Here is a 72,089-nt window from a genome sequence, read left to right on the forward strand (position 1 = left end):
AAACTTTAATGTGGAAATTTCCTCGGTTGAACGCCAATAAGAAAAGTTCAACGCCGCTAACTCGTGAAATATCACTGCGCAGTAAGAGTTCTTATTATTCAGTGACTGGAATGCGAATAAAGTGCTCATTATGCAATAATGGAGTTCTTATGAATTAAATTCGTTAAATACGTCGATATTTCAAACGCTTTACAAAGACTTACTCAGAACAACAGTATAAAAATATAAATGAAGCATTCGGTAGCAATAAGTGACGACTACGATACATTATATCTAGCAAGTCGTACTTAAACTACTGCAAAAAATAGCTGCCATTACAAGCTGCCGCTTCCATTAATTTGTAGGCACATATGAAGGCAAGGCTAAAACCCCCAAACACTAATGACAAGCGATAATGTAAGAGCAATGCAAATAAGATTTGAATTCATGGAAGATTTTAGTTTAACATAAAAGATAACATTGTCGCATATCGAATAGGAGTGGACACAGAAATAAAAGCTTGCACTTCAAACAAATGCTCGGTCATTCACTGCTCGTATTATCGTCTGTAGTGGAGCACTCATCAACGGTCGTTTGACATATGCTTCATGATATTTGTTGTTTTTGAGATTCTTGAATGAATATAGAGATCTTTGTGACATGGTCGACGGCCATCTACTGAGAAGCACACTACTTTAACAAACTAGAAACTAAATCGCACGCGGAATTATGGCACACAAATAGGAACGAACATCAAAGCAAGATGAGTATCGCAAAATTAACCCGCAAACTTAAATAGCGTGAAGTTTGACGGAAAAACGAGATGCCAAACATTAAAATTCAAATAAAAAAAACACGACATGAATAATTAAGTACCAGCAATGTTACAAAACACAAACCAGAAATTCGTACAAACAAATAAATTTGTAGGAAACAAAGCATTTCAAAATCCTCTTCGAGTATTATGAAATGCAAAGCACACTTAATATCGTCAAAGTTACTAGCGAATTCACGAGAAAATAACACAACTATTAAGGAAATAACAAAAACTGGTAACAGAAAATGAGAATTTAAAAAACTTCGACTTCGTGTTTTGATTCATGTAAATTCTGTTAGCAAACCACACACAATAGGTATTTTTGGAAACCAATCTCGTAAATAGCGATGAATACTTGGATAACAAAATCGTTGGGTATATACATTTCGCGATTGAAAACATACTTTTCGGTTGTTTTCCAGATTGATTCGTATATGGGTGGTTGTGATTCAGGCAAGTCACATAGCATACATAGCATAGCATAGCATAGCAACATCGTCGTTGAAGAATAGGGCAAGTTAGCCTGTCACCCAATCTCATTATGCTCTTGACTCGTCTCTTGGAGATCTTTCTACAGGTGATAAGGTGAGAATAGTGTGACAACGAATGTGAAATAAATAATGTGACTAAGAATGTAACATATTGTAACTTTTCAGTATTTTTAGCTCATTTTTTCATTTATGGAAAAAAGGCGCTATTGTGCTCGTCATGTCCGTACATCTGTCCGTCCGTCCGTCCGTCTGTCTGTCTGTCCGTCTTTCCGCCCGTCTGTCTGTCTGTGACTTCACGTTTTCGTTGATTTTGAGAAAATGCGCTCTCTGTCACTCCCTGCAGTGAGTACTGAGTTATAGACATTAACACCCACGATCGAACATTGGATGGTCATGCGAGCGGGAAAGAAAAAACTACTTGCAATCATAATTATAAGTTTAAATGCAACAAGCTAAACGACGCACTCACAATGTTATTGAAGGGAAATATAATGTGATAATTTTCGTTTACGATTCCTTCCATTTACCTAAAAGACAGCATTTGTTCCAATTGAGGATTAAAACATTAACTCCAAATTGTCCAAACTGAAATCAAAAGATGTCACTTGTTGAGTCGACGCTTCCAGACAAAAAAATGGGAAAAATTAAAATAATACAAACAATATGAGATTTTTTAAGCTAATATCTCGTAATTCATTAATTATTATGAGGTTAAGTTAGCATTGATATGTTAAGTGAGGAAGCCGCTACATTTCTAGTTGGTCAGATACGTGATTCATAATCTTAAACAACGTCCATTATTGCTATACATTTATGCTGATCCCTCACTCCCCCACAACCACGACAGTGCTACTCATTGATCCATGAGTAGCAGCACTCATCACAGCTTGGTGCAGTAAGAGGAGTGGAGCAAGGCAGAGGCACTCATCACAGCTTGGTGCAGTAAGAGGAGTGGAGCAAGGCAGAGGCACTCATCACAGCTTGGTGCAGTAAGGGGAGTGAGGCAGGGCAGAGACACTCATCACAGCTTGGTGCAGTAAGAGGAGTGGTCATCACAGCTTGGTGCAGTAAGAGGAGTGGAGCAAGGCAGAGGAACTCATCACAGCTTGGTGCAGTAAGGGGAGTGAGGCAGGGCAGAGACACTCATCACAGCTTGGTGCAGTAAGAGGAGTGGGGCAGAGCAGAGGCACTCATCACAGCTTGGTGCAGTAAGAGGAGTGAGGCAGCAGCGAAGAGTTGTCCAGGAGAGCCGTGAGCTCATCGGGGCTGCGACTGCCGCGCGTGCGAGGACTCGATGACGCCGACTGATACTGATGACAATAAGTGCGATTAGAAAGAAGGAATAGATTTAGGTCATACACGGTGAGGCATGAGATTTGTACCTGAGATTTCATTTTGACTTCTGAGAAGGAGTGCAGAGTAAAATTTCTATTTACGAGAAATAGTACAGATTGAGATTTTCGTTTACAGAAATCAGTAAATTTTGAGATTTTTACATACGACTGGAATTATAAAAAATCTTGTGCTTATTTGAAAAATAGATTAAGATATTTAATTATAAACCGAAGAATTTATCTAAAAATCATTGCTACAGAATGTGTGATACAAACTAATCCTCTCGAAAAATGAGTGTGAGATCAATGGTTCGCCGAAATGAATGGAAAGACGAAGGATTCATCTGCACATAATGAGCAAGAACTTATAACTTTGTCTGCGTTTGATGTAAACAGAAAATGTTCATCTCGATTTGAACAATTCTTTCTTTTTTAAATGCTCACAGGGACCAAACTTGAAAAGCAAGAGAATAAATTAATAGCTGAAAATAATTTATAATCAGGCAAGTGAGGCAACACATACAAAACATTGCGAGATTAAATCAATAATTCATACAAGCTCGAATAGTATGAGGAAATTCCCCGTTATAAACAATTGAGAAATGGTTTACAGGAGAAGTCGTACCTCAGATGAAGACTTATCTTCGTATTCATCGCAGTCAACAATGTCGGTATCGCGTGTGGTATCGTTGTCAATATTCTTAGAGTTGCTTGGAGACCAGAAGCCACAAGTGATGCACACCAGCAGCCAACGGCAGCACCAAGCTGAGGACGTGCGATGAGAAGACCGCGCTGACTGGCTCGGGTAGACAAAGCTGTTGAACACCGCTTGAAGAGGGTTCAACACTGCCTGTTGACGGCACGGAGAGGTTAATGACACAGACTATAACCATCGCTTGAAGAGGGTTCAACACTGCCTGTTGACGGCACGGAGAGGTTAATGACACAGACTATAACCATCGTTCGACAGGTTAGAACTGTCTTAGGCTGGTAAGAAAATTATAATATAGATTAAACATAATTTCTCAATGTGGGACAAACGCACCAAACGTGATTTCGGGAGCATTACAATATGAATTTCTTAGACTTATTAGAGTATTGGTAGGCAGCCTATTAAGCATTGCCGCTATTACGTGGATCGCATCGCTACACTGACCATACAATAACAGAGGAAATGCATGTATGGAAAGCCCTTCCACGGTGTTCAGAATTGCACGGCGTTAGGGCAGCCAGTAAAGCCAGAAAAACTGCAGCGCAACTCACCACGCAGAAAAATCAGGATAGACAATTAAGTAATGCGTAACTGACAGGACTTCTCGGTCACAAACGATTAGGTACGAATAGAATTGACGACGGTAAATGTTTCCGAGACGAAAATGTTAAAGCAACAACCACGCAGCAGCACCATGAGACTACTCGCCATTCATCACGATAACTGACCATGCAGTACCAGAGGACGGTGAGGGCGGTATATGGCAGGTCGTTCCACTCTATCCAGAGCACCGCAGCGTTCACGACGTTAGGCAGCCAGCACAGCCAGAACACGAGGCATAGCAGCAGAAAGCGTCGCCTCACGCCACTCACCACTGCGCGCTCCACGACCGTGTACCTGCAATGTAGAGAAGTGCTTGTAGCTTAATATCTGCCCACAAAAAACGTCCTTATATTTCGTTTAGGACAAGATAAGAAAAGCTAGAAGCCTCAGGCCATATGATCTACGCAGACAACAGGTTCTTATACTTCGTTTAGGAACACAAGTTAAGAAAGCTTGAAGCCTCAGCCCATATGATCTACACTGAGAACAGGTCCTTATATTTCGTTTAGGACAAGAAGATAAGAAAAGCTTGAAGCCTTAGACCATATTATCTTTGCCGATATCTGGTTATTTTTCGTTTATGACAACACGTCTGCAGTGACGATGTAAATCCACAAACAATATCGTAGAATGTTCGAATTTTGGCAGACAGACGAACGGACATGGCGAGCACAATAGTGCATTTTTTCCATAAATGAAAAAATGCGCTAAAAACACAAAACTGGATTTCAAAGTTGATTATAATTTGCTCAAAACATTCAGTAAGGATGGAATGAAGAGATACCAAGATAAATAAAAAGTGGATTCAATGAGCATAATTGATGTTACCTGCCAGTGAGAGCAGCCATGTTGGTATGCAGTGTGTTGGCTGCCACGCCGTACAACACCGGGCACATGCACAGCACACACAGCAGAGGCAGCACGGTACTCAGGTAGTTCGGCAGGAATCTGATGTATGGGTTCGTGGAGCTGCTGTGACACCTGTTAAATAAATTTATCAGTTGTTTAAAATTCATAAATATTGTGGTTAATTTCATAGACATGCATTTATATGATGCAGTTTTGTCTTTTTTTGCACTTGAGCGATATTGAAGGAGAATAAATCTCGTCAGTTCTTAGATAGATGACTACGTATATCAGCAAGCATGGTGGTGCCCTATAACTATGAATGGTTTTGAGGGCTTTACAAAAGTACATGATGGTCCATTTCAAGTTCATTATTACAACACAATGAAGTGTAATAATATATATTGATCCTCATACAACATATTAGATATTAATCCTCATAAAACAGAGATTAGATTGTGATTGAATATTTTAGAAGATATCAAAAAACTCATATGAGTATAGACAATACAAAATTTCTCCTCGCCTGAAGAGTGCATCGTAACTATCTTCCTGGGAACACTAAACATGGTAGTGAACTTTTATTGCCACTTTCTGCAAGTTAGTTATTACGTACTGAACTATGGAAATTATGGTAACCCCTGCTCTAATTAATGTTTCTAAAACTATACTAAGCATAGAGAATAACAAATCACATATCACAGGATTACCTATAAAATTCTTTGAACTAACCTTCTCTACATAACACGCGCATATAGTCAGGTCTTTGAATTAACCTTCCCGAGATAAGCACGCGCATATTGTCAGGTCTTTAAACTAACCTTCCACCCTCCTAGATAGCACGCGCATACAGTCAGGTCTTTGAACTAACCTTCCCTAGATAACACGCGCATATAGTCAGGTCTATGAACTAATCTTCCCTAGATAGCACGCGCATAGAGTCCTGCTATTTATATATATTTCTGAACTGTGAACTCACTTCATGTCAGGAGCATAGAGCCCCAACAGCCCAACAAAGGTGAGAACGGCAGGCACGACCCATGCAACTACGTGGTACCACACGGTATTTGTGTGTGATCCACGCACACTGCGCACGCAGTCCACGCAGTACAGGCATGTCCACATGTATGTGCATGTGTAGAAATAGTGAATCCAGCTCTGCTCAGAAATTATTTTTATTCGCACACATTTAAACATAGATATCAAAGTCGACATATAATATGGAATATATACCAATTAAACAGCTGGTAATAAAGAATGTTAAATGAGTTATTTCAATGTATTAACCATACAGTTACACTAAGTTACCCTAGAAAAATCAACCATAACAAAACCAAACGTAAAGGTGACCAATTTGGTCAGTTTTTGCATGTGATGTGCATAACCTCATCAAGGTTTTATAAAAGGAAATTTATTTGTTATTCCTAACTACCGGTAAATAGAAAGCAAAGGTATGAAAAAAATTGCAGGTATATGCAAGCAGTAAATTGTCATAGTTGTGAACTAGCAATCATAATATGAGAATATTTATATTGATTTAAAATTCATCATTCACACATTATTTCAATACACAATTTTCCATGAATAGTACCTAATAATTTAAGAGAATGGAACAAGTTGCATAAATAACAAAGAAGTAGTATTACTATTAGTAATTAAAGACTCTTCAATTAAAATTTATGTTTAATTAAATTAATTAAACACAAATTTCTAAAATGTGCAATGGAGTTCCTAAGGCAGGGTACTGAGATTGCCTACATTTTTTATCACTTATAATTCCATAGGTACCTAAAATAGCAGAAAATGAAGATAAATAGATTAACAATTGATTTGAATTTAAAAATAATAATAATATTTTAGAGAGTTATCGGAAAAGTCCTTAAATAATAAATAATGCTGATACCATTCTTATATATACCTATGAGAAAACAAGTAATCAAATTAATCCATCATTATAAAAGCTGACGAATGCTGTCATTTAAGGAAGCTTCATAATAAGGTTGAAATTGTTTCAAAAATAATATTATCTTACATTTCATTATTAATGTTAAGAATATTATTTAACCCTCATTTACTAACAATGGGAGAAGGGGTCTGATTAAAAAATCAATATAAAGGTTGAATGAGGAAAATCAATTATAAATGCACAGGAATTTTTGTCATGATAAATAACATCAGTCAGCATAAAGTAATGAGAAAAATGCTTACAAATCCCACACATTAAAATGGCAGAATTTATAAAATCAATATGAATATTTTTGCATGCATTTTTGATAACTTGCAGCCATGAACAAAAATGTAGCAAATATTATTTATAGTTTCCATTTTATATACACTTCCATTTTATATATATTTTATATACACTTTTTGCATGATCAGTTAGACGCTGAAAAAATTTCTTATAGTAACAGTAACATTTTATAAAAACAAAAATTGATTTTTATTTAAAACCAGCAAGCCCACAGATTCAAAGGGCAAAATTTAGAAAATCAATATGAATATTTTTGAATTATTTTTGATAACTCACAGCCATGAAGATGCACACAAGTCGCCCTGATGACAGAGGATCATATTCAGATGCTCCTGTGGAGGCTGCGCTGTCCAAGAGCCACAACAGACTCCTGATGCCAATGCCTGCAGCAGCACACAGATCTGACACTGCTAGCCATCTGCAAAACAAGCAACACTTGAGAAAATTTGATTTCTACTTTCCATTTTACGATTCAGTGAACAATGAACATTCTTAGATTACTATATTATCAGATATTTCATTTATTTCAAAATGATGCTTAACTCTTCAATCTTCATACTTGATATTTTTTCTGCCACAGTGGCATGAACCGAATATGTTGCACAATTGAAATTATTAGAAATAACATCAATTTGCTGAGAAATTATATAAGTAAATAACTGATAAAATATATTCATACTTGACTATGAGAGAGGCTTGAGTTCGCAAGAGACGTGGTCTGCGGCTGGAGACAAAGCTGAGCTGGAGCTGCTGTTGCCACCAGTGCAATACATGGAGCTGAACATAACAATATTGTATTATATGGAGAAATTAAATAGGAAAGCATACAGTAATTATAATAGATTAGAATGGATATTCACTATACAAGCCAAATATACCAATTCCTTTTACAATATATAGATATATACATTACTATCATATATATATTTGTATAATTTGGGTTATTGTGTGACACGTTTGTTAAGATTTTTCGAAAACCGTGTCGCGGTATATTTGTGCTAAACATTAAGCATACTTTAGACAATAGCTCGACATTTTTGGCATATTGTGCGACAAAATGTCGCGCAATAACTGTCTCGGTATGTACCAATGTCGCGGAATTTAGATATGATTAATTTTTGCTAATAGTGCGACACAAAAAAAGATGAACGCTATTATGCAACATGCTAATTAACAAAAATCTTGTTAGGTTAGGGCTAGAATTAGGGTTAGAGGTTTGAAAAATGTTTTTTTAGACACTTTTTACAATTTTACTAAGGTTAGGTCCAGCCAGGAAAGGTTCTATTACATTAAATAACTAATTGAAAAACATCGACTAATCACTGTCGCGGAATTACCAATGTATAGCAATATATATATATATATATAATATAAATCCTTATCAAAAATTAAATGAATGCAAGATTTCTTACATGATCAGTTAGTGATTTAGACACCAAAAAATTCATTATAGTTACAGGAACATCTTATAAAAAAGCAAAAATTGATTTTTATTTAAAACCAGCAAGCAGCCAAATAACTGATTATTTTCCTTGTTCAAATTTAAAACTTTACTAGTATTTATCACAACCAAAGGCTTAAATTTATCAACTTACCTGCCAGAGAGCACCACACACTCCCACAACAGAGGCTGCCAGGCACACGCTGTTGTATTCCACAGTGCGGAATGTGCTCAGAAATTGCTTGGTCAGCTCAGAAGTGATAGGCACACAACAAAGAGACTCAACAATTGGGCTGGCCATTTATGCCATATTACCTATTTTATTACTATGAACAATAACTGAAGGAGTTATTAATTATCACTAGGTATAAATATAAAGTTATTATCAATGCAGCTAGATTGAATGTTATAATTGAGGCTAAATATTTGTGGATTAAAACTAAATTTTTGAAGCTTAAATTCTATAGTGATCTTGGATTTGCTATTATGCTGATTACTTCTAAATTGATAATTACAATTATTACATTAATCTAATTACCTGGAATAAAATATAGGTAACAGTTTGCATGTCATTGGCAACATTAGGGTAAACGCGGTATATTCCGTCATAGTAGGTAATTCTGTCACCTCTTTAGTTTTTCCTTTATATTAAGCTTTGTTTTAGTTCCATGCTTCCTTGATGGTTGAAATGGTGACGTCATACATTTGCGTGTCGAACTAATGCCAAAGCACTAGGTCTTGGCCATCCAGTGGGAAAATATTGAGATCCAAAGAGAGATGATGCACGCTACCCAGTGAGATCATCGAAAAATGTGTCAAATTTGACAGTTGACCTTGCTCTACCAAATAGTGAATAACTGTTTGTATAGGAAGAATATTATGGTTTGAGACTTTTAAATACGTCTGTGAATATATTAGAAATCCTTTAAGTATACTTGTATTTGCTGATTTCAAGTGGTAAATAAATTAATAGATGATTAAGTTGAGAAATGGATTTAACCCAAATCTCTAATTTTACCCTTAAACAGTCAAACGGCACCAATAAAATTTGTCTCTACTGTAAGTTCAGCACGTGTTAATATACAGTCTGACCGCTTTGACATGACCGCAACTATGCGCGATCTTCAACAAATGTTTTGTTTATTTGTTTACATTACGATGTTCATGTTTTTTCTGCAAGATATTTTTGGTGGAAACGGTAAAGCAATGCGGATTGCGGAAGTTGAAAATTTTATGAAATGACATGTTTGCGAAGTGCAAACCGCGATTTTTTAATCAAACAAAAATTTATGACATTCGAGCCGCGAGATTTCATACCTACTGAAATTATATGATATTAGAGCCGCGATATTTCAGACAAAAATAGGACTTTTCCAGACTAGGCGCGTGCCGCGTAGTACGGTGTTTTGCGAGTCAAATAAAGCGAACAGAACTCGAGTAACGCATACGGTTATTTTTTTATAGTTTTTCATTTCGATGCGTCCTTAATGTGACGGAATATACCGCGCTTAGCCGTTTACCCTACCTCAATAAACAACAACACCAGAAAAAAAAAGTTTCAAATGTCACAGAATATTAGTATCAATCATTCCAAATCCAACATCTAAAAAATATTAAAAACTAAAGAAATAACTCAACAGCCTAAACATCTGGAGAATGGTCACACAGCTAGTGACATTCAGAGATTTTTTAGACTTGTTACTTTTGTCATTTTTAATTTCCTTATTTACTCAAGATCATAGTGGCAAAGCAGAGAGTTTTTTTAGACTCTGTCTCAAGTTCATTTTTGAGTCCTATAAGTAGACAAGCAAAGTATCATGGATACCAGCATTATAATATATAAGAAATTGGTTTAGATCTTGAGTAAATAAGGATATTAAAAATGAACTGATTCTAAAAAATCTCTGGTTTGTCACTATGCTCAAGATTTAATGCAATGTCTTATGATTTATAATGCTGGTATGTGGTATCTATGATAGGTAGCCTACTTTACTGTTTTACCTAACTTAAAGAACTCAAAAATGAACTTGAGGATGAATCTAAAAAAGCCTCTGTTTTGATACTAGCTATGCTTTGAGGCGGCTGAGTTTGAGTCTTTGAGGATCCTTCAGATACAGTTGTGTGTGAAAAATCTACTGGGAGAGATAGCTAATCAGAATTAAACCAAAGGGGGGAAATAAAAATTGAAGTGGAAGTAAGGAGGCAAGGAACTCAGATTTGCAGTGAAACCTAGATACCTAGGTAGCAATGGTATGGCCATATGACTGATGATATGAGTCGAGGAACCAAACTGTTAAGGAGCTAAAGGAGGTATGTTGTTCTAGGATAATGGGAGGCACAATTGCAATAGACTAAATTAACAGTGATTAGACTCAATAGCATAAGTCCGATATTGTATTACAGACTTACAGTCACCGTCACTCACTCACTGTCACACTCACAGCCTCACATTAACACTAAGCCTCACAGCCTCTGAGCCTCACACTAAACAGGTCATTCATGGATGCAAATTGCCAGGACGCAATATCAATTGCGGAATTAAAATTTGCACTACCTACTATGATACTATCGAAAGGTTTCAAGGTAATTTATCATGTTTTAAGGTGAGGAAATGAACGCGTCTCGTCTGACTAGTGACTCGCGCCAATCAACTATCAACAAAATTTCAAGGGCAACAGCTGATGATACCCAGGAAAGTGAAACCGCGTTGTGACGGTCTGGGAGTACGTTTTTGATGGCACAGTTGTACACGGAGACGGACCATGCAGTATCGTTTCGGCAGTGGTAGAAGGTTGATGTTTCTAGTCTCTCTCTATAACCTGAATAAAGATATATAATGAAAGGAATACACTTATATGGCAAACAAGTGCATTTCAAAAAATAAATTCGCTTGTTTGTGAGGTTTTTATTTGTAACTCGACCAAAATATAAAGTTTTTTTGCTATTCTCTATTGTACGCGGATCCGCGATTTTTGAAGGAAGCCGGGTGATGTATCCTATTGCGTCTTGTCTAAAAATGACACAAAAAAATTGCACTACATTGAATGTGATAAATTTATTGATGCCGACACACTTAGCAGAGCCGATGGTTCTGTCATATAACTGCCTTTTCTCAAATCAAAAATTCTCTCAACTTGCTTCCCAAAAGGTTTTCCTGTCATCTCCGGTTTCTATTTTTTCTTCACGATGAAGTTTTGGAAGAGAACATGTCTTCTTTTGTGCTGTTATGGATATTTTAAAGAATTACGTCCGTCAGAACCATTTTTGACCGAGTACCTTACAGGGCCGGTGCACAACCTCACTGAAGAGCAGGTTTGTTTTTTCTATATTGTTATTTGATGAAACTTTATGAAATAAAATATTTCGGACAAACAAAATTTTGTGCAGTGCAATATTGAATTTTTTAAGTTACCGTGAATGTAATTTCCAGAAATAGTGATAATTTGACGAACTTAAAATTACTTTAATATATCGGGCCCATCGGTTGTCTACCTTCAAATACACCTACCATACACCTCACGCTCTCAACACCGATATTGCATCATACCTACACTGCACTAAACGTTAGCCTATGTATTCCATCTATAGCTCTTGTACGACACCACAGTTTCAGACCGATATTTAAATGTATTTTCGTTGACGCTATTAAGTGTTATATCCACTACAGTGTAAAAAAATACTAATAAATAATAAAATACAGAGTGATTCTCGGAAACTTCCTGATATGAAGGCCCAATAAAAAAAGAACTGTTAAAGATATCATTACAATATGAACTTCATTGAAAAAGGCAAGACCTGAATTTTTGGATCACTTAGTTTTAAAGATGACCTCGGACAAATGACTGCCTTCATTGTCAATGCATTCTGTTAGTCGATTTTTGAAGTTGCTTTCAACTCGCTGAAGCGTATTGACGGGTATGTTGGCGATGGCTTGGCATATGTTCAAATGAGGTAGGGTCTTGGACAGTCATTGTAAACAATTGATTTAAAATAACCGCATAAAAAATCACACGAACTTTAGCTAAACTTCGAGATTATTAAAATTCAAGCACATCTCACTGTGGATAAATCATGTAATATATTTTTTAAAGAGTCTCTCGCACACTTGCGTTACATAAGAACCTCAACACCTACATAGGTACATATCGGCTCGCACCCACACTCTCATTTATATGTATGTATAAAATCAAGCCATCCTTATCAGTTACGGAATCCATACCTTGTCAACATAATAATCACCGTAGTTTTCATTTCACGTCTCGCAGGTATTATACGAAGTGTACCCGGTATGGACATACTCGTACATGTCGCTCTTGGTGCTGGTTTTCCTGTTCACGGATTTCCTAAGATACAAAGCGGTGATCGTATTCGAAGCGGTGGCGTACGTAGCCACGTATCTGCTCCTGCTCTTCGCCAGAGGCGTCCACTGGATGCAGTTCATGGAATTCTGTTATGGAATTGTGTCTGCCACAGAGGTCGCCTACTATACCTACATGTATGCTCAGGTAATATGCTGGCCTACATGTATGCTCAGGTAATATGCTGGCCTACATNTGTGTATAAGAGACAGGGCCTACATGTATGCTGAGGTACTATGCTGGCGTACATGTATGCTCAGGTAAAATGCTGGCCTACATGTATGCTGAGGTACTATGCTGGCGTACATGTATGCTCAGGTAAATTGCTGGCCTACATGTATGCTGAGGTACTATGCTGGCGTACATGTATGCTGAGGTACTATGCTGGCGTACATGTATGCTCAGGTAAGGTGTATGCTCAAGGTATGAGGTAAAATGAATGGCTCAACGTTTTGACAACAAACTCTTTCGAGTCAAAAGTCTAACTCGTTCATTCGTGTTGAAATTTCTCTCCCTGTTGGGTTTTTGAATCACCTCCGAAATGAACGCCTAACCAAGAACTTGAATACAAAGATCTGTCAATAGATTACTACAGACCTCTAAAGACCTCTACTATAAAGACCTCTTACTATTGTAAACAAGTTTTAAAGAGGCGATCAATGACTATTATTGTATTTTTTTAACAATATCATTGTATGTTTTAAAAAAATGATTAATTACAATATAATATTATTATATTGTTATGCCATATCTATGTATTTATAATAAAGATCTGTTATGTTGCTATGCACTCGACGTACTTCAGGTATCAGGCCGGTATTATCAGCGGGTGTCGAGCTTCACGCGCACTGCGGTGCTCTTCGGCAGGTTCTGTGCCGGACTGCTGGGCCAGGTGAGCACATACTTTACTGAATAATAGAGTCATTATACTGAATAATGCAGCATTGAGACTGATAATTCGAAATTTTGATTGCATAAACTATTATTTCAAATGTAGACAGCAGCAGTTACAGCCTTTTGAACTGCAAAAAAATGTTTCACGACGCAGTTTTTTCGCTCCAATAGGTAGTATTTTGACGGGCGCAATGCTGATTTTTTTCCCGTACGTTTACTTTGAATTAATAACAGAGTTCACTTACAAGATTGTTACCTACGCACCAAACCATTGATCTTCTACTGTTATTATGGCGATCCCAAACGTACTTGTAGTAATTTTTTTCATACTGCGTTCAGTTTCAACTAGGAATTCCGTGCAGTAACATTGTTCCTGTACATCAACAACATGTTTTGTAATTGACCGCTCCGAGGCGAGGAGTTTTCATTTGTGTTCCTTTTTAACGTATTTTCTCATTTATGGAAAAAATGCACTATTGTGCTCGTCATGTCCGTCTGTCCATCCGTGATTTCACGTTTTCGTCGACGAGAAAATGCGCTCTCTGTCACTCACTGCAGTGAGTACTGAGTAATATTTTTTTTTGCTTTCTCGCAGATATTGACTTTATTTGCTGACGCAAGCGTCTTGTTGCCGTCCTCGAATCAGTTTTTATTTACGCCTTATTTAATTCATGCTTACCGTGCAATTTTGAAAGTTTTTACTAGTTACCGACACAGACGTAATATACTTATTTAAGTTGAACTGTCAACACACAATTTTAATCCGTGATGCTCAACTGTTCACATACTTTATGCTAATGAGTATGAGTTTTCCAAGCGACATTTATTATAATATTACAACGTATCAATATACATTTTTCACAAAAAATACCTAGAAAGCCCGCAGTTAAGAACTTGTGTCTAATTATCCAAATAAATGCTATATGTTAAATGAACTGGATGGACTAGCTGTATGTGCTATATAATTAATATACCTATATTTGCTATATATGTGAGACGAACTAAATGACCCATATGTGCTAAATAATTAACAAATATGCCGTATGCGAGGCAGACTAGATGGACTATATAATTATGAAGCTATGCAGGAGCATATGTTCAGTCTTAAAATGCCTAGCAAATTACGGAGCAGGCAATAAGTCCAGCAGCTATCTTAATCAATAGTCAGTCATGGAAAGATCGGGTTCCAAAGGCCGGATCCCTTGTGAATCAAGTCACGAAAAATTCAAAAATCGGCAACAGGCCATGACATTTCTATTCTATTCTATTCCATATGCTATATAATTAAGATGTCTGCTATAAGTGATCATATATGTGCAGATCCTGTACTCGACCGGCCTGATGGACGCCCACACTCTAAACTACGTGTCTTTGGGCTCGTTTGTGATCGCGTTTGGGTTTGCAGTCGCTCTGCCCCCGGTCAAACACAGCATTTATTTCCACAGAGCTGACGACGATCAACTTAAGGAAAGACCTGAATTAACATTTAATTCTGATACTGGAAATAATATTAATTCGCGCGTTAAGATAAGCGTTCAAGATTTTCAAGTAGAAACGAACGGGGTTGATAACAAAGATGCGGGCGTGATAAGTTGCGGTGACAAATCAACTGCTCTGAACGAACTGGAAAAAGTAGTTGAAAATCAGAACGATGATTTGTGTGCTGTTGAAACGTATGATGCCACAGCGAGTAGTCATCACAGCCCTACTGATGTTGAACTTATCAATCACAAAGCTGAAGAATCTCCTCCTAGCCTCGGCTATCTTCCATCTTCTACAAACTTCACTTCCAAGAAGAGCATCGAGACAACCATCGCACTTGAGCAGCCATCGCAATACACTCTTGCAGGTTTCAAGAAGGTACGGTAGTACGAATTAATCGCTCTGTTACCACGAAATAACTCTCTGTTTCTGCACTTATTTGTACAATCTTCACTTCTCCGTAATTATTATCAAATTTCCATTTGTTTTTTAATTTTAGGTACGAATTAATTAGTTGTGTTTTAAAGTTTTTAACTATTTATTTGATTTTAATTTCATCACATAAAACTATGTCTGAACATTTCTCAGCGTGACTGAGACTGTTTTTTTTAATGTGCGACTACGACTGAATATTTTATCGGCGACTGAAATTTTTATTGCGCGACTAAAACTCGGCCATTTATGGCGCAACCAAGGCAGATTATTGTAATGCATGTCTTTTTATGGAATTCCCATGACGTGCCTCGACTGTACGTGCTATATAATTAATATACATGCTATATGTGAGACGGACTAAATGTTATATATGTGCTATATAATTAACAAATATAAAAGAGTCACTAGATTGCTTTAATCGCAGATTCACTAGAAATTTAAAAGCGAAGAAAACACCACAAAAATTTAGCATATCTCTTTTGAAAACGTTTCGGAGACCAGCTCCATCGTCAGTTCGATAAATCTAGAACACAGATAAATGCAGAAAATTAGTTTGGAGTTAATAAAAAAAACACAAACAGAAGTTAAAAACCTAAATTTACAGACAAAGGGCAGAATAATAAAGTAAGTACCTATCTATTCACAATTTCTAATGGATAAGAACTATAGGCAGCATTTAAACNAGTTCTTATCCATTAGAAATTGTGAATAGATAGGTACTTACTTTATTATTCTGCCCTTTGTCTGTAAATTTAGGTTTTTAACTTCTGTTTGTGTTTTTTTTTATTAACTCCAAACTAATTTTCTGCATTTATCTGTGTTCTAGATTTATCGAACTGACGATGGAGCTGGTCTCCGAAACGTTTTCAAAAGAGATATGCTAAATTTTTGTGGTGTTTTCTTCGCTTTTAAATTTCTAATTAACAAATATACCATATGTGAGGCGCAGTAGATGGACTATATATATGCTATATAATTAACATATTTGCTATATGTGAGAATACAGCAAGTTACAGTTCATAGCTTAAGAAACGAAGACATTAATTTCAGTTAGGCGAAAAGAACGGAAAACGACAACCGCGTTTAATAAGATATCTAACGCACGACCTAATTATAACTCTGCATTTTATGGCGCGATCAAGACAGGATATTGTATTGCATGTTTTTATGGAATTTTGATGGATGTTTCTAGCGCATTTTCTCATTTATGGAAAAAATGCACTATTGTGCTCGCCATGTCCGTCTGTCTGTCTGTCTGTCCGTCCGTCCGTGACCTCAAGTTTTCGTCGACGAGAAAATGCGTTCTCTGTCACTCCCTGCAGTGAGTACTGAGTTATATTTTTTATGTATTCTTTTCATGGATTTTTTATGTAATTTGCATGACGTGCCTGTACACGCGCAGGCCATGGGGTTGTTGTGGCTAGACATGAGGTTTGCGTACAACTTATTTCCATGACGTGTCTGTAAGTGCGCAGGCCATGGGGCTGTTGTGGCTGGACATGAGGTTCGCGTACAGCAACGAGCACCTGGTGCGCTGGTCGTGCTGGGGCGCCGCTGCCACCTGCGGATTCCTGCAGGTCATCTCGTGTACACCTGCTCTAGTGTATTTATTTATATCTCTTAATAATTATACAATAATATTATTAATATCCTTAATTAATTATCTAGACACACACTAAATACTACACTAAATTAAGTTTATACTAAAAAATCATTAAATTTTATTTTGTACTAAATTTACTTACTAAATTTTTAAGTTTACTACACTAAATTTTTACGTAGTTTATTTTTACGCAAAAATGTATTCAATTAATTGTCAGTTAATCTTTGATAAGAAAAGAGAAATTTAATCTTCTACATTAAATTTAAATGAATTATTTCATTAATACAACGAAGTCTACGTACACTCAATATGATATAATGTCGCGTATGGTCGCCTCTTGTGTTAGAGTTCATAAGCTTAAGAAATAAAGACATTAACTTCAGTTAGGCTAAAAGAACGAAAAACGCGAACCGCTTTTAATAAGTATCTAATGTTGTTTAATAATTACCTATCAGTTCATGCTGTTTAATGGACATTATGTTATCGTATAAACATTTGATTTGTTATCCTCAAACACATCTTTGGTATGACACTTTTTCGTAGTTCTTCAAAAGCCTTGATTTCGACTGTCCCACAATTGACCGTCGAACACTTATAAGCCGCTATATTTCATTAAGTACAATATAAACGGAATATTCATTTCCTGTTGCAATGATGTGTTCTAAGATAGTGTCCCTTGAGCACGGATAAGTGTATACCTTTAAGTCGCATATTTTAAAAAGAGGAATATGAAGAAATTAATTGTTTCCTGTTGTCGTAAAGTGTATTGATTCAGTATCCCTTTAAACACAGATAATTTTCCTGTAATTTAACAAGGTAATTTTGCGGTAAAGTGTATTGAGTCAATGCCCCTTTAAACACAGATAATTTTCCTGTAATTTAACAAGGTAATTTTGCGGTAAAGTGTATTGAGTCAATGCCCCTTTAAACACAGATAATTTCCCTGTAATTTAACAAGGTAATATTGCGGTAAAGTGTATTGAGTCAATGCCCCTTTAAACACAGATAATTTTCCTGTAATTTAACAAGGTAATATTGCGGCGCAGATCCTGAACTACATCCAGATGCTCTACGAGAAAGTCCTGCCGCCAGACCAACCCTTGTACAGCGGCGCTATCGACGCTCTTAGCACCGCATGCGGTCAGTTCACTCTTATTATTTACCAATATACATTTGATAATATATTATTGAAATATAATCTATTAGTATTTTCTATGATATAGAGAATAATGTGAAACTAATCCTCTCGTCGTAAGTTCTTTAATAAACATTTGACATAATGGTTTATTCTCGTCTTCACCAATAGGCATCTGATATAGGAATAACGTTGAATAAAGGATTTCACAAGAAGCCAACTCTTAAATTATCTTTCTTTCGACGCCTTTTATCTTGTGTACTCGCACCACCTCATCTTTTATCATCAGTGCTCATGCTCTAGTATACATACTCGTATGATATGAAATATTTTCTCCAGTTTTGTGAACAACGTGAAAAGTCTCCGTTTGTTTGTATGAATTATTTTGTTTCATATGAAGTTTGTTTTATAAGAAGTATGTTGTACGATATAATGAACAACATGAAAAGCCTCCGTTTGTTTTGTAATAGATTTATTGCCGACGACCTAAGACAAGGTCACATTCAAGGTCCGATAATCGGTAATTTCATAACGATTATCATTTTAAGTTATCGTGTTTTCTGATTCCTTATCATCAGTGTCCTGTTGTCTGCATATTATTTCGTCTTATCTCTAGAATTTTTTTTACCTTAACGTGCATATCTCGGCAGGAGTTGTCAAGCCAATCAAAGTCTAGACGTGTTTTCTCATTAATATTGCGTGACATTGATAGGAGACATAAGGTGACAGGCTTATGATCAGGGTACTTTTATAAATATTATCAGGTATACAGTCTTAGATAACGGACACGAGAACCGAGTGTTGCATAATATTCTCAAAATATCGTAAAAACATCATTTGAAAAATTATAAAGATTAGCGGAGTAGTTCAGATTATAGAACTTGTGTTGCCGGAAATTGGATACTGGCCCAGCGGTTAAAGTTCAGAGTACCAAAATTGGAGCAAAGATGCGCGGGTTCGATCCCACCTCTGTGCGCCAGTTTCTGGTCAGAATCGGCAAGGAGGCCGGGCGGTTTAAGCAAAGCAAAATTGGTGCAGTGAGTTGCGAGTTGAAGACCACAACAAGCTTTGAATGTTCTGCGATTTAGGAATCGGCGACAGGCCTGCGGCCTAATAAACGCTGATCGCTGCATTATTGTTATTATATTAAAATCTGGCTGAAACGCAGTAATGTTGGAGCCTTACAAAAACCAATTTCGTAAAATATTTGTTTAAAATTTCCCGTCGCGAATGCTTCACGTCATGCTTATCAGGGACTAAATTAACCTAGAAGAGGAAAACCAATTAACAATCCTCATGCTCAGATACATCGGCGATACAGTCAGTAAATTTATCATGATTGGTGTAATCTCGACCCTGCTACGTATATTTGCTTTTCTTGATATAAATTCGCTACAAAATGTTGGTCAAAATGGTTTGAACAATGTTGGGAGAATGTATAGAAGATTAGTAGAGTATATGGACAACGTTTAATTGTAACTTTATACAGGGTAATTCACTGAAACTTCCTGATTTGAAGCTGAATAAAAAAAACTATAGTAAAGGTATCACTACAATATGTATTTTATTGAAAAAGACATCACCTGAATTTTTGGATCATTTAGTTTTAACGATGACAACGGACAAATGACGGCCCCATTGTCAATGCATTCAGTTAGTCGATTTTTGAAGTTCCGTTCAACTCGCTGAAGCGTATTGACGGGTATGTTGGCGATGGCTTGGCGTATGTTCTATAAATGAGGTAGGGTCCTGGACAGTCATTGTAAACAATTTATTGAAGATGCAGTGCGGAGAATGCAGAAACGCCTCTCTCACTCTCTCTACGTTTTCGGGTGTTGTTGCTAACCCCCAGACCCTCTTGCATTCACACTTATAACACTTGCCCTAAATGTTTTCACCCACTTAACAATCGATTTCCGAGCATGAACCCGGCCTGAAGGACGAATGCGGAACCGAGTACGGAATGCTATAGTTGAATAGCAATAATTTATTGGCCACTAGTAAAGTGCCCCTCAACAACAAACGCACGCGGCTTGTGACTTGTCCTATCTATGCAAAGTGGCAATTGACTTGGCGGGACACAAAACTCCATGACTTTGCCTTGCATATATGAAATGTTCTCCGCCATTTTCAAAGAACATTTGGCTGCTTGGCGCGGAATACAAAACAAGAAGTTTCTGTGAATCACCCTGTACTTCGTGAGGTCCGAAGAAATTGTGATGTTGTCTCCCAAGACGAGGAGATCGATTCTCACGATAGTATTTACGAAAGCGCGATGGTATTAAAATAAACTTAGAAACAACTTGAATACTTATGAAGATTAGCGGCTGTAGTGAAATTTTTTCACTAGCCGACGTAAATAAACTGACTGACCGCTTAACCGACGTAAATGAGTTTCTAAGAACATCTGATGTACTTTTCTTCACGTCAATATAATGTGCTCTCTTTTGAATTGGATTCTACCTGCCTTACATCGCGGGTTTTATATCGCTTACTTACCAGCAAAAGCGATTTGTTTGCAGACTTTCGTGGAACTAAACCCGGATAACCTCAATCAAATTTGAACTCATTTTTGCATTTAAGAGCCCTGATCATATATTCGGCTTTAAGAAACATATAATAATTTGTGTGTGCGAAGAAAGTCAAGAAACGCAAGCGCACCTTTTACTTGATGAATTACACAAATCACGTGAATCGCAATCGTACATTTGATTGACATTCTCCGCAATTGATCGGTTGACTTAATTAAACAGCGATGGGCAGGGCAAACGTTAAGGGGAAATAATATTCCAAAGTTTAGCATTCTACGCAATGAAGATAAATTATTTTTGTTTGCAGGTGCTTTAGCAACGTTGTCTGTGGCGTACGTCTCCGTGGACTTCGGTGCCAAGTGGGAATGGATTTTGGGCGGCGTGGCGTTCATCCAAGGCTCGCTGCTTGTCATCATGGGCACGACAAACAGCATCTGGGTGGTGTACGCGGGCTTTACAGTCTACAGGATCTCACACGAGTTCCTCATCACCATCACTGGGTATGATGGCAATTAAATTTCATTAATGAGCTTCTAATACAGACATCTACTAGGTGGCGCGTGCTATAATCAGCATTGCCTCAATACTGTAGTTCATGCTTTATAAAGTTTCATGCTGTATCGAATTACAGTTAACAATTTTAACTTATTAATTGAAGAGGTTTAATTTTTGTGCACCAGATATCAAGTGGCGCGCGTGCTGCGGAGCGACAGCTACGGGCTGGTCGTCGGTCTGAACATGTTCGTGGCGCTCGTCATGCAGACCGTCCTCACTATCGTCGTCGTCGATGTCATGCAGATAGAGATCGGCATTCAGGTGCGTGGAAATACCGTGCGGATCATTAATTTATTCATTATTATTGGCAGATTGGATTCAATTTAATCAATATAAATTGACAAATCGATAAGGGAACTCAACTTCGTGCTAGTTTAGCACTGATAATCAATTGGAATAAGGACACTAAAATTTACTTTCACAAAAAGGCAATATAAATTAAAATTAGGATAAAAAATTTGGCATTCAGGCGCGTGAAAATTCAATGCGGATGAACGATTTAATCGATTTAAATTGGCAGATCGAAAACTCAATTTCGTGATATCTTAATGCAGGTAATCAGTTGGAATAAACACTTTAAAATGTAGCTGAAGCACTAACGATGCCGTATAAAGTATAATTAGGATAAAGAATTAGGCATTCTTGTACGTGAAAAGGCAACCAAGGTCCAATTAAAAAATGTAAACTGGAATATCGCTAAAAATTTCTTTCCAACGAAACTAATCAAAGTTAATCAATTAAAATTTGAAAAGCATTCAGGTGTGTGAAAATGCATCAAAGTTGATCATTAAAAATTAGGAAATATACATTTGGATTTTTAGTCATGATATAAAATAAAATGTATAAAAAAAATTTTTAAAGACCACGTTTTTCATGTGGACTCAAAAGTAGAAAATAATTTTTCGGCAGCTACTGAGATCTGTCTGCTTTCATTCTCTTGGTCTTTTGTATTTCAGTTAAAATATTTTACAACATCTAAAACGAAAAACGTGGGGCGCATATGTACCTGTCTCTTATACACATCTAGATGTGTATAAGAGACAGTTGTAAATCAAATTTCAAGTTATTGTAAAATCTTTTCTTCCCAGTTTTGCACTGCCTCGCTATCTTCCTACTAAGAATAAAATTTCAGGCCAATGTAATATCGCGACACTATAAGTATCCTGGATACGAGTCTCAACTGCAAAAATATGTATATTAACGGCGCCTTGCTGCAAACACACGCATAAGTACACCGACAAAATCCGACAAATACCTGTAAGATTAGCTTAGTTTATACAGTTAGTTAGTTTACATACTAATGATACAAGACAAATACTCGTTAGATTAGCTTAGTTTAAACAGTTAGTTAGTTTACATACTAATGATACAAGACAAATNTTTTAGTCCACATGAAAAACGTGGTCTTTAAAAATTTTTTTTATACATTTTATTTATCGTCATTATTCAAATGTAGTCAAATGATACTATGATAATTTAGTTTCATAACAATTTATTTTTAATCTAGATCTGTTTAAATTCGTTAAAAAATTCATTCATGCATTAAATTCACGACGTAGTAAATATCAACTATGAACAAAGGTTTTTAACCTCTGTGATGACATTGCACTGCATGCCTTCAAGTTGCTGTTTTTACTCTATTTAAAAATTATTATCATATAGTACTAGAGAGCATATAAATGATGGTGGGGAAAATGAATTACAATGAGAGCCAATGTCCCACAGCCAGTCAGCGGTGAAATTTTCCCGTTATCCAAGCTCGCCAAAAATTGCGACCTCGACTTGTTTTGTGACCTTCAATTCGACTTTTTTGTTTCATGAAATGAATATTTTTAGCACTGAATTACAGCGTCACATTATTTGAAATGACAATGGCAGCTGAGACCAATTTAACGAGGCAACATTATGCTTCTCGTGCTATCATCTCATGCTCAATGCAGCTGCACTTCTTCACAGTTTGTGATCTATGGCGTATTTTGCATTTTATTACAGTTTGTGATGTCCGGCGTAAACTGCATTTTATTTCAGTTTGTGATGTCCGGCGTAAACTGCATTTTATTTCAGTTTGTGATCTACAGGATATTTTGCATTTTATTACAGTTTGTGATGGACGGCGTATAATGCATTTCATTGCCAAATGACACAAACGGAACCGGGGCGAAAGCCCCCGTTTGTCCGCGCCACTTCGCGTTTTGTGTTTGGTACTTGCATTTGAATACTCATATTTTGCATGTTATTAGTTTGTGATCTACGGCGTATAATGCATTTCATTTCAGTTTGTGATCTACGGCGTATTTTGCATGTTATTAGTTTGTGATCTACGGCGTATAATGCATTTAATTTCAGTTTGTGATCTACGACGTATTTTGCATTTTATTACAGTTTGTGATGGACGGCTTGGACGGCAGTTTGTGATGGACGGCTGCACTTCATTTTAGTTTGTAATCAGTAAAATATACTGCATTTTCCTACAGTTTGTGATTAATAAGATAAACCGCATTTCCCTACAGTTTGTGATCAATAACATACACGGCATTTCCCTACAGTTTGACATCAATAAGATATACCGCATTTCCCAACAGTTTGTGATCACTAACATATACTGCATTTCGTCACAGTTTGTGATCAATAACATATACGGCATTTCCCTACAGTTAGTGATCAATGACATATCCGGTATTTTGCCACAGTTTGTGATCAATAACGTATACTGCAAATCCCTACAGTTTGTGATCAATAACTTATACTGCATTTAACTACAGCTTGTAATCTATGGTTTATACTGCATTTATTTACAGTTTGTGATCTACGGCGTATACTACGCTGGTCTGTCGCTGCTCTTCCTCACGCTGGCGTCCTACAGACTTGGTCGTTATGGCTGTAGTGCTGAAGATGTATCGCCTCCGCCTGCTGCAACGAACGATGCTGTCACTCTATGAACTTGGAGCAGTTACGGCTACTCTGTTTAAAAGTTGCCTCTGTTAAGTTGCTGTTGTAAATTTTGTTTTGCTGCGACTCTTTAGCTAGAATTATACAGTAGTTGCAGATCAGAGCTTAAGCAAATGTCAATGTGGCTTTGATGCTGCAGCTGATGCGTACTTAGAATCGCGGCTGCAATACGGGAGCTAATAAGTACATATATAGATGCGGGTGTAATGTTTTAGTTGTGTCGCTTGAGACCTTAGCAGCTACTATTGTTGGGTCAAATGTCCCTTAAGGGACTGTGCACCCAAAAAGGAACGTTTGTACGTAGGCTGGCAGTAATAATATTGGTCAGCCTCATTCATATTGAAATTCGTTGACCTCATGTTGATCAACATAGCTGAGCATGGTTTTATGAGAGGTGAGCGTGTTTCAAGTGACGCACGAACTGCGCTCTCTATAAGTTAGCATTGTTGAGTTTTGCATGATAAAAATTCCTTAAACGCTAATCAGTTTTGTAAATTGACTTGAAGGTTAGGGTGTAGTAAGAGCTGGCTCAGAGCAATATATTTAAATAAATTCAACGTATTATGAGATATCAAATTATTCATCAAAATGGATGCTCTGTATAAATTTTTTAACACTTTCGACCGTACATTAATTTTAGTACAAAGTCTAGCATAATTTTCTAATTCAAATATTTTTTCTGCAATTTTCTGTCTATTACCAAAGCTAGCGCAGCTACTGATCACGAATTCTTCGAAGACGAAGAATTATGAAATTTAGATGCTTGTAATGGGAATGCACAGATTTTGTTGGAAGCGTTACTGATTCAATCTGTTATCATTTAACTTTATGTGAAAGCTTGAGTTTGTTTAGCCATTTAAGAGGCATTCCAGGCTCATACTTCTCGCACCTAAATAAAATATCTGCTTCCAACTTTGTTTCGTCCAGCGCTTAAACGACAACATTAGTGACAATTTCCGAGGATTATATTCCTGTATTTTACTTCCATTATTTATCAACTTTACTTGGACCAAAGTACAGACGAATGTATTGTATATATATTGTACAAGTGTATCTAGTCTAAATAGTAATTTGTTGGTCAATTGAAACGAGTTGGAGGGTTCGACACCTGTAACCAGTCGTCGAAATTCTTGTCGATCGGCAAGGGTGGAGGGCGGTCAAGTATCGGCGATAGGTCAACATGGAATAATTAAAGCTGACATCACTTGATTGTAACATTATAATATATTTAATTATGTTACAAGTGAAATGACGAAGCAGTAAAGCAAACGACTCTCGTAATACAAAATTATAACGAAATTTATTCATTGATTTGCCTCTCGGTGGCCTGGGGCGGTAAATATAATCGGGAGCATTACTTTCAACAATAGTTACGAGTATAAAACTTTGTCAGCCAATTATTAACTGTATATCAAGCTAAACTTACCAATCATAGGCGAGAAATCTGCCGCTACGCGTTCTTAGGCCGCTATGTGTACTTAGCGAGTTTTGATAATACGCCCTCTGGAATATGCTATGTTGGCCAACTCGTTGCGGTGTGTCGTTGGTGTACCTGACAGATAGTTGGATGAAGATTCGCAGATGCATTTGTTCAGCAACAAGGCTGTGCTTAGTTTATATTATCATCTATATTCATGTTGTTAAGTAACTGATTCAACCCATAAACGTAACATTAGTAAACAATTTTTTGGCGCGTATCAACTTTCATTTTTTGCTTTCCGAGCTTCAGATCAGGCCGATGTTGTTTTGGTATTGTCGGTTAGAGCACAAATGTTATCGAGTCTACTTTCATGGACCCTAACAGACATGATAATTAATTCCCACGAAGGGAATTTTTGTGTAATTTTAATTTTTAAAACTATGTCAAATGAAGAATGTATTATATCGAATAAACTGAAATGCTGAGTGTGTTTGAATTTTCATTTTGTTCGGTTTGCCTGACTACGGTGAACTTTTGTGAGAGTAGTGCGTCAATCGCACGAAAATTATGATGTGAACTATGAACTTAGCCTGTCTAAAAAAAATTGATTGCGACTTTGTTAAATTGATTAATTGAAAAAATTGATTGTCTTTGTGTGACATAACATTGTAGTTCTAACAAAAAAAAAAAAAACACAGCCATAGGTGATATTCGTTAAAATATAACTGTTTAACAATTCCTGCATTATGCTCATTATTACGTAAAATATTTTGTGCTTTAATCATAGTAAGTTTTCATTCAATGTGAACAATTTATGTAGAGTTCCCAAAGAGCAAGAATAACAAAATCACTCAAATCTTGCGAACCAGCGGCCTCTTGAAGAGTCGCACCTAAAAGAATAATTATATATTAGATTCACTTAGAATTAGTTGAGTTTTATTCATGGTTGAACTATCTAGTTGGAATAAATGTCACGCAAAATAAAAGTGGTGCAAAAAAGTCGTTGTATTAGCGATTACAAATAAATAAATAAATCATCCTAAATCAATTGTTCAACTACCGTTTTAATTGCTTGCGTTTCGCAAGCAATGGTTCTAAACCTTGGATACACGAATAAATTGATAACGAAAACATCTCGTGATATTAAAATCCATGGTGAAAGCTCATAGTAGAAGTATTTATATCATTAGTTTTCTTGAATCGCAAATGATGCAAGAATTTTGGAGAAAAGAAAATGTCATATGCAAATTAACCATGTTCACTGAATACGTTTCGGAGAACAGCTCTATCATCAGCTCATCAACTTCAAGATTACAACTATAATCAACAGATAGATTAAAAATTACACGGCGAAGGTTAAAACTTGAATAGCCATTTAAATAGACTAAATTAAAACTAAACTAAATTAAATAGACTAAATTAAATAGACTAAATTGAAACGAAAATATAAAACAAAGAAAACCTTTCGATTAATAATTTCAAAGAAATGGGAACTCTTAGCGCAATTTAAATGAAGTTTTCGTTTAAAAAATATTCAGCTATTCCAAGATCCATCACTCTGAGGTACTGGAGGTGGGGCCCGAATCAAATAAAATTTCCTTTAAACCCAAGAACGTTGCACTGTTCAACAGAATGAGAAAAGTGAGCCAGCAAAACTCCAGAACTACTGCCGCAGTGATCGTGAAATCTCGTGTACTATTTAAACGGCTTCATTCCGACGTGATGCGCACAGCTCACAACTGTACTCATAAGTAAGAGAGGATTGTATCCGTGAAGGAATAACTTCCGTATACTTGAATAGTAAACCGATTAGGAAATTATCAGTCAACAGCAAATGCATGCACTCCGAAAAATATTTCATAACACGAATGTTCAACATCTTGGGCATAAAGTCGAACGCAGAACCAAATTAAGTATGTCAGGTGCACTAAATAATTTTCCCACTGTCAAGCTCTTGAGAGTTTGGACATAAAATAACTTTACTTGAGTAAACACAAGACTGGACGGACGAACCGTGATTATTCTACTCCGTGTTAATTTTGGTCTTCTGTCAGCTGGGGTTAGAATAACCCATTAATTGTAAAATTGGCCCAAAGACAGAAAAATTCTGTTTTGCTGTAGTTTGAGTTATTGTTCTATAGTTAATACATCACCGGATAGGCAGCACCACTGGTTTGTCGGCTTATGTTTAGGGTTAGTTCCATATATTTCGACCCCTCCAGTGCAGCTCTATCTTCACAGTGAGAAAGTCGTGAAATTTGTTTACGCAAAACTTTTACTATACTTGTAAAGAAGTTAGGTATGTAATAATATTATATATTCCATTGTTTAATTATTTTTGGTTTATTAAGGCAGTTACATATGTTATTTTAAAAATAATGCTTTATTACACGACTTTCACCCAGAATCGGGATTAATTGAGGATTTTTTTTTGGATTTGTTAACTAATTACCTGAAATAAGCTTTACATAGACTATGTCTTATTTAAAGCCTCAGATCATCAGACATAAAAACAAGCCAGACACCGCAAAACGGACTTGGATATGGCAAAAAATATCGGGCGTACGCGGTGACAAATATTGGTTAAAACAGAAACTGCCTGGAGCTGTTAAGAATCACTGATATCGCTAGCAATGAATTCCTATCAAGATAAATGGACATACCTTCATGAGCTACTCAATGGCTAAAAGAAAATTGTTCAAATCAATTAGGAATGTAATGTATTCTCAATCGTAGCTTGCACCATCAATGAAAAAAATTCACGGAGTTATTGATTCCAATGATAGTGAATCATCAGGGAATGTACCAAGCAGAACCAGCACACCTGAACTCATAATTGACGTCTTACTTTTCGCTGGTAAAACTCCCAGGGCTTCTATAGCCGCTCCTATTACCAGACCGGTTGCATGAACCACTCAGAGATAAACTTTGATATTTAAATCAGGGTTGGTTCTCTGAACACTTGATTCGTGAGGAAATATTAAATGAAATTTACGTAAATAGAAGCCGTGCAAGGTCCATTTATGGATAGCTGGTGTTATAGGTATGAGTTCTGATACAATGCATACAGGAAAGGTCATTCAGCAGAAATGTGTCGGGACATCCACGACGAGAGTGAGGCTCAAAGTGAAGTTGGAGAATATCGAGGAGAAGACAAATGAACTACCGTATACTGTTTAGTTAGATAATTAAAGCATGACAATAATAACAATTTAGAAACACGAGCAGTATTGCAGGTAATGCAAGAATAGCAACCGTTGCAGTAACAGCTACTTCAACAGAGGCGCTGAAGTGCAGGTGTTGTGGCGCTAAATCGTAAAAAAAAACAGATAATGTAATGAAGCCATTTTAGGGAATAATATTCAGCTAAGATAATAAAATTGTTTTCTTTTTCTAACGTTTATAACAATTAATGACTATGCCCAATTTTCACATTTATAAAGATTCTCGTAATTTGAATCCTGGATTTTAGTCTTTATGTCCTATAACTACAAACAAACTTCAAGCATACTTCGCATTGGGCCAGGAAAACGAGCTCAACGAGACTGCATTCTAGGTCATTCCCTAAGACACGATCGACGTACTAAGTGAAATATAAAAGCGCTAAGAAGACTTCGTGATAATTTCAGCTGATAATCGCTAATGTTTGTGGTTCACATGAGTACATTTGATTCTATAAGCCTCATGATTTCTGGTGAGAGCCTTTCAGTTTTTTTTCAGCTCAAACTCGTTTGCGTTGAAAGACAAACTACAAGTTATATTGAGACAAAACTTGTTTACTTCGTAACCTGTTCTCGTATCTATTACATGTGAAATAATTCAATTATTTGCTGCACTGAAACAATAATCTATGTAGTTCGTTAACAGAGGTTAACTTTACAATTTTAATCTAGAAAGAGTTAAAAAAATGAAACTTAACCGAGCCATGGTCAATGCCGTGAAGTTTCGAAAAGAAAAGTTTTTCTGTTTATAGTTGAAGTTATATATAGTATTTGTTATTATAAGCAGCGAGAGGAAATTTATGCATAGAATAAAATAATATAAAATATATCGAGAAGTTCGTCGCTCCTGAAAATGGACCTTAATTGTTATAATAAAGTATATTGAATGAAATTAAAAATTTGAATTTAGGTTTTAGAATCAGATTGAAAAAATAACGGTGGAAACACACAATAATTCGTTTATTAATATAATGGTGAATGTTAATTAAAATTAAATTTGCTGAATTTAAATTTGCTCGTTAGTCGGTACTGAATATTTTAATTTCTCTATTATAATTTTTTTTGCGCTATGGATATGATGTAGCGCTGCGGTTACGATTGGATAAAAGAACATTTTGATACATAAAGATACAGAGAGATGAGACGGAGAGATATCGGATAAAAAACGAAAATTTCGTTCCCGAATTTCGTGCTTTCTAGTACAGAAGCAAACAATAGAAAGGTTCTTAGGCACTTTAAAGAATGCGGTATAACCTTTTTGCTACGCCCAACGTATTGTTCTCAAACTGTCCATCATCAACTGTAGGCCTTCCTTTGATAACCGTAGCACAGCAACTTCTCGTAAGCTGGGAACCACGTGAATTCAAATTTTGATTTAAGATTTAATTTTTCACCTTGAGCCTCAGATCTTGGGATACGTCGGATTTTTTTTAAATCTCCCAAGAGGAGGCAAGTGAAACCTATTCTATTTATACTTTTTGGGGGAGTCCACCTAATCTCTATATTCAAAAAGCCTACCTAACAGGTCACGCAGGGGTGTGGCGAATAGCCTTATGCATATAGTAACGTTACTATACGACTGAAACGATAATAAGATACTACACTATTCTGATGATACTAATTAATAAACGATTGAGTATAGATTGACTGAATATGCACAGGTTATTATATTTACTATTTATAATTATATAATAAAGTACTTATAAAAATATATTTCCTTTTTATTTTACAGTAACAGTATCCTTACCGCCTCCGGTGCGCCGATCGTTTAGCTTTCCATGTTGTTAGATGCTTTTCTTTGAAATCTGAAATTATTTGTTCATATTTATATAATTCCCTATTCATAAATTTTACGAGGTAAAGAAACTGCGTCATTTTGTTGCGTCAAAGAGCACATATGAAAATTATAAATGCGTTGGTAGATAAATGTTGTAGATGTTCGCAGGTCGCTTATGCGAACAATATTTATTTCGCAGGGAGAGGATCGAGTGGGGTTGCTCTTATACGTCACGAAATTATTAATTATTGGTTATCACGATGACAATCACGATAGGATTGTTACAAAATTCATAGGGAAGTTTCCTGATGATTATTTACACAGGATCCTGCTTTAGAGGATGCAGCATCATCTTGCATAAAAACCGAGCGCGAACTTTACGTAAAAGATCAAAGGTCAAAAACAACGGCCGCGAAATGTCGCGACTGTTCTGACGGCATAAGCTTGTGAATGTATGAGCATTTGAAGTAAATACATTGTAATTTTACTGTCAATTTAGACGTTTTCGGTTTTGAAATTAGAATTGGACAACGAGACGAAAAACTTTATATTATGATTGAAAAGATATGGTTGAACGAGAAAATAAATAAATACCAATAATTTATATTAGATAATATAAGTTATTTGATTAGAAAAATTAGATTATGCTTGCAACGAATTTGAGGTAGAAGCAAAAATTTTATTATGATAAATTTATAAATGTATAAATAGACCTTTTAACTTGAAGATACATACGAATATGGTTAATTAGCTGACGAGCTAGAATTGACAACTATTTTGAATTCTTCAGTTTTTTGCAAATGAAATAACATATAAATTAAATTGGGAATTACTTACGCGAAGTAAAATCATTAATTTCCATAAATTTTGATTCTATCAACTATCTTGCTCTCTGCTCAAACATGGTTTAAAATACAAATTAAAACCTGGATGAAAACCTGGATGGAAAGCTGAATGAAAAGTGGATGGAACGTGGAGATAACCGTAGAGGAAAACCCGGAGTAAAACATGTATGAAAAGACGGATTAAAATCTGGATGAAACTGTAAATGAAAACTGAAAGTAACATTCTTTTAAGTATGACATAACATAACATAACATAACATAGTGATGTCGGCGCTAAGGAGTAGGCCTGATGTGGCCTGACGCCGATTCTTGTACTTTTCGCGACTTGTTCACAGATGATCTAAAATCGTATCATTTGACCGGATCTTTTCAGAACTGACGATAGTTTGAAATAGCTACTTGACTCCCACTGGGTTCGATATAGTGCTAGGCATTTCAAGTCTGAACATATATTTTTTCATAGCTCCATCTATAGTCTGTTCTTGAACGCGTTCATACTTGGAGCGCCAACGATGTCATCGGGGAGGCTGTTCCACATGTCGGTGAATCGCAGCGAGAAGAAATTTTGTCGCGTGGAGAAGTTGCAGCGCAGTTTTCTCAGTTTATAGCCGTGGCCCCTGGTGTTGGTTCTTGTTTCAAATTCTAGTAATCCTTCAGGGACCTTGTATAAGCCATGAGTATACTTGTATAATTCAACGAGGTCCCCACGCAGGCGTCGATAACTGAGGCTTGGAAGCTTCATAATCTTTAATCTTTCTCCATAGGACTTGCCCTTCAAACCTGGAATTATCCTTGTTACACATAATCAAGTTCCAAACTTATGACGCTATAGAGATGAAATTAAACATCTGAACTAATATAATGTTGTGTATGATAAATTTAGTCGTTTTTAATGTGACCTTTACATTACTTTTGACCTTTAGTCGTTTTACAGCATGACCATGTACAAATATTCAATCAATGGTAGATACCAGTAACGAAAATCATCGATAAGCTACGGTGCTGACTGTTGTCACATCAAAACTTTCCCTTTTTAGTTCATGAGATCCAAACATTATCGTTCCAAGAGATAGAAATTATTACCTATGCCATCAGGAAACTAAGTCTGATTGTTCTAAGCTGCTAATCTGATATTTTCACAATTTTCGCTTTCTCGTTTATCCAAACATCAGTCCAAGATACGGAAATTCGTACCTATGCCAGCAGGAAACTATATAAGTCGGATGGTTCTATGCTACTAATCTGATATTTTTCAAAATTTTCACTTTTCCGTTCATCCAAACATCAGTCCAAGAGACAGAAATTTGTACCTATGCCATCAGGAAACTAAGGCTGATAGTTCTAAGCTGCTAATCTGATATTTCTCAAAATTTTCGCTTTCTCGTTCATCCAAACATCAGTCCAGGAGACAGAAATTCGTACCTATGCCATCAGGAAACTAAATCTGATGGCTCTAAGCTGCTAATCTGATATTTTTTTCGATAGCTTGACGCGCCGGGGCAAAGATCATTGAATTCTGACGTCACGTATGGCTTTGCTTGCAATGGCTATGACGTCACGGCGACGCCTCCCGCGAGTCTGCGGGAACCGCCAAGATTTCCGACCCGCGGATCTCAGCAAGTACATATAAGGCAGAGATCATCTGAGCTGGACATCAGTGTCTCAGCGTCACTTGTCACGGTGAGGTGGGACTTTCAGTCTCGTCACACTCTGCTTGAATAGGTTACTGGTTTTTGAAGGCTGATCTGAAGGCCTGTAGACCGAGCGCGCGTTCTTTTTTTGTTAGTTATCTGGTTGAACCTTATTTTATATTTTACTTTCATTCAAATTAGTATCGGGCAATATTTTATGACAGCAAAATTAATATGATTATTTTTATATCATTCAGAATCGGTCATTAATCGCTGCTCAATAGAATACATCAATACCAAGACTTAAGTCAAGAATGTTACATTTGAGTTTAATAATTAATTTGTGTTTAATGAGAAAATGTTATTAATTTGGATACTGCACAATTACGAAATTTGAGAGCAACTTTATGGGTCCAGACGACTCTTTTTAAACAGTCGATCAAATAACACTTTTTAAATTCGAAATAATTTTGCTCTTTATTAACTGCAATCACATAAGAATTATTTTGATTCCTAAGTTGGTTGTATATTATGCACGAATTTTTTTAAACACGCCATCAATTTAAGGGCGGAAAATTGTGAACATATCTGAGCACATTCAGGAGGAGCTGCTAATTGAATTATCGTAATGACATTTAAATGGTGGCGCTTGGAGCTATTTTGGGCACTAATATAAAATGGCACAAAAATATGCCCAATTCTGGTGCCTTCAATGATATAAATATCTTGCTTGCATAGCTTGATTTTACAATCCCATATATTAATAAAAATCATATCGCTCACTTAGACTAAATTTTTTATTTCAGACATAGGTGCGAAAAGTGCATTGTGTGAAAATTGGTTTCAGAATTAAACTATTTTTAACCAGCAAAGAGGCGCAATTGTATTCTACAAAATCAAAAACACAGGTACGTAAAATTATCAATTATATTTTATAATAAAAAAAATTCTATGCCCTAAATTTTTATGGAATATTCAGTGGGTTATATATGAACCACATTTGCTAAGTGTATTAAGAAAAGAATAGAATAGAAGTGTCGGCATTGAAGAAATAGGCCCATGGCCTGTTACCGATTCTTGTACTTTTCGCGACTTGATTCACAAGTTTCATTTCTGTGTATTCAATGTTCAGGCAATAGGGGAATAATGACACAAATTGTACAATATACTTTCGTAAAGTTGAGTTTGTGCTCGGGCAAGCAAACATACGCAGGCGTATGAACCTCATCTGCTGTCAATGGTGTTGCCGAGCTGTGAGGTCATTGAGGACGCCCATAATAAAATATGAAACTATAACGGAGATAAAACTTGTCTCGTTGAAGCATCATTTAGTTTTTAGATGAAACACGTGTGTAGGCTCAGTTTCAAATTATTTCCAAGCATCATATTTTTTTACGTAACATAGAAATGAATTTTCGCGAGTGGATCTGAGAAAATTTGTATTTGAATTTTCGAAGATTGCAATCAAATTTTGGAAATTTAAACGAGTGAACTTTCATTCAATAATTAAAAAAGTGAAATGCGCATAAACTTGCAAGCTTATCATTTATAAAACAATTGCAAGTCATTGTATAATTGTTTAAGTTATAATAAATTCATCAGATCAAACAGACGAGAATGGCAGCGATGTTGTGGACACGAGCGCTTCAAGTCATCAAAGCCACGACGCTCGAGCCTGCGATGCTCGTGGACGGCGCGGCGAGCAACGCTATGATTATACTCATGGAGAACGTGCAGATGATTAAAACCTGCACCCATACGCTGGGATTCTCAGAGGAGGTCAGTGATTAAAGAGGAAGTCAGTGATTAAAAAGTGCACCCAAAAGCTAGGGTTCTCAGAGGAGGTCAGTGATTAAAGAGGAGGTCAGTGATTAAAAAGTGCACCCAAAAGCTAGGGTTCTCGGAGGAGGTCAGTGATTAAAACGTGCACCCAAAAGCTAGGGTTTTCCAGAGATCAGTGAATAAAACTTGCACCCAAACGCTAGAGTTCTCTTAGGAGATCAGTGATTAAAACGTGCATTGTATGAAAATTGTCATTGTGCATTGTGTGAAAATTGGTTTTAGAATTAAACTATTTTGCGGGACAAGCGAAGAGGCGCAGTTGTATTCTACCTAACCAAAAACCTAATAGTACGGTGATTTTTTTGTAGGTGTGTAACAACCTATCGCTCCACGAGGAGGCGAACATCTTGGTGCAGAAAGAGCTGAGCATGTTCACGTTCTACAACAGCATTATACTGTCTATTGTAGCGCTGCTATTCATACTCTTCATGGGCGCGTGGAGCGACGTGTATGGTCGGAAGGTTAGTGTGATGTTACAAATGAAGGATATTATTAAATTGATTGTTAATTTCCCTGACGATTATACGTACACTAGCTTAACACCTGGAGCAGAATTATTAACTTTTTTCGTGATAACCTCTCATGAAACTCCTGACACGTCCCATTTCTAGATTTTGAAATGTATATTCATTTGCGCGCAGGTTCAAGTAAATAACCATTCTACTTCGCGAAATATGTGTTACTGTAGTAAATATTAATATGTAGTAATATAAACATACTGACCAACATTGTTGATTAAGCCAAACTAAATGCTGATGCGTCTATGAACAGAAACTTCCACTTTTTTAATTTAATTATTTCATTGTCATAGGAAAGAATTTCGAATTTCTCCTCGCGACAAACGTTAATAGGCTCAATAGACCTAAAGACGACCTATACAGTGGCATAAATTTATTGCCAGATTTTTGCATTCAATCTTTCCATCACTGTAGAATTTACGCGTAGCAAAATGTCAAATGCTTCAACAATTCACTTTTACTTAACATTCCGCATATGGTTTCTGAAAACAAATATACATACAAATGAACACACGTAAATTATATAATGGTGATACAATCACAAATATAATGGTGATACAATCATGTATAACTCATTAATATTTCAACGGAAATATTCAAATATGAAATAGTAAATATCCAAGATAATTAAATAGCCCTTTACCAAATTATTTGCGCACCACACTGTCGCACCAGTCGTAAGCCATGAATAGCGACACAAGTTAGAATCCAAGTAAACCTAGCCTACATAGGAAATATCTCAGTAGTTGGTACTGAACAAAACAATCAATAATTCTGCGGTTGCAAGACTCTTGTGCTTGCTTTCAATCACGGAACTTACTTCGTGACTCTGCGCCTGAGTAGGCCTTCAGCTGCTTGTAAGCGAGCTTTGCTATGCGTAATCATGCACTCCTCCATGCAGCTCATTTCTTCATTACCTTGGTATTTATTTTATATTCGTAGGTAACCTCGATAATAGTTGCCCACAATTCTTTGTTGCTTCGGGCTTTCAAAATGCTGTGCTTGTTAAACACATTAATAATTACTGTAATTATATTATTAAAATTATTAACTACTGTTATTTATACTGTTAGTTATTTATTTACTGTCTTTTGACTGGTACGGCTTCCAATTTTGCTATAAACCTCTGTAAAAATCATTTAAGACGTTAAATTTAAGGTTCATGAAGCCTTACTGCATCATCATTTTACATTCTTGCGCATTATATTTAGGTCAGTCATGTGTGTACTAAATTCTCAGATTTCTCGACTTCTAAAGCGGGAATGATTCCTTTATCAAACGTGTAATCTCAACACACTTTTTTTGCGAGATAAAATTATGTACTAGGATTATATTCATGTAGACGCTGGCTAAGTGTCTAGCATTCAATCCATCTCTTCCATGTCTAGAGCATATTGCGTCTCTATTACAGACTTTCTAAATCATATAATACAATTAGAATTGGATGGACTAATGGGCTAAGGTCCATCCAATTCATGTAACGCTCGGTACCTTACATAATTGTTTAATGCACCTACTTTCAATTGGCCTTATTATTTTCCACCGACAGTTTCCTTTGGTGCTGACATTCCTGTGCCAAGTGATAAACGCAGCGGGATACCTGCTAGTACTAATGGTTCCCTCGATGCCCATCGAAATAATTTACGGCGCATCTTTGATCATGTCGTTAGGGGGCGGAAACCCTGGGCTGATGTCCATAGCTTTCAGCTATGCCAGTGATATAAGCTCTGAAGAGGACAGAACCCTTAAGATATCAACTCTCAACTCACTTTGGTATCTTGGAGGACCCATCGGCACAGCCCTGACTGGTTTTGTGCTGCGACACAGTACATATCACATGGCCCTATCAATAATGCTTGGTCTTAACACATTCGGTTTACTGTACATCATATTCTTCATCAAAGAAAGCTGTGGACCCTTCGCAAAGATTGGAAATTGTCTCAAAGAGCCAGGCAAACAGACACTCAAGAAAGAGGATGTAACTCTGTCAAGGATGGTTGTGGATTTTGTGAACTGGAGGAGAGTTGCGGAGTCTTTCCATACCCTCTTCAAAGCCAGACCTGGGTACAATCGTGCACTCCTGTTCACATCTGTCGTCTGCAATATGGCTAGAAGAGCCGCCAGAAGTAAGAAAATTTTACTTTAGCTTTCTAATTCTTAGGGGAATGTTCCATATTAAAACTCAATTAACTGAGTTTCAGACTTATGACATATTGATTAGACTTATTTTATTAGTCGTGTATCTGACAATTTATCAATTGTAATAAGCTACAGATGGGGGTAAACTCATAAGTAATCATTCGAATTTTGGTATTATTTGATTTTAAACAAATTCCCATTGGAAATTCTGAAAATATCTTAATAGTCACTTCTCTACAAGTTCGACACAAAGTAGGCTTAAATTAAACAACTCTAATTTGGCGAAGTTCATAGCGTCCAGATCACATAGAGCGAAAAATGGCAAAATTATGCAATTCCCTAAGAACTCACGACGAGAAGGTAAAAATCCCTGAGAAGTAGAAATATTTTTGCATCTCTAAATAGATAATAATCTCAAGATGATATGTTTGCAGGTTTCTTCTTGTACCTGTTCGCTCGTATCGTTCTTGGTTGGGACGCAAGTTACTACAGCTACTGGACTACTAGCAGAATCCTCATCACCGCTGTCTGTGAGTTATCATTTATTGCTGACATTTTGCCTCGTTTACCGAATTTCTTTAACATTATCTCTCTCTTTTTACTTTAAAAACAAATAGGTCTCATCGGTATTTCCATTTCTATGCAAGTTATTAGCGTGCTTTCATAAGCCAGGTCATAAGCCAGGTCATAAGCCAGGTCAATGGGTAATGTATCTGCATTCTCTGCGGATACATTACCAGCGTCGAAAATGCCATCCGTATCTGAAGTCATGGAAATATAATTATTGTCAGAGGGCTAACTTTCTACCAGGTTGATATTATGTTACATTAACCTGGTAGGGATTACAAGACAAAGTAACCAGGCAAATAACCACACCATGGTCTTGTGACGGCAGTATCCAAAGTCCTGGAAATGTTATAGTCAGAAAGCTAATTTTCTACGAGGTTAATATTATATTTCATTAACCTGGTATAGATTATAAGACACAGTAACCAGACAAATAACCACACCATGATATTGTTTGGGCAGCATCGCTGTTCCTAGTGCCGCTGCTGTCGAACCTGCTGAAAGCGAGCGACTATACGCTCGTTGCGTACGGCTCCGTATCGTCTGCCCTCGAGTTCGCTGCGTACGCTCTGGTGCTGAGTCCCGCTTACGCCTCCATCATGTGGGTCTCACCCATCCTTGGTCTACTCACCAACGCACAAATCGCACTCCGGTCCTTCCCCACGAAAATCGTCGACCCCGATGAGAAAGGTGGGTTTGGGGTCTCAATTTTTAATTATATTTTCAATTATTTAATGCTTAATTTATAAGAAGTTTACTTTCCACTGAAGTGTTGGTTGGGTTTGCAGAAGTTGATCAAAGCAATTTATAAAGAAATGTAAAAAAACTATTGATTTTGATAAAAATTTTGCCCTGCGTATTGTTAGTACAATAACAGAAATTAGCTTCAAAATTGAAAACAGAAATTGGAAAGATTATTATGTCTGCGCTACCACTAAATTTTGTATTTAACCAATAACATGTGCGTAACCAATTCACAATCGTTACTGCTTTCGCTGGGCTGTAAAACGAACTCTTAAGATGAGGCGAAAAGTTAAAAATTCGAAAAAAAATTATGCCTAAAATTTAAACGCTGATAGCAAAGCAGCCCAGCACAACATATAAGAACCGGGCTACTGACACATTAACTTGAATGAATCCAAATCAAACTCCAGCTGCTCTCGTGAAAACGCTTGGTTTCTCATCAGCATAAAAATTAAATTTTCCAACGCTATATGTATCTCAAAGCATGGAAACGAACCTCGTAATAAATAAACAAAAGCCTAAGCAAGTGGTTATGGACTTCTCGCTTCGAGTCACCGACATGTGGAACAGCCTCCCTGATAGCATCGTTGACGCTCCGAGTATGAACGCCTTCAAGAACAGACTAGACGAAGCTATGCAGGAACATTTGTTCAGTCTTAAAATGCCTAGCAAATTATGGACCAGGCAATAAGTCCAGCAGCTATCTCAATCAATCGTCAGTTATGGAAAGATCGGCTTCCAAAGGCCGGATCCCTTGTGAATCAAGTCACGAAAAGTACAAGAATCGGCAACAGGCCATGGGCCTATTTCTTCAGTGCCGACACTTCTATTTTATTTTGTTCTATGGTACAGGCCGCGTGACTGCGGCGACGGGAGCGCTGACGAGCCTCATGCCCATGGCGGGCTACGCTTGCTACACCGCCATATACAAGAGCACAGTCGCCTCCTTCCCAGGGGCGCAGTTCATCTTCGGTGCCGCCATCAACTTGGCTATTGCCATCCTATTTATGTAAGTGCACGTATTATCAGAACAGAAATTATTATAAGTAGAGAAATTATTTTGAGGAGTGGAGTTATTAGAAGAAGAGATGTTATTAAAAGATGAGAAACTATTATAAGAAGAGAAATAATTATAAGAAGGGATATTAGATATTATTATGGAAGATATTATTCTAAGAAAAAAATTATTATAAAAGGAGATATTATTATAAGGAGAGATATTATTATAAGAGAATTATTATAAAAATAAAAATTATTATAAGAAGAGATTAAAAAAAAGGAGAGAAATTATTGTAATAAAATATAACTTGGTTTCAGGAAAGATGAATTAAAGCGTTGGGGTATTTTTTCTGTTGTTTTCCTGCTATTTACCGTGCGTAGAGCGGCCTGGCAGAGAGATGATCATTAACTAAGGGGTTTTATAAATATTATTTTTCATCGCTGTAAGTTGACCTCCAATCGGAATAGAAACTTTTGAACGGGTTCCTGAAATAAGTGCTTTTAGTTAATGAGTGTTTTTTGAAGATAAGATATCTATTCATGTAGCAATAAATATAAGTTTTTTAACTACTTTTATATCTCCGGCGTACAGATGCCTATACGCGGTCAACAGGAACAAGAACACAAGCAAGGATGACGTGGAAAACATCTCCGGTAAATCCACTCTTGCAAGGAAATTGTCGAACGCGATCTTGGCTGGCTCTGTCCAAGGATCCGAACATTTTTTTATGCCGGTTGAATGTCAACCGGCATCAAAACCGGCAGTATCGAGTCAACATGAGTCCGAATGCTTGTCAATAGAAATTCCCGAAGGGCTTAAATTGAACGCTATTCTATGCAACGAGAAAGTTCATCGAATTGCATCTCGTAGTTATTCCTTAGGTACAATTAAAAGCTCAAGTGTCCAACGAGAATTAAAACGCAACAGAACTTATTCTAATCCTTTGACAGATGACGAAATAAAATTTTCTGAGAACTGAGAAGTTGTAGAATATTGAATCTGTGATCATTACCGTAGGATTAGTTAAATTATTTATTGCGTGAATTGGTAACTTTGGTTTTATACAATAAAATGTGACTGCGTTTCGATTAGATCATGAATGAAGGATTATCGTAAAAAATGTTTACTCAACTATACTTTATGTTTATTCACTTGAACGTCGTTTCGTGTATTGTGTTATGCCAGCATGTATATGTATTATGCCAGCTGTAAAAAGCGTATGTTGAGCGTCAGTGTAGGTTTGTTGACTAATTACACGTCATTAAACATGTCAAATCAAATTATTATCCTAGCTTCAGTTCTTATAGAATTGAAAGGAATAATGAGACACACAATATAAACTATAGAGACAACCGACCGGATGAGGAAGTGACGACGTAGTAATAATAATAAATAATAATAAGAATAAGGCCACAGGTTTACGTGCCTTAGCGAGAGCGACGGAGACATCCAGGAGCCAGCCATATTGTGGTCCAGATAATTAGTTAAAATTCTAAGAAATCGACGATTCTCGAAGAGAGTCTTTCTGGTCAAGCACGTGTTATCATATTTAGGGAATTTTCCCTACATGATATTCGTCCCCACTCTGCTTTATTTCGCAATAATTGCTGGAATGGAGTCGAGTAACAAGTCAACAAACTCTCGATCGTGCATCCAAGATTTTTGCGATGAAAATTAATGAAAGCAGAATGCGTCATCAAATAGAAAATAGAATAGATTGGAAAAATTATTATCAACTAAAAAACTTACACTGGCACTATGAGGTATCCAACACAGATCGGCTACTATAATTTAAAAATAAATTAATAAAAAACAGCAATACAAGTAGTTTTTGACTTTGAAAAAGTAAAAGCATTTTCGTTGATGACATTGACACGTGTTCAATATAAAATCCTTAATTAGATTAGTCATTGCGACCAAGCATTCGGGAAATTAACCATTGGAAATTTCCCAGCTTTTTTACCCAGACAGCCAAAACTGAGCTCACTGCAAAAAAATCTGACGGATAATTGACCGTAAACTCAGATTGGAACAAGGCAACGAAACTTTTTTCTTTTTGAGCATCTTTTTTTCTACTTATGACACTTGAGCCTGGAACACAAAACTCGCAGAGTGGCTATAGGGAGAATAAAGACTGATTGATTGAAATGAATTGATAACGCGTAGGAGTTATTTATGTTTTTTTCACCTTTCAAAAAGTTGAAGAGTTGAAGAGCAGGCTGATCGAGGGATTTCCGCCTCTGTGATGTGACCGCCACTAGTTAAAATTTCGCACGCGCTACGCATTTCCACGAACGTAGAGCGTGTCGATATAATACTAATACACTCTTACTATTGACCGAAGATATAATACGAACTCACAAGAACATTAAAGTACCTAACGATGACACAGGAACGACAGTCAGGCAATTAAAGTTAATCTTGCGGAAAATTACAATAGAAACAAAATATGTGGACACTGATGTACATATGAATGGTGACTCATCAAAAATTTTATGACATTCTGCGCTATCTATCAGAATTAACTGCTAGCGCAGCTAGCACGAATGAGAAAAATTTGGCCATATATTCTATATTTGGAAGTTTAGTCTTCAAGAGAAACACGGATGTGTTGCAAAACAGATACGTCAAAAAGCTTTTACATTTGAAAAAAATATGAGCTATTATAAAACTTGCTAAGAAATCATATGTGATCATGATTCGTATTTGAAACTTTCACGGTCAATAAACAAACAATATTACTTTATGGGCAACCATTATGAAATGTGCGATCTTGTTAGCTCCACAGAAAGCTGCCTATACCCTTGAAGTGTTTATTTTCCAGTAAAGACATTAAAAAATTCTGCTCCTCGGCTAACTTATTATCTACGAACTATAAACATGAAGGAAGAATTGAGAAACTTGTCCAATATTAATAAAGTCTTGATAATTTTCGTAAGCCTATATTTTAATCTGGGACAGAGGGTTATTCCCTCTGGTTATAAAAAATGGGTTATAAAAATGGTTATAAAAATGGGCAGAGCGTTATTCCCGATAGTCCTGTGCGATGAGGCTTCATCAACAAAATGTTTGTGGAAATGTTGTGTCCACTAGGATGAAATCGAGGAACTCATGCGAATGGCCAGCACAAAATTATGCAATATGACAGAACCCGTAATGATACAATTTCATAGTGGTAAAAATAAAATAAGTAAAGGAAGATTCGCGGCAGATATGCTTTTGAATGTCTCGGCCTTCAAACTCGGGCTTCGGACGCTGCGAGATCAAGGACGTTGCAGCTCGACGACTCCATTGTTTTCGTAAATATCACGTGGAATTAGGCGAAACAAACCGTAATCATTCACATTCTTAATTAAGCTTTCAGGGTATGCTAGTCTTACATTTCAAGTAGAAATATTCAAAAATAAATTTTTGGACATGAATTCCGTTTCCGTTTTTAGACAATTTCCAAGCCTAATTTCCGTTTTTAGGCCAAAATTTTCCGATTGAATGTCACTGTATTCACGGCAAAAAATTGCGTACAGATTGAGCTCATGAAACTGGGAAAACTATATTGTAAATGTTATTGAAGCTCGAATGACCCTAATTAGTACGCGACACATGTTTGATAGTTCACTTGAAAAACAAGAACACAAAAAATGCAGAGAAATAATATCCCGAATAAAGAAAATTGGTGATGATATCCAGTTTGGTGTCTGATCCGAGCTTCGCAAGACATAACAGTGGGTTTTTTTTGCTAGTCAACGCGCCTCGAGTGCTAGTGTATGAGCATAAAAACAAATATCCTCGAACGAGCGTTATGAATAAATGCTATAGATGAACGATCAAATATATTTTTTATAAATTTGTTGTTTTCGTTATTGCCACTCACTTCCAAGTTTAGCGGCAGCAGTCTCCACGGATACATCGCAGTAATGACTCGCATAGTAATGAGCAGTCATAATGATGGTGAAAAAAATCAGTAGTCATGATATTGGCAGAGGAAGAGAAGACTTTTTATGAATTCATAATTTGATTACCCGTGGGAAACTAAAAATGTACGGAATTTAAAATCGTACAGGCTATCAAGTGAAGAGATTTAATTCCGATTTCTGTGGAAAGGACTTGGAAAAAACATGCAGGAGCGCAGAACAAAGCCCAAAAATATGATATATCGTACTTGTACTCACGCGAAGACGGCGAGAAAACACAATGGCCGCTGATGATCTTGCACGGTTCTTGAATTTTTTTCGGGTGGGGCAGGAGGGGGGATTTTCTTGTGGTCTGGAATTAGCCAGCGCTAATTCCAGAGGGCACAGGGTTCGAATCAAATTTTGGTGGTGATAAGTAGAGTGAAGCGTTTGGCATTTATGTACAGATTCACTCAAATTTGTGGAATTCACTCAATTATTTGCAAATTGGATCATTATTATTAATGAATTCAATTAATATGTTTGATATTTTTCAGCAAAACCTAGCAAAAATGAACATGATATTAGGCGGCGTGTAAAGACTCACTTGTCACGTAAAAGTTAATGTTAGTTACGCCAAAGTGCATATTATTATAAAAAAGTTGGCAAGTAATAGTTTTGACAGGACCGAAGTGGTTTCGTAGACCGGACCCAAGTGGTTTCGTAGACCGGACCGAAGTGGTTTCGTAGACCGGACCCAAGTGCTTTCGTAGATCGGACCCAAGTGCTTTCGTAGACCGGACCCAAGTGGTTTCGTAGACCGGACCCAAGTGGTTTCGTAGACCGGACCGAAGTGGTTTCGTAAATAAATAAATATTATTTATTTATTTGCTACGCGATTTTAGCTCAGCTTCACTCCAAATGAACATAGATGGTCTGATGGCAGTAGATGGTCTAATGGCAATAGATGACTAATGACAAAATATGGACTAATGGCAACTAATATACCAATGACATTAGATGGACCAATGGCTGGTATTAACTAATGACAATCGATTGACTAATTGCTAGTATGAACTAATGGCAATAGATGGACTAATGGCAATAGCTTAAAAGTTGCAGCGGTCAGACACCAAGTTTTATTGATGTGAAATCCGAACGTGTCGGTGATCAGCCCCTTGTTTTTGGCCCTAGGGGAAGACAACTCAACACTGGGAAGTTTCCCGAAAAATTTAACTGTCATCATTTCCCGTCCACCTAGGCAAACGAGCCTGTCGTAACGACCAAACATTGATTACTTACGTTAAAATTGGGTCAATTGCTAAATTATAAAAAGGTAAATGAAGCTACTTCACAAGCAGAGGTTCTTCGAGTTGGGGTTCTTGCGTACAGTACTAGACTAATTTTTAATTTCCGTCAAAGGGAAGACATTTTCTGTGCGCGCGTTTGGCCGCGGTGTTGTAAAACTCGTAAATTTTTATGTCCGTCGACATTTGGCAGCGTTTCCTACATTGTCAACGAAATAAACTGCCCAAGATGACCAGAGAACTTCAACAATTTAAGCCACTTGCTCTGTCGATGGATTATATGATTCGAGTCTATCCATCATTCGATGAACAAGAAAATGTACTTGTAAATTTCAAATATTAGCTGATTAAGTTAGGTAATTACAAAAAATGAGAATGACAGAAAGCAATATTGCAGGTCTGGGTTATAGTAAATCATTTAAATGATACTATTTTAAGAACAGTGAGATGACATATGAATCATCGATCGGGTCGTCATCAAATGAAAAAATACTGAGAATGAATTCGATGAATAAATACTGAGTTAATACGTATAAAATTGCAGCAACGAAAATAGTTGAATGGATAGAAAAACTATGAACCTTGGGCACAAACGTTGTTCGCTATTTCACGTGCAGCTAAAAAAATTATACAACTCCGTGAAAACATTACCCTATTCCTGCGCAGCGTGAATAAAGTCGTAAGCAGAATTTGGTCAGCCTCACAGGCGAGCAAACGCGAAAACTACTGGATGTCCCAGACTTCCAGCTAGTACATTGTATAGGATATATTTACGATGGTATACGATCATAAAATAAAGTAACTGTCTCCACGTGAACTATTTATAGACTGAGGCAATCCGGCGGTCCTGAAGAATATGTCCTCCTGAATCCAAGGTTTCGTGATTCGTGACTCATTCACTTTAATCCGGCTTGCCTTCAAGGCCCGAAAATGTCGACATAAACAAGGCGTCACCCCCTCTCCCCCCAAAGAAATGGTACACTACCCACCTTGAACCTTGCTCGCAAGCACCGTTATTCCAGAGTCGCAATTAAATCCCTTTTTACTTGGAATAGAACATCCTTGGTATCCGAACGAGATTATATCGTTATGGTGTATGGAAATGAATTACATTCGGAAGAGAAACAGACAAAGGAGAGAGAATTTGTTCATAATTAATTTCTAAGTCAAACCGGGGATTCGTTATCAAAAGATAGGTATTAAAAATAGTAAAGATGGCGCTCACTAAACTTACTTTCATTACACTTTCTATAACGAGAAATGTATTTTCACCTTCACTATCCTTTCTTAGTTTTGCGATAGTGAATTTTTTTTCAGTCAGTCTCGTATCACGTCAGTCATCACTTCTCTCCAGTTTTCAACGCACTGATTTTGTACTGGCAATATTAAGAATTACCCTTGAATTTGATTAAGATTGCCTTAAATGCATTTCGTGCGAGAGTTCATGCCTAAATCAATAACTGTTATCCGCATTATTTTTATTTGTCTTCAGTCGAAGACACGCTATCCGGCCTTTGAATTTAACGCAGATCATTAACCTTCAGTTCTTAGCGACCTTCATGAGTGTTCGACAAGATTGGGAAAAAATTCCTTCCCACGCATGGGAGTCAAGTTTCACGACGAGTAACAGGCTTGCTTGCAAGCGCGAATATAAAAAAGAATAGTGAGTTTCACAGAAAATTTGTGATTTTATACAGGAGAGATTTCGCACAGCAGTTTTGCAAGAGAAAAATGTCAAGCAAACGGAAAACGACTGTTTCGAAGCAAACGGAAAACGACTGTTTTGTAATAGTCAACGCTTTTAAGTTTTATGTTGTTAAAATATATTGTAAATATATGTGATCGCCCTCTTTAATATCACTCATCTTGGAAAAGGAATTGATATGAGAAATGTTCAGCTAGGGCATGGATACTTGGTCGATATCAGCACTGTAATTATACAATGGTCATATACAAAACAACGGGCTCTATAACATGATGATGGGGCCACCGAAAAACTACAACGTTAGCATACTGGCCAGGAAATATTATAGTATCACGATAAGTATGACCTATAAAGAAATCTAGGAAATTTAATTTTTATTTTAGACGCGGCCTTTTATAATTATCACTTCAGGGTCTAGTTGTACAATGTACATATATGCCTCCTTGTTTATTTTCAGACATAATTTTCTATTTGTTACAGAGCATTCATAAATTTTTACAAATATTTCACCTCTAATATCAAACATTGCTATAAACAGACGGACATATGCGTCACCTTTCACATTTTTCACTGAATAAATGTTAGCAATATTATTTGGTAGCAATGTGGTATATTGCACTCGCAAAAAAGTGAGCGCTAGTATAACGCAATAATTTTACAGCGCACGGAGGCTAGTTTTGTTTCAAGTTTAAAGCGTATCTAGAAAACGATTTGTGCCTCAATTTTCTATAACGATAAATTTAGTTAAATAATGTTATAAAGTAATCGTACGGAATAGTATTAGGGGGCACAAGGGTCCATGTTAGTGCCGATTTATTGGTGACCTTTTAATATTATTTGAGATAGTTTATGTTTCATTAGGTCTTCTATTTTAAACAGACCAACCCCATTTGCTTTCAGCTAGAAGCCTGTTCCACGCGTCGGTGAAGCGAATAAGCAAGAAATGTTATCGCGTTGATGAGTTGCACTGCCTTTTTTCCAGCCTAAAATACACTTTATTGGCGGGTTTTTAAAAAGCACGATAATGATGGACCATGAATATCAAAATATGTCACGTTGTTTATGATGGAGATATGCGCAGTACTAAAGTTTTTGCATTTGTCCGAGACATCGCACAAGCGCCGTAATATGCGTTGGAATATTTGACAAGACGAGATCTTAACTCCACCACTCTGAACAAGTAGTTATCCACGGAACGATCGGTCCGAACAACTCCCGTATCGTGACGGAAAAAACTTGAGGGACAAAAAAATGCGGTTCTAGCGCGTGATGCGAATAAAATTTTTTATAATTGGACAGTGACTGAAAAAATTGGCGGATCAGAAAACTTAATAAATGCAGTTCTAGCGCGTTATGCGCACAACATTTTTTATAATGGGACGGACGGACGGAAATCGACTAAGACTGAGAATGACTGTCGCCGGCTCTTAGCGGTTAAATTTGCACCAGAAGTGGCCTCTAAACTGTAGGTCTAGTGAGAATACGGATCATCTCTGGAGAACTAACGCCGTATTAATTGTTATTGTAATCAGCGGCCTTGGCGTGTTTCGAGTTTTTAAACTTCACCTGAAATTAATTCTGTAACCTCATAAGTGCATTATTTCTATATTTCAGCCAGGGTTGGCAATGATTAAATCAAAATAATTAAATCATGTGATTAAATCACTTGATTTTTTTATAAAAAAATCATGATTTTTTTGATTTTTTCATATATTTAAAAATATTGAGTGGCAGTCTTTAATTTATATTGAGGTATTGTTATTCATGCTTTAGTATAAATGTACTATGAATGACAAATTGGTATATAAACTTGTTGCCTTTAGTGTGTATTAGGTTCCAATAAATGGAATGTTTTTGGTACAGAGGCATCAAGTGTTGCAATACATTGTACGTAGCTAGCAGCTTAGCTAATTCTTATAAGGCTATAAGTAGTCTAACTATTTGACTATTTGTTATATATTGATAACAATATACAATTTAAATATGTTAGCTAGGTTATACAGGGTGGGGCAGAACTGATTGAACAGTTTTAAGGCAAAATAAAAGAGTAATGGAGGTACATAGAGAAGAAAGTTTATATTCCTCATGATTAGCATAACAGAGCATTTAAAATACTTATGTTTTGAAAACAATATCAGGAAGATGGGGTTTGTTAGCTGCATCACATTGCTGGAGTTGTTCTCGGAAGTTTCCTACAGCACGTTCACACATATGGCGAGGTATGGCCATAACCTCTGCTGCAATAATCCGTTCCCTTAGCTGTGATAGGGTGTGAGGGCGACTTCTGAACCTCTTTCTTTTAGATGTCACCAAAGAAAGAAATCGCAAATGCTCAAATCAGGTGACCTCGCAGGCCACTGTAAATCACCCCTTAGAGACACCAGACCTACAGGAAACATGCGTTTCAAAACATTGAGTGACATTCGAGCTGTGTGAGCTGTAGCCCCATCCTGCTGGAACCACGTCTCCCAATGCTTCATTTTCAACAACGTTTTCCATCATGGGCTGTAAGAAATTTTGCAGCATAGCGATTGGAATTCACTGTTCACTCCCTCCTCTGAGAATGACTCCAACAGTGTGTTGCAGCTAATGGCCCCCATCTTCCAGATATTGTTTTCGAAACATAAGTATTCAAAATGGTATGTTATGCTAACCTCTAGGAAAATAAACTTTCTTCTTTATGTACCTCCATTACTCTATTATTTAACCTCAAAACTGCTCAATTGGTTCTGCTCCACCCTGTATATTGAGAGGTTGACATTGTATTGACCTTTTAGGCAATTAGAAAGATTTTCCACCCTAATACGAGTATTCTAATTAAAATATTTAATTTCATTCTTTAAATATGTGAATTTGAAACTAGAAACAAAACAATTACAATTATAAGACTATATATAAAATAATTAAATGCAGCGAATGGATACAAAATATTTGAATTGTGCACATGTTTATTTCAAACAGTGTTAGCTTTTCTCATAACTTAAGTCTCGTTTCAAGTCGTATGAGGTTTGTTTGGTTATCGTTCAGTTTATGTTTAGTATTGGTTTATTGGTCTGAATTAAATGGGAACAGTGCAGTCAGTCACTACTAGTCGGTGTGTATAGAGGATAGAGTCTGGTAGATTTATAGGACATAAAACTAGTAGATCTATTGATAGTGCTGTGCACTGTGCAATCAGCTACCTATCTGTTATGTTACTCTTCAATGTTTAGAAGATCTGCATTCCTGAAGTGTTTTTGTATGTTGAAGCCAGTTAAATGGTCAATATTTGGCTCATTACCTTGCTCCATACAAACTTTACAAAGCTAATGAATAGACTTATCAATAATTGTTCACCCAAAAATCCCTAAGTAGTGAACACCACCTTGGCCTGTTGGCCATTATTGAAGGCAATAAGTGCCCTTTTTAGCCATCCATTATGATCCATATACTGTTATTGTTAGTAGGCTAATTGCAACATAAAAAATAACACCTAAAAAATACAAAAAAGCTGAAAAAATCAAAAAAATCAAAAAAATCGCCAACCCTGATTTCAGCTGTAGCAATTGGTTAACTTTTTGTTTGCACACAATCCTTGTAGCTGCCAACTGGCACTTGAACTGGAGTGAAAAAACTCAAGTGTAAGAAATCCGTTTCACGGAGCAGTTAAAAATCATTCAATGAGTGAACGAATTTGTTACCTTGATTTATCTATATTTATTTAAATTACGGCACGAGATAGAAAAACATGATTTCTTAAAGAAATTTATTTCTTCATGGCCCACATTGTACCACGAATAGGATATGTTTTTAACACAACATTGCACGCGAGACCAGGAAATCAGAGACAGAAGACAACAGTTGCTCACAAAAAATAAAATACATTTGCAATATTTCGTCAATACGCACATGCTTTACACCAACAGTCAAAACCTGGAGTAAGCTAAAGGCTTCAATCTTACTTGACAAACTTACAAAAATTAACATTCATGAATCTTTAATGTAAAACAATGATTTGATATTCTACAATATTATCATGGTTCAGAATTTCATCACCGTAAGCTGAGCGCGTACAGCGTAGCAACAAAAGTTTGGATCATGCTTTTGTGAAGAATAGTTAAACAATTCAAATACTTTCACTTAATCTCATTAAGGGGAGCGTCTTGGTCCAAAATCGACAATTTAGGCTTTTCCTGTTTTTATTCTCATCTTAAAGCTGACATTCTGACCCATCCAACGGTACCAAAACCATCTCTGTACGTTGATTTGTGCGTTCACGACAGATCCCGAAAGGGAGGGGGGTGGGGGAGTTCTTTCACATTTAAGATGGGGAATAATTCACGCAGTGCACTATAAATCACTTGTCTACAGACACTCAGCTCCAGTAACCTTGCTGCAGTCGTACGGGGTGGTTATTTTGTCCGTTTTCTAAGAATTTCTCGTTTTCTTTCATTTTTTTCGAAAAATTCACATGAACAAAAAAGTCTTAGAATTGCGTTTTACATACGTGCATTAAATTTCGAAGTGATCCGTCCGTAAATAAATAAGTTTTTTTCAGACCAAGACGCTCCCCTTAAATTCGCAAATCCAGAGAGGAGTGAAAATTCAACATGCCGAAGCACAGCTAACACCACTTTGATGAATAATGATGAAGACGACAACACTGATGAAGACCAGTGATCAAGACACCACATTGATGAAGACCAGTGATCAAGACACCACATTGATGAAGACCAGTAATGAAGACACCACATTGATGAAGACCAGTGATCAAGACACCACATTGATGAAGACCCGTAATGAAGACACCACATTGATGAAGACCAGTGATCAAGACACCACATTGATGAAGACCAGTAATGAAGACACCACTTTGATGAAGACCAGTGATGAAGACACCACTTTGATGAAGACCAGTGATGAAGACACCACTTTGATGAAGACCAGTAATGAAGACACCACTTTGATGAAGACCAGTGATGAAGACACCACTTTGATGAAGACCAGTGATGAAGACACCACTTTGATGAAGACCAGTGATGAAGATGACAAAACTTCAATTAAGTACATTAAAATAAATTATAAAAAACTTACCCTGTTCACCACGAAAATATATAAATAGACATTTATTATTAGACTATTGAAAACACCCAATTCTTCAAAGCTGAACATAACACGAGTACAAATAATGTAACACAAGTAGAAAAAAATCATTGATCTTCTACTATAAAGTCCCTATTCAACTATCAGGTTTTGAAACAATGCATTTAAACTCATTAAATATTACGAAGAAGTGCACCTTATAGGAAAAGCACAAACTTTAGTCAAGAATGGTCTTTTTCTGTCAATAAAAACTTAACAAAAGTCTTAGTAACTTTCAGGACATAGATAAACTTTTAGGTTCAGACGGTAAAGCAAACCTAGATTACCTAATGTCTTTCTTTAATACTATTTTCATTTTCAACAGAAAACTTTTTAGTATTACATAAATAATTAAATAAGAACAAAAAATAGCATTAGACACTTAACGGTACAGGAGATGAAGAAAAATGAGAAAAAAAACACGGCAATTTAAGAAATAGTAAATGGTAATGAGGAACGAGGTAGAGTTCACAAAACTCGTTAACTGCATTCAGATACGTACACTTTATATGATCAAGATACACATGACAATAATGACGTCATTTTAATGCCGAAGAGAACACAATTCCCAAGTAACTGAAGAAGCAATATACCACCATGTGTGAATATAAGACAATATTTTCAAATAAAATAACTTGTGCGCAAAAAAATACCTCGAGAAAATATTCCAAGCATAAGGATAGGCTATAATATTTCATAAAAATGTACTTGTACATATCACAGTACCATTCAGGAATCTTCAAATATATTGAATAATATTGGAGCATCATTTGGCTTTATGTAATATGGCTTTTATGATATTCAAACAAGCAAACTAATTAGCGTTTCTGAAATGATATGGCACAAAAGAAAAAAATATCAATTTGTTTGCAAAGCTGCATGCACGAAAAAACAATTATCAAACATGAAAAATGAAAACTATTATGGAAGCATTTAAAATTATTCATTAGTGCAAATGATATGTAAAAATACACACATGACCTCAAGCCAATAATGAAAGTTCAAAATAGGGATAAAAAAGGTCAACAGAAACCAAGTTTAAATGAAATAAATGAATAATTTACCGCTGAAAAAATGCAGAAAAAATGGAATTATCAACAATCTTGCATACAACAGGAATGAATTAATAGTTAAAAAAACCCTGAGTTTAAGTAACATTGTTATGTGATGCGCAGACGTCATTTTAGTGCTCAACTTAGAGATTATTGACAACGCAATTGTGATATATGAAGCGTTCAGTATCCTGGGTACAGTGTCTGAAATACAGTTATGAATACAGTATCAGAATACAGTGCAGTATCATGAGTACTGTATATGAATACAGTGTAATACGGTATCATTAACGAAGTACAGCATCATGAATGCAGTGCAGTATAATCAATGCAGAGCAGTATCACGAATGCAGTATAGCATCATGAACTAAGTACAGGATATGTGCAGACGAATAATGTACAGTATCTGCATAACATGTAGTATCATAATAAAAGTACTGTGCTGTGCAGTGTACAGTACATAGTAAAGAAGGTATCTGGCATGGCAGGCAGTTCAGTTTTCAGGTCTCAACAGAGAAGTGTACAGAAAGCCATAATGTACAGATTGCCACAGCAGAAGTTTCAATTCTAAAGCATGGAATGTAGATATTCCGATGAGGAGATAAAATATAAACGTAAATACCAGTTTTAAGCGTAAAAATTCATATCTTGAACAGGTAGTAAATAAATAATTACATCAAAAGGTGACAGGTGCTGAAGAATAAATAATACTGGGGCAACGTGACCAGGAAAAAGTATTTTGATATAAAGTTGTTTGCTAGAGAATCAATGTCAATGGTCATTTCCTTTCATTTCAGTATTCATGGAAATGATTAACGCATTTGCGTATTTGCTATCATCTGGTGTTTTTCATGGTGAGAATTTCTTTCAAACTAATTTTAGTTATAAGGAGACAGACACAATATATAACGTCCTTATGGCGATCAAAATCGATGGACAAAACTAATAAAAAAAATCATGACAGAGGCATAAGTTCTGACAGCTGTAGAGTTCTTTGGGCGGTGCAAATCTTAAGTTATATTAACATCAAAAATATATATTACCTGGCACTTGAACTAGGATTGTTTCTTTTATAATTTGCATTGTGCAACACCAAAATACGCAATACAAAACAATGGGACTGTAATGACAAAGGAAATACTACACTTCCAGTAGCGTATTCGTGATATAGAAACTATCAAAATCAACGAACTGGCCAAACAGAGCAGTAATATTAAACAGCCATTTGTGGTCAATTTCTTATTGAACAACCTCTTAACGCTGTCTTTTCTAGAGGTAAGTTACGCGCATTTCTTCAACACAAAAGTCATTATCGCAAAAAATGTCATCTCTTGCTACAATCATTTGATATATAGTCACCGCTTGGATAATATCATGCTGAAAAAATCTAGATATAATAAAACGTGCTACAAAAAATTCAAACACGGGCAATGCGCGTGGTTTTTGTGAAGTGTAAGACCTATTTCCACTAAATGTATAGGCCATTTCAAGATTCACAATAAATGAAAATGTAGTGCAGCTTACAGTCTCTGGATTATTGATACTTCCTCAACGCGATGCTTCATTTATTAATAGTTTATCAGAGAGCAAATGGATGACGTTGCTGAAGACTCAACTTTACCTAATGAATATTTAACCAAAATCATCTAAGTAAATCATGTTTCTACTTAATATTTTATACCACAGCTAAACAAATTTGCTTTACTATTGCGGTCAATTTTTAATGCCATATTGGATACTACCAAAAAATAATCATTTAATCAGTCTTTCTTTTTCTGCTCAACTTGCTCGACTTCATCCCAAGGTAAACTGATGACGTTAGTGAAGATGAGGGTACCTCCGAACACGAGGGTCGTGCCCACCCAGTGGGTGAGGGTAAACGTGTTACCGAAATAGAAAATAGAGAAGATGAGGGAACTGAACTTGCGCAGCGTCAGCACCAGGGTGACGTGTAGTGAGCTGACTTGTGATGTCAGCGAGAACACTGAGCTGATACATACGTATCTGTAAACAATTTAGGTTATTGACTTGTACGGTATTTTGCTTCCAAAACTATTACAGATTACACAAAAACATTTCAATTTCATTATGATAACATTTATAATAGGTTATTAATGATGTGAAATATCTCACTGCGCAAGATACACAAAATCATCCAAACTAATTAATAAATTTGTTATTAATGTTTATTAATGAGGTGAAATGTCTCACTGCGTAAGAGTGTTGCCAGCTAAGTAGAGGTAGAGTCTAGGCACGGCCGACAGTATCGGTACTGCTGACAACGCTGGCAGGGGCGCAGACAGTGAGAAAACTTTTATGAATTTGATGATGTCATTTGCTGACAGTAGAAATCCCGGCAGTGATAATAAGTGCTGGAAAATGGGAGAAAAATAAAAATGAGTTTCCAAATTGGAATACGACAAGTGATTAGCATTAGAAACGCCTCTAGTCATATAATTGAGATATTGATGCATCATTTGAATATCAGTTGATTATGAGGCCACAAAAAAAGAGATGAAGGTAAGGTCTTCACTTTACTTGCATTTCGTTTTTCAGTAAACTGACAAAAGATCAGCTATAGTTTTATTTAGAACTTTGCGCATGAAGCTCTGTCAGAATGCAGCTACGGTACATCAATGTCAACACCTACTTGATAAATACCACATCAAGTTGTCACCTATATGATAAACACTAATACTAATATTAAGCTGTTTTGATGGCGCTAGAGATACGTGCTAGATAGATAAATATATAGTTTCTATTAAAGGACAGCGAATCAAGTGCTGTGGCGATGTTATCGGCATTGACGGTACATTGTTTCGTTTGCAATGCAACTAAAAAAGTTTTTAAATGGAGAAAAAACGCAATTTAATGTAAAAGAACAGAAATAACTGAAGAAGAATAACTGATTAAAGAACCTACAATGAAGAAGAGAGCTTCTCTTGGATGTTTTCCGTGAGTTTTGTATAGGACCTCTTGGAAGATGCCCATCCTGGCAGACATGAAGAGCGCGAATGTGAGCAGCACGATCCCCAGCACCCACGTCACGAGGTTCTCTTCGTTCTCTGTGTCTGTGGCCCCTTCTTCTTGCTGGGAAATGTACACGTCATAAGAGATAATGTTCAAGTTTTTGTAAAAGCTCATTTAAAAAAAATTAGATCAGTACTCACTGCAGTGAGTGACAGAGAGCGCATTTTCTTGTCTGTCCGTGAAATCACGGACAGACAGACGGACGGACGGACATGACGAGCACAATAGCATTTTTTTTTTATAAATGAGAAAATGCAGTAAAAATGGAATCTAAACATTAAATATTCACAATTAAGGAAAGTCCAATGATGAGCTGACTTCTATGAAGCTGTCAATAAGCTGACTCAATATTAAGCGAGTCAGCTAATTACATGGTCATAATTACGCCCATGTTAGTGACCTGTACCTGTTACTGGTGGACATTAATTGAGGGTTTGTTCAGTAAGCATAATTTGTGAATATTTTAGCAGCAATAGTGCGGGTATGAATATCAAATTTGTAACTAGTGAATATTTTAGCAGCAATAGTGTAGGTATTAATGAGAAAAATTGTAACTAGTGAATATTTTAGCAAATATTGTTGATTTGAATGAGAAATTTTGTAACTAGTGAGTATTTTAGCAGCAATAGTGTGGGTAGGAGAAAATTTGTAACTAGTGAAAATTTTAGCAGCAATAGTGTGAGTATAAATGAAAAAATTTGTAACTAGTGAATACATATTATAGCACCAATAGTGTAGATAGAAGGAACAAATTTGTAAATAGTGAAAATCTTAGCATCCATAGTGTTGACTCCAGTGAGTACTTTTAGCAATCACAAGATGCAAGTGTAGAAGCAATGCAGCACTCAGCACTCACAGCTTCCCCGGATGAGGCAATAGTGCACATGATGGTGCCTGCCGTGATGAGAACCACAGAGAAATATTTGCTGAAGGTGTAGCGTCGACCCAGCACGATCATGGCCATGATCAGGTTGGCTATAAGTCCTCCCTGTACATAGAATAATTGCGAGGAAAAATAGACGACTCAGGTCATCTATTTTCTATGAATACATTGTGCAAGAAAATAGAATAATTGCAAGGAAATATTAGTAAGGTCATCCATTTTTTATGCAAATATTGTGCAAGACAGGACATGTGAAGTTTTAAACTAATTTCCAATTTGATAGCCAAAATTTGAAATTATAATATGATGGTATATTATAATATAATTTATACAAATTGCAAATGAATAACAGAGAAAAGCAATAACATGAAAAACCATACAAAAAAATTGTTCACGCTGAAGAAAAGTGTTGATAAGTTTCACTCCATTTATGAGAGCTGTACAATTTATTTCAAGTATACATACATAGTTTTTCATAAATTCAATTTAGGAATCTAATTATCATCAAAATAATTGAGAAACAACAATATCCAATTGTGACTCAAAATGAAATTAAAATATGATCAATTAATAAATTACTTCAATATAATATATATCAGCAATCAAAATTTCAGTAAAAAGAGCATAAATTCAAATATAATCAGAAACCATCTTCCTGCAGCTAATTTTACCAATTATTTCTATAAAAATACCCTAGACATCAACTTACGCTCCTGAAAATCATGTGAAGTGGCATGGAAATTTTGAAACTGAAGGCCAAGTTGTTGCTGACATTAACGATGAAGAAGAAGAAAACCAATAAAAGATACTCTCTGAAAAAAAAAAATAATTCAATAGGTTTTATTCAAACAGGAGCTGTGTATGAATAGCTTATGGAAATGTTAGTTTTATTTTGAAAAAATCCAATTTTGACCAGATATATATACCATAAAACAGGGTGACTTGGACAATTTTGACAGTTAAGAAAAGAAAATCCTACACTAAAAAATTTCTTGCTTTGGACAAATTGTGTCAATGGCTCTTGAAGTACCATGAGATAACATACAAATGCAATAAAAATATATATTTTATATATCCACTATGTGAATATTTTGATCACAAAAACTGTAAGTGACAAAAATGAGTGATAAGTGCTACTTGCACAAAAATTAAAAATACACAAAAAAGACATGTACCTATCTATACATAGAGTATGATTTTAAAAAGAGTTAGAATCATAATATAAACTTGCATTGCTGAATTAAATGGACAGTCATTTCAATCAAAAAAAAAAAAAAAAAAAACATGTAATAGAGACAAATGAGATCAATCCCAATAAGACAATATAGTATAGATTTATAACAGAGCACTGACTTGATGGGTATAACATTCTTCTTGCGGCCAAAATCCATTGTGAAGATAAAGCCCATAACAGCTATGAAGACAAACTGGGAAAATGTGATGAGTGTCCCACTGGATGGTTCAGCTCTGAAAAAAGTGAATATTAGTTAAAAGAAAAACAAAAATAAATTCAAGAAATTTAATAAATATTCACCTGGACCATCTTAGGTTAAAACTGCAGTACGTTAGAAATAAGCTTTCATCCACAGAAGTGTGAGATTAAACTGGACAAATTTTCAAACCAGAAAAAAGGATTTCAAGATATATTGTATATGACCTACATGTGGAGTCATGTTCCTGGGCAGAGAATTGTAAGCCGAGAACGAGATTCAGTTTTATAAATTACCATAAAGCAGGGTAACCATTGATGAGGTGACTAGGACCATTTTGACTTCAAGAAAAGAATGGGCTGTACTCAAAGTTTTACCTTATAATAAAAATTGTGTTGATGGCTCTTGAAGTAAATTAGAGGATAACCTACAAATGCAATAAAGAGATACGGCTTATATCTTTATTATGTGACTACTTGTATTGCAAAAAGTACCAGCACTAAAAATGGTCCAAGTCACCACATCAATGGTCAGTCACCCTGTTTTGCTGTATTGACAACTTGTTATTTTGAATACGGTACTTTGTTATTTTGGATACTTTGTGATATAAAAAATAGAAATTGGTCTAGAAAGTCAAGTTTCAACAATACCTACCTATATTCAACATTTTACTCATCTGCATACTATGGGAAAATTGGGATTTCCACAAACTAATATGTTAGTGAAAATCCCAAAATCAGCTAATAATTAAGTAGCAAAGATAAATACAATAAAATTTACCACATATTTATGAATCCATTGATCATCTAAGAAATGAGACAAGATTTGCTAAAACAGAATAAAAAATTTTCATTTAAATGTCTATGAAATTCCTTACATTAGTGTAGTTAGGCAGAAGTTCTTCATTTATACAGGTTTGATTGAAGACCAGAGCGTACTTTTTATTTACGATTTTCTTATTGTTTTTTTCGATAAGCCGAACAAAATTTCTAGCTGGAGCTTGGAGATCAAAAAGCAGATTACCGAATGACATTTTAATAGAATGCGACGTTTCGAATATATCAATATTCATTATCAAGCAAGTGAACAGTTATTACAACGCTAAAAATTGAAATTTGGACATGACATAAGTTCATACAGAAAGTATCGTAGATACGGTTCAAAATCGAAAATTAAATTAATCCGAGAATAATTTCAACGTCCTGACGAGTCCCGCGGTTTGCAAATTGATAGCAGGAGACTCGTCCTTAATGATGAGAGCCTCCGCTATCAACAGTCTCGTAGTGTTGGGGCACCGCATGACGATGCTGGTGCAGGCCTCCAACGTGGCACGGGTGATGGTCTCGTTGTGGGCCTCCCGCATATGATTCTTCGGTCCTCCCGCTTGCAGATGGCATGTGAGTCTACGGCTCAATGTCGTGCTTGTCAAACCGATGTAATTTACATTTTGAAGAAGTCTACAACCTTCTTTCATGCAGGAAAATTTGTAAATGACATTGGTTTCTTGTAGTGGTCCGGACTTTTTACATGGATTGTTTTTCATGATTAAATTCTTGATCTTTTTGTTTTTGTAGTAAATCATAAGTTGTATTCGGTCAGTTACTGTTGTGCAGCTGATGTTATTTTGCACAATTGAATTGAGGACTCGTTCGTCAGTCCTATGACCATCGTTCATTTGGTTTTGATAGTAAATTCTGGTGACGCAACCTCTTGATGAGGAATCATCTGTTCGGTTTTGACGATGCTCTGATATTCGAAATTTCTTTGTCAATCGTTTTGTTTGCATAGCCGTTGTTGACAAGAATTTATTTGCAGGTTTGGAGTTCAGTTTTCAAGTCACGAGCAGAGGTACAGGCCTTGAACGCTCGATGTATGAAGGCGCGTATAGTGCTGATTTTGTAGCGCTGGGGACATTCGCTTTCTTGGTTCAGGACCTTTCCGACGTCTGTAGGTTTTCGATAAACTGTAGACAAACAAATTATTATCGTCTTGCACCAGGACGTCCAGAAAAGGCAACGTGCGATTTTGTCCGAATTCGTAAGTGAATGTCAAAACGGAATTGCGTTCTAAAGCCGCGCGCAGCTCCATCATGTGAACTTCGTCTCGAATGATGACGAAGATGTCGTCGACGTATCGACAGTAAAGGTCAGGTTTAATTTGTGCATCCAACAACACATGGTTTTCAAGTTCGCACATGTAGAATTCGGCAAATGTTGGACCAAGAGGACTGCCCATTGCTACACTGTTAATTTGCTGGTATATTTTGTTATCTGGGGTCCGAAAAGGCGATTCTGAAGTACAGAGGCGGAGGAGATCAAGTAGAATATTTTTAGGGATTGATGGGGCCGGCAAAGTTTCATTAGAGTAGACATGTTTGACTATTATTTCTAAAGTTTGTTCGGTTGGAACATTGGTGAATAGGCTATTGACATCAAGTGAAGCGAGTTGACCAGATGGGCGCCGATTGCGAAGGATCTCCAAGAAGTCTCCTCTAGATCTGAGTGAAAATTTCTTTGGTATGTACGGTTTTATAATAGCATCCAATTCTTGGGCTGTTCGGTAAATTGGAGAGGTAACTTGGGCAATTATGGGCCGGAGCGGATTATTCTCCTTGTGATTCTTAACATTTCCGTAGAGGTAACCAGGCAAAAAACTCCCGACGATTGGGATTAGCTTCATACAGAAAGTATCTACGATACTTTCTGTATGAACTTATGTCATGTCCAAATTTCAATTTTTAGCGTTGTAATAACTGTTCACTTGCTTGATAATGAATATTGATATATTCGAAACGTCGCATTCTATTAAAATGTCATTCGGTAATCTGCTTTTTGATCTCCAAGCTCCAGCTAGAAATTTTGTTCGGCTTATCGAAAAAAACAATAAGAAAATCGTAAATAAAAAGTACGCTCTGGTCTTCAATCAAACCTGTATAAATGAAGAAATTCCTTATTTATATAACTGCATCCATTGCATGATACACAAACAAAAATAGTACATTGACATGCTTTTGGCGTGATCCCAAGAAATCACCAGTAAAAGTAAAACCTAGCTTAAGATTTGTGTGGTCTACCTACTAGAAGACATCAACCTGATTTTCCATTAAGTCTTAATTATAATGAATGGCCAAACAATCTGCTAAGGTGCATGTATATTTATGTTTTATGCAAATTTGATTGAAGACCAGAGCATGCTTTTTATTAAAAATTTTCTTATTTGATTTTTCAATGAGTCAAACAATATACATATATTGCTGGCACCAGGTGATCAAAGAGCTGGTCAGCAAATGACAGTTTAATTGAATGCAACATTTCAAATATACAAATTCATTATCAAGCAGGTGAAGGTTTTGCAACACTTTAAATTGAACTTTTAGAAATGACTGTGGTCCAAATCTAATGTATTATGGATACAGTTGAAATCTAAGCCTAAAAATTACTATGAAAACAATTTCAGCATCATTCCTGCAATTTAGAGGCCACCGACCAAAAAATTAAATATATGGACACCTTTGGCCATAGTGAAAAACCAGAGATTTTTTTAGAAACAGTTCATTTTTAGTTCACTCTTTCAATCAGAATTTAAATCAAAATCCTATTTATGATAATGCTGGCATCCATGATATTTTACTGATCTACTTATGGGATTCAAAATTGAACTTGAGGAAGCATCTAAAAAACTTTGCTTAGCCACTTGACATTTTCTGGAAAAAAGGTGGGCTCTTTACTTATTTTCTATTAAAATCAAGAAAAATTATACATTTTTGCCTACAATCCTCATAAGTTGATTTTTTGTATAGACCAATTTCAGAAAATTCTGCCTGATATTATAGATTAAATTGATTTAAATTAATAAATCCAACTTTGAATGTTTCAGACTTACTTGACAAGAAGCTCCAAGAAAAACACATTGCTGCAACAGCCAATGAAAACAAATAGAATTGTAGTTGCAGCACCCATTATACTACAAGGCAAGCAAGAAATTTATAATGAATACTTTTCATCAATAAAAGGTATCAGACTAATGGAAAGCATCTGAAAGTAAACAGTAGAAATTATAGAAAAATTGTTATAAACTAGGAATGAAGTTCATTATCTATTTTTATAACAAATTTGTCAAACAAACAGGCTTTTTTACATGAAAAAGTATCACTATCAATATACATTAGAATAAACAGACAATAACATACTTTATAGTTAAGAGAAATTTGAACAAAATTTCCATAATTTCTGCTAGTATTTTCCATTCTCCAGCAGGGTTGGCAATGATTAAACCAAAATGATTAAATCATGTGATTAAATCACTTGATTTTTTATAAAAATCATGATTTTTTATTTTTTCATATATTTAAATATATTGAATGGCAGTCTTTATTTTATATAGAGGTATTGTTATTCATGGTTTAGTATAAATGTACTTTGAATGACAAATTGGTATATAAACTTGTTGCCTTAATTGTGTATTAGGTTCCAATAAATTGAATGTTTTTGGTACAGAGGCATCCAGTGTGCAATACATTGTACGTAGCTAGCAGCTTAGCTAATTCTTATAAGGCTATAAGTAGTCTTTGACTATTTGTTATATATTGATTACAATATACAATTTAAATGTGTTAGCTAGCTTATACAGGGTGGGGCAGAACTGATTGAACAATTTTGAGGTAAAATAAAAGAGTAATGGAGGTACAAAAAGAAGAAAGTTTATTTTCCTCAAGATTAGCATAACATACCATTTAAAATACTTATGTTTTGAAAACAATATCAGGAAGATGGGTTGGTTGGCTGCATCACACTGTTGGAGTCGTTCTCAGAAGTTTTCTACAGCACATTCACACACATGGCAAGGTATGGCCATAACCTCTGCTGCAATAATCCGTTCCCTTAGCTGTGGTAGGGTTTGAGGACGACTTCTGAACCCCTTTCTTTTAGATGTCCCAAAAGAAAGAAATTGCAAATGCTCAAATCAGGTGACCTCGCAGGCCACTGTAAATCACCCCTCAGAGACACCGGATGTCCGGGAAACATGAGTTTCAAAACATTGAGTGACATTCGGGCTGTGTGTGCTTTAGCCCCATCCTGCTGGAACCACCGTCTCCCAATGCTTCATTTTCAACAATGTTTTCCATCCTGGGCTGCAAGAAATTTTCAACATTGCAGCATAACAATCGGAATTCACTGTTACGGTTACTCCCTCCTCTGAGAACGACTCCAACAGTGTGTTGCAGCTAACGGCCCTCATCTTCCAGATATTGTTTTCAAAACATAAGTATTCTATATGGTATGTTATGCTAAACTCTAGGAAAATAAACTTTCTTCTTTATATACCTCCATTACTCTTTTATTTTACCTCAAAACTGCTCAATCGGTTCTGCCCCACCCTGTATATTGAGAGGTTGAGATTGTATCAACCTTTTAGGCAATTAGAAAATTTTTTTCCCACCCTAATATGAGTATTCTTATTCAAATATTTAATTTCAATCTTTAAATATGTGAATTTAAAACTAGAAACAAAAGAATTACAATTATAAGAATATATATAAAATAATTAAATGCAGTGAATGGATATAAAATATTTGAATTGTGCACATCTTTATTTCAAAGTGTTAGCTTTTCTCATAACTTAAGTCAAGTTTCAAGTTGTTTGAGAATTATTTAGTTATCGTTCAGTTTATGTTTAGTAGGTATTGGTTTATTGGTCTGAATTAAATGGGAACAGTGCAGTCAGTCACTACTAGTCCATGTGTATAGAGGGTAGAGTCTGGTAGATTTATAGGACATAAAACTAGTAGATCTATTGATAGTGCTGTGCACTGTGCTATCAGCTACCTATCTGTTATGTGACTCTTCAATGTTTAGAAGATCTGCATTCCTGAAGTGTTTTTGTATATTGAAGCCAGTTAATTGGTCAATATTTAGCTCATTACATTGCTCCATACAAACTTTACAAAGCTAATGAATAGACTTATCAATAATTGTTTACCCAAAAATCTCTAAGTGGTAAACACCAACTTGGCCTGTTGTCAATTATTGAAGGCAATAAGTGCCCTTTTTAGCCATCCATTAGGATTCATATGGTACTGTTATTGTTAGTAGGCTAATTGCAACATAAAATATAACACTTCAAAAAGACAAAAAAGTTGAAAAAATTAAAAAAATCCAATAAATCAAATAAATCAAAAAATCATGAAAAAATCATTGATTTTTAATTTTTTTGATGTAAAAAAAAATAAAAAAAAATCACCAACCCTGCAAAAGAATAGACATAAAATAATAGAGGAAGGGATAACAGTAGAGTATATTGCAGGCATGGCACATATTTCCCCCCTCCCACATGCAGGAGGATGGACACACGTGCAGCCACGGGAAGGAAACTCATAAAACTGCTCTCCCATTAATCTAATTAATTCTACACAAAATAATTTATTGTCCTTATTCAATTAATCCACATAATAACCATCAGTAAAGTCAGGCTTCTAATGCATTTCAACTACCCAAGGTTAGTAACTAGGTAATGCCCTACACTGTGCCTCACAAGAGTATCCTGATACTATGCAAAGGTCCAGCCTGGGTGGGACAGCCTGGAGCTTTCCCACTGCCAAAGCAGCAACAAAATAGGATTTATTTTATTAATCAATAAGTGTCAAACAAGGAACTCCTGTGGGCAGGGTTGTGAAGGAATTAGGGGGTCGTGATATGAAAGATTGGAATCAGCAGCATTCCTTACATGAAGCAGACAGAACAAAAATACCTAGGAAAGCTGCTGAGAATGCTGCTGGTTGCCAGGGACTGCAAAAATGGCAATCTAAGAGGGAAATATGAATTGATCTAGGTTAGTTCCCACATATGTTAGTGTTAATTAGTCTACGGAAGTAACTACATTCACCATTATGTTAATAGATGAATGGTTATCAGATTGAGTTTATTACATGCGAGGAGCAGAGGAATGAGGCTAGAGCTTCAACAATTGCTGTGTTGGCAGCAGGAAGGGGCCTCCTCCCAGGAGATTTTTCAAGTTGGGGGTGACATTAAGTTCTGCCAGCATATGTAACATTTGAGTGCGGGCCACAGAATGATTTGTGCATTCAAAATTAAGGTGGTAGATGGTTTCAACAGAACCACAGGAGCAGAGTGGATTAGGAGCCAGGCCAAAATGAGCCAGGTGCCCAAATGAGCCCAAATCAGACACCAGCATGACCTGTTCGTGTGTTAGCTACAGCTGTCTCAATTGCCCGATTTGGGTGTGAGGCCCACGGCCAAGTGCCTAGATTGATTGTCCTTAACCTGAGCATTGAAGAGCCCCTTTTCAGATCTCCTCATTTCCTGATGCCACTTATGTGCACCAACTAACAGAGATCGCATCATCTATCGATCTCACCAACTCCTCCTTGCTCGGGGTGGTCAATGTACGATATGGGAGGGTGCGTGCTTCTCGGGCAGCAAGATCTGCTGCTTTGCTTCCAAGTATTCCACAGTGGCTGGGAATAAACTGGAGCATCATTGCATGGGAAGAGTTCAGTGACAACAGTTTGGCTTGAATCTTAAAAACCAGCAGCAAGTAGTGTTCAGGTTTCCTATCTTTAATCAGAAACAGTGAACTTCGTGAATCAGTAAAAATAACAAATTTTCCATCCAAAAGAAGGTTATTTTGGGCCCAAGTGAGAGCCTCCTGTATAGCATATAGTTCTGATTCCAATACTTGTACTTCTGGGCGGAGTGTCCAGTTGAGAGAAACTCCCCTGGATGGGACTACCACAGCAGCAGATGTGGAGCATGTGGGTTCATCTACTCGTGACCCTTCTGTGTAGGCAGCCACACAGTTTGCATACTTATTTTGGGAAAGATCATGAAACATTTGCGTGATGGTAGCAGGTGAGAGGGATGACTTTGGGATGCTGTTAAAATTGGGTCAACATTGATAATTGTCAACATTGAAGCATGTTTTATTTAATAATTGTCAACATTGAACCATGGAGGCAGAGGTGAAATCAAGGGGGATGCAATGAAGCATGGACAAGGGAGGCCAATGCTGCAGAATATTGCCCTGGTATGGGGAACAAAGGAGCAGGGCACATTTTCTGGACAGAAATGCCTGGCAAGGATGAGCTCGTTGGTGGCTGGGCACTTAGGGAGCTGCCATAGCCTGGAATAATATCTGCACATTAATTGATCTCTATGGATTTCAAGGGGGGGGGGAATATTTGTTTCAATTTCTAAGGTAGTGATTGGAGTAGTTTTTCTACAGCCTGTAGCAATTCTGAGGCTACTGTTTTGGAGCACGTTCAGTTTGGATAGGTGCAATTGTGCTGCTGATGCATAGAATAGAGAGACATAATCAAGCTTGCTACGGAGTAAGACCTTGTAGAGCTTTATAAGTGTCTGACGATCAGCACCCCAATGCCTGTGGGATATGGATTTCAGAAGATTGAGTACTGGCAGTCTGGCAAGCATGAAGTTTTCAGCATCTCTATGTGAGGCCTCCATCTGAGGCAAGGCGCATCCAGCACAACACCAAGGTACCTGTGTTGATGAACAAATTCTAGATTGTGTCCATTGGCTTGGATGGGAAGAGTGTGAACTTTTTTGGTGGTGAAGCACATAATTTTTTTTTTCCTGATTTAATTTTAAGCCCATCTGAGTGCCCAGTCTACAAATGAATCAATTTGTGCTTGAAGTAAATTAGTGGCTACTTGGATGTTTGGGTGACTAACAAAAAATGTGATGTCATCAGCATACTAAGCAACTGAGACTCCATGAATGGAATGCATGTTGTTCATCATCACATTGAACAAAGTTGGGGAAAGTATTGCACCTTGTGATTTGATAGATCTAGAGGAGGAGTATTCTCCTTCAAAGAAGACTTTAAAGGTCCTTTCACTCAAATAGGCGTGAAACCATCTCAAAAGTGAGCCTTGTACTCCACAGCAACTTAGTTTATAAAGGAGGCCTGCAAGCCACACCCTATCAAAAGCACTGCTAAGATCTACAAAAAAGACCAGCAATGCAGACCTTGTGTGGAGAGCACGATGGATAGCAGCTTCCAGTCTGGCTACCTGATCAATCGCCAACATACGGAAGCAAAATCCCCCTTGGGAAGGGCGCCGCAGGGCCTGCTTCTGCTCAAGGAAGTGAGATGTTTGTTTATCATCAACTCCATTAGCTTTCCAATACACAACAGAAGGGAAATAGGTCTGTAGGAGGAAGTGCATGTGAGTGGTTTGCCAGGTTTAGGTATGGGGATGACCACTGCTTCCTTCCAAATTTGTGGAACAGTGCCAGTTTCCAGATTTTGATTGAAAATCCCTATCGGCCAGATGCGGAAATCTAGAGGGAGATGAATAAGGTGTTGGTTGTGCACCTAATCAGAGCCAGGGGACGTGCTCCTCAGCGAATGTATGCAAGAATCCGGGTCGCCTGCCGAAGACCACTACTGCCCTGGATGTAATGGACTATCATGATTCCTGCCTTCCGGAACATAGCCTTCAACACTTCAAGCCGTCCGTATCTAGGCCGTGGGTCGAACCAGCCCTTGGTCGAACGGCCCCTTGTCGAAGGACAATAAATTTTGGAACAGAACTATGCTAACTGAAACCTAACCTCAGATGCAGTGAATGTAAAATTACGTAATTTAACGATGCCCCGGAAGTCATATTCGATCCGCGACCTGGTGGTGCATGGCAGGTGGTGGTCAAGGCCAGAAGAGGACAAAGCCGAGTGGTGCACGGCAGATTGGTGTAGGTCTGGAGAGATCCAAGGCGTTCAATTCAGGGCTTATTGGTGCACAAAATTGGTGGTGCATGGCTGCACTCCCCAAGAATCCATTTCGTGCAGCTGAAATGGAGCATTTAGGGGGGAATTAACTTCCTCGTTTAGGGCTATTGCTAGTGGAAGGGTTACAAATCTTGGATAAGGAGCTGCCACAGGCAATGATAGCACTTCTTCATAATGGGAGGCTAGTGCATTAGCTTTAGATAGGAAATCAGAAATTATTGAGGAGTCTGACAAAATGAAGGGCTGTGTTTTCTTTGGAAAGGTGTTTGTAGTCGCTTCATTTTACGTCATATTTCAGAAATGGGGGTATCTGAGGTTATGGAGCTGCAGTACTTAGTCCAGGAAGCTTTTTTAGCAAGCTTGACCTTCCTCTTGACCACTGCCTTGCAGAACTTGAAGTTAATTAAGTTTGCTTGAGATGGGATTGCAATCAGGGCACACTTAGCAGCTTGTTTGGCCTCCACTGCATCAGCACACGCTTGTTTCCACCAGGGTTTGTTAAAGCATGGAGTGATGATCTGTTTTGTCTTAGGAAAAGACTGCAAGCTTGCTGAAATTATTGCACAAGTAATGTTGTGAGGGCTTGCCACTTTGTTGTTGTCTGGATGTATGCCTTGCTGAGTGAAAGCAGCAGACCAGACAGCCCAAGACCCATCACCAAACATCCAGGAGGGACGAGTCTGGTATCACACAGTGGAGGCTTCAATTCTAATGTAGGTGACCACTGAATAGTGGTCACTACCCATGTCATCCTCAGTGTAAATTGTTGATAAAGGGACAAGGTCAGCTGCTATGAAGGTTAGATCCAGTGTTGAGGAGTTGTGACAAATGCTGAAGTAGGTAGGCAGAGATGGTGGGGTTAGTAGAGCTATGGATTGTTTTGCAAGAACTGACTCAAATAAATTTCGACCTGTTGCATTAGCTACCTTGCCAGGCTCCCAAAGGGGGTTATGAGCATTGAAGTCACCAACAGTGACACAAGAGGGTGTCAGTTGATCAAAGTAGTGTGTGAATTCTTGGTGGGACACAGTTTCATTTGGGTTGTAGATGTTGAGAACCAACATGGGTTTATTTCCTTGCAGAAAAAGTTAGCCCTAAAAATTCTAGTTTACCTTGGTTAAAGGGATTTATTGCAAGACCAGTAAAAGGAACATTGCTGCGGATAAGGATAGCAAGGCCACCACCTGCATGGTTGGCATTTCTATGCTTGTAAATGGCTGTATAGTTTTTAAAGCAGGGTTCATATGAGGCAAGCCAAGTCTCTGTCAGGCAAACAATGTGTGGCTTAGTAGTGTAAAGGTGTAGTTTGAAATTGCTCAGCTTGTTTCGGAGGCTGTGACAGTTCTACTGAAGTACTTTTATTTCGTTTTGGATGGACACTTTGAAGATTGTGTAATACGTGCATTTTTAGTTGTTGGGGTTGACTTAATCTTACCTTCCAATGGGTGGTGATAGCTACTTTCCCTCAAGGCCCTTGGGTCTGTTCCTGGGCTTTTACCATATACAGCTGCAGTCACACAATGTAGAGGAGCTCTTAACTCTTTTATGCCTGGCGTCCTACATGTAGGTCAGCTAACCATCAAAAGTTTTTTGTTACTTACAGATGATAGATAACTAAAATACAAATTGTTGCCGATTGCATGTTATTCAGTACTCTTTCCCAAAACTAGTTTCAGTTGCAGAGTTGAGATTGCACACAGAGGTTGTCACACAGGAGCGCTCAAATTGTGTACATTCATTAGTTCACCTGAAAAAGCATGGCATCACCAAAAAAGTAAGTTATGCCAAATGTAGGAATAACTGTTCTGTGTCGTGAGGTGCATATTCTTTTAGTATAATAGCCTGTTATTAGATAGAAAATAGGGATATATCAAAATATTCAACACATGAGGCATGAGGTAATACCAAACAACGGTGTCCTACGTGTAGGTCGCTAGGCATTGAACGAACCTAGTTGTCACAGGAAGCTTTGTTCAGTACAACCATTTATTGGAAAAACCTTCTGAATTTTTATGCTTTATATCGTAATGTACATATTTTTTCATGCATATTGATGTATAGATGTACTATTTGGAATCATTGTTTAGTTGCAGAGGGTCATTCATGGGTACATTGTGTGGAATTTTGTTTTGTCAGATAACTGGCTTCTTTCTAAAATGTCTAACTTGCACTCTCAACACACTGCCGAATTTAGACTAATTCAGACTTTAGTTCATAAACTCATAATGTCTCTGTTTTGAAGTTATTCACTAAGAGTTAAATTTTACAATGTTACAATAAGACTTACAACTAGTGTGAGTCTTGTATCAGCCTTGAAAGAGATGGGACTGAAGGGAACTGGCACAGTCTGAGAAAATAGAACCGAGAAGTGTCCTCTCATTGATGTCAAAGAGATAAATAAAAAACCACGAGGCTTCAATGATTTCAGAGTCGACGAAAAATACAATATCATAATCGGTCAATGGAATGACAACAGTGTGGTATCTCTATGTTCAAATGCTGTTGGAATTTACCCCCAAACCTAGACGCGCTTTTCAAGGCAGACAAGACAACGGATCCAAGTAGAGCAGCCAGTAATCGTAAAATTCTACAAGTCAATGGGTGGTGTAGATAGAATGGATGAGAACATATCAAAGTACAGAGTGTCAATAAGAGGTAAAAAATGGTACTCGTCCATTGTGTCATATCTCATTGATGTTTCTATGAACAATGCGTGGCTTCTTCATAGAAGGAATAAAGATGCTGAGAAGCTCGATCTGCTAGCATTTCGTAGACGAGTTGTGTCTTATTATCTTGAGCACTACGCAAAACCTCCACAGCCAGGTTGCAAAGGCCATCCTGCTGATATAGGAACAGAGCAACAGTTTGACAACGTCAATCATTTTGTCATTCCTCAAGACAAGCGGATGCGCTGTGCACACTCACCAGAAGACTACAACTAGGTGTGAAAAGTGTGATAAAGGATTACACGTCAAGTGCTTCAAAAACTTCCACAAAAAGTAGATGTACTGTAGAGTCTTTCTGTTGTAGAGCTTAATCAATTTTGTGCCATTTTTGTTCCATAATGCCTAGCATCCTATATGTAGGACACCTTATATTTTATTATTTCCAACTGATTTTAATGAATAACCTGGATAAATTACTTAGTTGTGTCTCAATGAAGCCATTTTATCAGGTTTTTCCTTGTTCAAGCTTTTTTTCTTACCTTCGGCATAAATGGGTTAACACAGGTGATGGCTGAATCGTGGCTTTGGACATTTCTTCTTCTGCTATGACAAGGGGATGTTTCAAAAGGGGAACCTCATCCATTGATGTTGCCTCCATCCCTGGGTATTTCCCATTTGTTGCTAGTCCTACAACATGAACGGGCTCCCAGCACAGGCGATGGCTGAAACAGGGCTTCAGTCACCGCCTCATCTGCTGAGCTGAGGGGGAGATCCAATAGTGGTACCTCATCCAAGCTATGGTAGGGTCCATGACTAGATTTCTGAGCAGAATCCAGCTCTGTCTGGAGGCCTGTTCAAGGTGGAGGGTATCTCTGGTGAGTTTGGTCGCAACAGAAAGAAAGTCAGTATTGTCATTTGGTTTACACAAGGACAGCAACTTGGAGAGTATTTCAATAAAGTACCATAGTTCACTGGGACATTTTGTAGGGATGGCCCTATCTGCACATCTGAGGTCTGTGTACCCACAGAACAGGTGGCAGGACCAGTGACTTTGCTCCTGAGTTTTACATGTTGATATGCAAGGGTGGAGGAGGTGTTGAGTGTCCTTGAGGCTGACA

At 36.8% G+C, this 72,089-nt stretch overlaps 4 protein-coding genes across 4 annotated transcripts; 2 read left to right on the forward strand and 2 right to left on the reverse strand.

Moving 5' to 3' along the window:
- Positions 1-2,382: 2,382 nt before the first annotated feature.
- LOC108669329 (G-protein coupled receptor 143) lies at positions 2,383-8,983 on the reverse strand. Its single transcript, XM_018156632.2, has 8 exons — positions 8,629-8,983; positions 7,713-7,810; positions 7,310-7,451; positions 5,762-5,940; positions 4,765-4,917; positions 4,062-4,230; positions 3,247-3,471; positions 2,383-2,597 (listed from the first exon to the last, which is right to left on the reverse strand). The coding sequence occupies exons 1-8, from the start codon at positions 8,773-8,775 to the stop codon at positions 2,481-2,483; spliced, it is 1,230 nt and encodes a 409-aa protein (XP_018012121.1). The 5' UTR covers positions 8,776-8,983; the 3' UTR covers positions 2,383-2,480.
- Positions 8,984-11,256: 2,273 nt separating this feature from the next.
- LOC108669341 (thiamine transporter 1-like) lies at positions 11,257-26,321 on the forward strand. Its single transcript, XM_018156650.2, has 9 exons — positions 11,257-11,786; positions 12,740-12,979; positions 13,638-13,724; positions 15,047-15,586; positions 17,119-17,220; positions 18,293-18,386; positions 21,220-21,412; positions 21,593-21,728; positions 24,266-26,321. The coding sequence occupies exons 1-9, from the start codon at positions 11,661-11,663 to the stop codon at positions 24,404-24,406; spliced, it is 1,659 nt and encodes a 552-aa protein (XP_018012139.1). The 5' UTR covers positions 11,257-11,660; the 3' UTR covers positions 24,407-26,321.
- Positions 26,322-34,123: 7,802 nt separating this feature from the next.
- LOC108669326 (proton-coupled folate transporter) lies at positions 34,124-41,390 on the forward strand. Its single transcript, XM_018156630.2, has 8 exons — positions 34,124-34,218; positions 34,913-35,089; positions 35,461-35,613; positions 37,220-37,796; positions 38,244-38,339; positions 38,839-39,066; positions 39,973-40,129; positions 40,712-41,390. The coding sequence occupies exons 2-8, from the start codon at positions 34,928-34,930 to the stop codon at positions 41,097-41,099; spliced, it is 1,761 nt and encodes a 586-aa protein (XP_018012119.1). The 5' UTR covers positions 34,124-34,218; positions 34,913-34,927; the 3' UTR covers positions 41,100-41,390.
- Positions 41,391-51,534: 10,144 nt separating this feature from the next.
- On the reverse strand, positions 51,535-62,567 carry LOC108669339 (UDP-xylose and UDP-N-acetylglucosamine transporter). The gene is made up of 7 exons (XM_018156648.2): positions 62,421-62,567; positions 58,462-58,575; positions 57,818-57,920; positions 57,082-57,213; positions 56,118-56,285; positions 55,407-55,567; positions 51,535-55,199 (listed from the first exon to the last, which is right to left on the reverse strand). Exons 1-7 carry the CDS (start codon positions 62,495-62,497, stop codon positions 54,956-54,958), a joined length of 999 nt encoding a protein of 332 aa, XP_018012137.1. The 5' UTR covers positions 62,498-62,567; the 3' UTR covers positions 51,535-54,955.
- Between the last annotated feature and the right edge of the window lie 9,522 nt (positions 62,568-72,089).

The sequence above is a fragment of the Hyalella azteca genome, unplaced genomic scaffold (assembly GCF_000764305.2).
Source record: "Hyalella azteca isolate HAZT.00-mixed unplaced genomic scaffold, Hazt_2.0.2 contig12682, whole genome shotgun sequence".
Lineage (NCBI taxonomy): Eukaryota > Metazoa > Arthropoda > Malacostraca > Amphipoda > Hyalellidae > Hyalella > Hyalella azteca.

Bases quoted from the DNA above. Each gene is read 5' to 3' on its own strand.
- LOC108669341 (XM_018156650.2), top strand. From the start codon at position 11,661: ATGAAGTTTTGGAAGAGAACATGTCTTCTTTTGTGCTGTTATGGATAT. The intron at 18,387-21,219 runs GTCAGTTCACTC...TTTTGTTTGCAG, and splicing joins CGCTCTTAGCACCGCATGCG to GTGCTTTAGCAACGTTGTCT. The intron at 21,729-24,265 runs GTGCGTGGAAAT...ATTTATTTACAG, and splicing joins AGATAGAGATCGGCATTCAG to TTTGTGATCTACGGCGTATA.
- LOC108669339 (XM_018156648.2), bottom strand. From the start codon at position 62,497: ATGGGTGCTGCAACTACAATTCTATTTGTTTTCATTGGCTGTTGCAGC. The intron at 57,921-58,461 runs GTCAGTGCTCTG...TTTTTTTTTCAG, and splicing joins AAGAATGTTATACCCATCAA to AGAGTATCTTTTATTGGTTT. The intron at 57,214-57,817 runs GTAAGTTGATGT...TTCTATGTACAG, and splicing joins TTCACATGATTTTCAGGAGC to GGAGGACTTATAGCCAACCT.
- LOC108669329 (XM_018156632.2), bottom strand. From the start codon at position 8,775: ATGGCCAGCCCAATTGTTGAGTCTCTTTGTTGTGTGCCTATCACTTCT. The intron at 7,452-7,712 runs GTATGAATATAT...CTTGTTTTGCAG, and splicing joins CAAGCCTCTCTCATAGTCAA to ATGGCTAGCAGTGTCAGATC. The intron at 4,231-4,764 runs GTAACATCAATT...TCTACATTGCAG, and splicing joins ATGGCTGCTCTCACTGGCAG to GTACACGGTCGTGGAGCGCG.
- LOC108669326 (XM_018156630.2), top strand. From the start codon at position 34,928: ATGGCAGCGATGTTGTGGACACGAGCGCTTCAAGTCATCAAAGCCACG. The intron at 37,797-38,243 runs GTAAGAAAATTT...ATATGTTTGCAG, and splicing joins GGCTAGAAGAGCCGCCAGAA to GTTTCTTCTTGTACCTGTTC. The intron at 38,340-38,838 runs GTGAGTTATCAT...TTGTTTGGGCAG, and splicing joins AATCCTCATCACCGCTGTCT to CATCGCTGTTCCTAGTGCCG.